We start from the raw sequence: 72,089 nt of genomic DNA on the forward strand, positions 1-72,089 counted from the left end.
CTTGAATAAGAACAATTTACTCAATTAGGATTGAGTAGAGGGAAAGAGGTATAGGTATCGTCTCACCATATCTGCCTCCGCCTCCCAAGTAGCACTTTCTATTTGTTGATTCCTCCATAACACTTTGACGAACACAATTTCTTTGTTCCTTAACTTCTCAATTTTCCGGTCTAAGATTTTCACCGAAACTTCTTTATATGTCAAATCCTCCTCAACACTTACATATTTCAATGGCACAATGGATTTTGGATCACACATGAACTTCTTCAACATAGACACATGAAATACCGAGTGAACCATAGCTAACTCAAGTGGAAAATCTAACTCATAAGACACTTTGCCAACACGTTTCAATATCTTATAAGGTCCAACATATCTAGGACTCAATTTTCCTTTCTTACCAAAACGCATTACACCCTTCATGGGAGAAACCTTCAAATAGACCCAATCATCCACTTCAAATTCAAGCTCTCTTTTCCTAATATCAAAATAGGACTTTTGACGACTTTGAGCCATCTTCAACCTTTCCCTTATGAGTCTTACCTTCTCCATAGCGTCCATCACCAATTCTGGACAATTCAAGGCCTTCTCACCTACTTCAAACCATCCCACTGGGGATCTATATATCCTCCTATACAATGCTTTGAAAGGAGCCATTTAAACACTAGAGTGATAACTATTATTATAGGCAAACTCAATCAATGGTAAATGTTCATCCCTACTTCATTTAAAATCAATAACACACGCCTTTAACATATCCTCTAGAGTTTGGATCATTTTTTTGGCTTGTCCATCGGTTTGAGGATGGAAAACGGTACTTAACTTAACCCTTGTAACGAGACCCTTTTGAAATAACTTCCAAAAGTGTGAAGTGAATTGTGTACCTAAATCCAATATGATGGAAAAGGGTACACCATGAAGTCGTACCAACTTATGAACATACAACTTGTTATGTCAGAAAAAGATGATTTAAAATTAATTTCAACTTTATAGAGAGAAAATCAATTTTAAAAAAAAGAGGAGTCGCCACTTAATTTTTTAAAGAAATTAAGAAAACTTAATTTAAAAGACCCTGACAGATTTAAGTCTTAAAAATTCAAAGAAAAAGGTAAGAGGTTTTTATTTTCACTTTAAGAAGGTGTTAAGCATTCAAAGTGGCCACTAACACGCGGTTATCCGATGATTTGAAAATTATTTGACTAACTTTTAAAAATATTAATTTAAAAGGAAACAAAGACTTTAAATTATTTTTTTGGAAAAAAATTTATCAAACTTAAACATTGAAAATAATATACATGTATAAAAAAGTAAAGTTTACCAAATGTCTAAGTAAAGGTAGAAAATCATATAAAGAGTAAATTAATATGAAGTGGTTTATCTTTAGGGGAATCTAATTAAGTTAAAACAAATTAAAATTAATATCTAAGCAAGCATAAATAACATAAGTGAATAAATTATTACGACCCGAATTAATATAAATAAACAATAAATAACACATGAAAATATTCTTTGACACTTAGTTTATGTACGCCTGGACTAAGTTATTGGGCCATCTGCATTTTGGGTCTTAAGCACAATTTCATTGTATAGCGGAGATGTATACACACTATATATTGCAATGTATATATACTATATACAGCGTATACAACTTTATTTTTATATATCGAACTGTATACACACAATATACCACCTATTTGTTCCTTGTATCTATTGTATACCACTGTATATCATATTGTATATATACTGTATATCAGTGTATACAACATTGTTTTTCTATATATCAGACTATATAGATACTGTATATCAGTGTATACAATATATTTTTCCACCTGTATTCCGTGTATACAGCCCAATATCAATATATAAATCATGAATATTACCTCTTTTCCATTTATCAACTTTCCAGCAATTCAAACAAGATGGTGGGAGACTCAAAACTCAACGATATGCAATGATGGGGTCCAAAGATGAACTCGAATTTATATCACATGCACCAAAATAAAATTACATAAGTATTTACTTATTTTAAGCTAAACCAAGGAACATATCATGATATTTTAAGTTATTAAATGGATACGCATCCTAGAAATGACTAACAACATGCATATATGTGGACAAAAGAAAGGAAAGAAGAAATATATTCAAGTAACTAAAGAATACGAATTTAATGTATATGTTATACTAGCTCAAATTTTAAAGAAAGAATTAAATCAATTAGGCCATGAAAGTTCTAATTGAATAATAACTTTAAGCATATTTTTGTTATCTAAATCATGTTAAAAGAAGAAATTAAAAACATGAAAATCTATATTATCAAAGGAAACTATTTGGAAAAAAAATAATGAACAAAACTAAGATCTTTCATGAAATAATCCTAACACATGATAGCTAATTAATTCTAACACATGCTAACTATAAAAAAAATTATATTATTAATTTAATTATTATTAATACATGCTAACAAAAAAAACAAGACTACGAATCAACTAAATATAAAACATAAATAATTAAATAAAATAAAATTTAAAAAAGATTTTACCTCTTTCCGGATAGCAAGGCTGAAGCGATGAGCAGAAGACAACTTCACCACCACCCAAGAGCTTGATGGAACTCCAATCTACAAAACAAACAAACAAAAAAGATTAAAAATATAGACTCGAACCTTCGTGGGTTCGACGTTATAAGAACACTGTTCTTAGCCTAAATTTCGACTTCAATCTCCTATTTTCCTTGAAGAAAAATATAGATTGAAAGCTAGAAATTTTCACAACTTTTAGGCTGGGGACAAGAGTCCAAAATCCTAGCCAAGTTAAGAAAATTTCTAACTTTGGGGTGACTAAAAAAACCTTCCACTTCTTTCCCCTTCTTAATAAGAATATGAGCCTTTATATAGGCTTCAAAAATTTTAAATTTTCATACAATTTTCGATGTGGGAGATTGGATGTGTTTTTTTTTGTTTTTTTTAAGAAAAACTAAAATTTTCACAAATGCAAACTATAATTAAATTAACCTAACTAACATTATATTTAGTTAAAAATGAAAAAATTTTGAGAGGATTTTTGAATAACTATATAAATAGTAATCAAAGATATAGTTTATAGAAATATTTATATTATACTAAAATTTATAAAAAAATAAAAATAGTTAAGAATAATATGAAAATATCTTTGTTTTTATAAAAGCTAATTATTTCAAAAAATGTTTGAAATTCAAAGAAACTCGATAGTTAATTTTCATTGTGGAGGGTCAAAATTGGGTGTCAACACAACTTAGCATAATCTTCGACACCATAGAAAGTCTTAACTAGTAGAAAATGAGCCGACTTGGTCATCCGATCTACAACAATCCTAATGGAATTATGTTGCATCTTAGTACGAGGCAAACTTGTTACAAAATCCATATTTACATCTTTCCACTTCCAAGTAGGAATTTCAATGTCTTGGGCTAGACCTCTTGGTCTTTGATGTTCAACTATAACTTGTTGGCAATTTGGACACATAGCTACAAACTCCGCTATGTCCTTCTTCATGCTATTCCACCAATACACTTCTCTCAAGTCATGATACATCTTGGTATAACCTGGATGAATCGAATATGGGGAACTATGGGCCTCATTCAATATCAACTCTCTCAACCCATCAACATTGGGTACACGTAACCGACCTTGGTAACGTAGCATACCATCTCCCATTTTGAAGAAAGCCTTAATGGATCTTTTGACAACCGACTTCTTTAACTCAACCAACATTGGATCTTGGTCTTGCTTGGCCTTAACATCCGTTACAAGAGACGTTTAGGAACCATTATGAACAAGAACACCTCCATCATTTGAATCAACCAAACGCACACCTAAATGTGCCAATCTATGAACATCTTTAACCAATTCTTTCTTATTTTCTTCAGCATATGCCACACTACCCATGGATAATCTAATTATGCATCGGCAACAACATTTGCCTTGCATGGATGGTACAACATACTCACGATATAATTTTTCAATAATTCAAGCCATTTTCTTTGCCGAAGATAGTGCCTCCAAATCTTCAAAGAAAATACAACCGCCGCTAGTTCAAGATTATGGATTGTATAATTCCGTTCATGCACCTTAAGTTGCCTAGAATCATAGGCTATTACCTTACCATATTGCATTAATACACAACCAACACCAACCTTTGAAGCATCACAATATACCATAAAACCATCAGACCCTTCCGACAAGGTCAAGATAGGAGCGGTAGTGAGATGATCTTTCAGCTCTTGAAAACTCTTTTCACATGCTTCCAACCATTGAAACTTTATCTTATTTTGAGTCAACTTGGTCAAAGGTGACGAGATTGATGAAAAACCTTCCACAAATCTCCTATAGTATCCGGATAGGATCAAGAAACTCCTAATATTAGAAGGAGATAATGGTCTAGGCTAATTCTTAACCGCTTTGGTTTTCTTATGATGAATTATAATCCCTTCACCGGATACAATGTGACCAAGGAAAACCACCTCCCTTAACCAAAACTCACATTTGTTGAACTTTGCAAATAGTTGCTTATCTCTTCGAGTGTGTAACACAATCCTCAAGTGATTAGAATGCTCCTCTTCATTCCGAGAGTAAACAAAAATATCGTCAATAAATGCAACCACAAACATAACTAGATATTGTTTGAACACCCTATTTATTAAGTTCATGAAAGCCGGGAGAGCATTGGTCAAATTGACCGACATGACTAAAAACTCATAATGGCCATATCTCATTCGAAATGCCATTTTGGGAATGTCACACTCCATCACCCTTAATTGGTGATAACCAAAATGAAGATTTATTTTGGAAAAGTAATTACCCCTTGCAATTGAAAAAACAAGTCATCTATCCTCGAAATTGGATACTTATTCTTGATGGTTACCTTGTTCAATTGCCGGTAGTCAATGCACATATATAGTGAACTATCCTTCTTTCTAACAAACAAAATGAGAGTACCCCATGGGGATATACTTGGCCAAATGAAATCTTTGTCCAACAAGTCTTTCAATTGATCTTTTAACTCTTTTAATTCTACCAGAGCCTTTCGATAAGGAGGAATGGAGATCGGTTGACTACCTAGAAGAAGGTCTATACCAAAATCAATTTCCCTTTGGAAGAGAGACCGAGTAGATCATCAAAAAACACATTTGGAAATGCATTAACAATTGGGATCGACTCTAGAGTAGGAAATTCAGAATATTCATCCCTAACCATCACAAGATGGTAGATACAACCATTAGAAATCATTTTTCGCGCTTTAAGGCATAAACTGAATTGACCTTTGAACACGGAATTACTACCCTTCTATTTTAGGATCGACTCATTTAGGAATTGGAACTTAACCCCTCGGGTTATACAATTAATACAAACATAACATGCATATAGACAATCTATACCAAGGATAACATCAAAATCGTTCATCTCTATCTCAACTAGATCACATAGTGTAACTTTATGAAATACCATAATCAAACAACTTTTATAGGCTCTTGTAGCCACAACCGACTCCCCAATGGGAGTATAAATAGAGAAAGGCTTTAATAATGTATCGGGACTAACATCAAATCTCATGGCCATATAAGGGAAAACAAAAGATAAGTTTGGACCTTGATCAAGCAAAGCATAAACATCATAGTAAAATACTCATAATATACTGGTAACGACATCGGGAGTCTCCTCCACCTCTTGCCTACCATAAAAAGTATAAAACCTATTATTGCGTTGACCACCCTTTGTTTGCACTTGGGATACTTGAGCAACTTGGACTTAAGGATGAATATCTTTGACCTTGCATTCCTTAGAATGATGACCTGGCTTAGCACATCGGTAGCACACATTCAACCCGGCTAGACATTCATCCTTGTGGTTTCTACCATACTTCTTGTGTGCTGGAGTAGCTTGGAAAATGAGAGCATTTCCTTGAGGATTAGGGTTGGGCACCCTATCCTTGTAAAATCTTGGAGTAGTGAAATTAGAAGACCCTTGGCAGGAATACTTTTAGCAAAAATAAGGATGTCCACCACTTTCGGACTTAGCATGAGAGAACTCATAATAATCGGTCTTTGGCCTCTTCGACTCCCTATTCTTTATCTTTAATTTCTCACTCTCTACTTGCTCCGTAAGTTCATGAGTCTAGATATATCAATCTCCCAAATCAACATAGCCATTTTGCACTCCATTGCTACAATATTCGACACCCCCAATATGAACTTGCTCATATGAGCTCTTGAGTCGGCAACTATTAATGGAGCATACTTTGACAATTGAGAAAACTTGATGGCATACTCCCTTACACTCATACCACCTTACTTAAGGTTGATAAACTCATGTACTTTAGCCTCCCTCAACTCTCATAGGAAAAAGCAATCAAGAAACACTCCCTTGAACTCATCCCAAGTCACGGGCTCCAGCTCTCTAGGGCTCTCACTTTTCCATTGATCAAACCAAATATGGGCATCACCCTTTAATTGGTATGTAACCAACTATAATATCCCAACTAATCCCCATGATCTCGATAATTGAGGGAGATGGGGTGCTATACTACTAATGCCGGCTATGTATTCTGGATGTGGATGGTCTAAGGAGTCTGATCTTGATGGAGGCTCATAATTCTACATACTTCATTCATCCTGGTTCGATGAAAATGTGCCGAGACTTAAAAGATTTCTATTGGTGGGATAGCATGAAGAAGGACATAGCAAGGTTCGTGTCCTAATTGTCAACAAGTGAAGGCCGAACATCAAAGACTTCCTATAGTGCCAAAGACTATGCCAAGTTGTATATTCGATAGTTGGTGAGGTTGCATGTTGTGACGTTATCCATTATTTTGGATTGTGGTACCCAATTCACTTCTCACTTTTGGAGATCGTTTCAAAAGGGCCTCGGTACTAAGGTAAAATTGAGCACCTCATTCTATCCTCAAACATATGGGCAAGCCGAAAAAAAGATTCAAACACTAGAGGATATGTTAAGGGCTTGTATGTTGAAGTTTAAAGGAAATTGGGATGATCATCTACCGCTCATCGAGTTTGTCTATAATAATAGTTACCACTCAAGTATTGAGATGGCGTCATTTGAGGCTTTGTATGGGAGACCATGTAGATCCCCGATTAGTTGGTTCGAAGTAGGTGAGATGACCTTGTTGGGCCTAGATTTGGTACTTGATGCTTTAGAGAAGGTGAAGATCATTAGAGAAAGGTTAAAGATGGCTCAAAGTCGTCAAAAGTCATATTCCGACAATAGAAAAAGGGATATTGAGTTTAATGTGAATGATTGGGTGTATCTTGAGGTGTCACCCATAAAGGGTGTGGTTCGGTTTGGTAAGAAAGGGAAATTGAGCCATAGGTATGCAGGGCCTTATAGAATTGTGAGACGTGTTGGCAAGGTTGTGTATAAGTTGGAGTTGCCATTTGAAATGGCCATGGTTCATTTGGTGTTCCATGTGTCTATGTTGAGAAAATGTGTGGGTGATTCTTGTTCCATTGTTCCTTTGGGAGTAGTGAATGTTGAAGAAAACTTGACCTATGAAGAAGTCTTGGTTGAAATTTTGGACCGGCAAGTTAAGAAATTGAGGAGCAAAGAAGTTGCATCTGTTAAAGTCCTTTGGAGGAATCAACAAGTAGAAAGTGCTACATGAGAAGAAGAAGCGGATATGATTAAGTGATACCCTCACCTTTTTCCCTCTACTCAAGCCTAAGGTATTAAGTTGAAATCCTTGCTTTCCAGCACTTCTTGTCATACGCATGCAAAATTATGAAATATATTTCAAACGATGTTTTAAATTGCACTATCGTATTAATGATGGGTTATTGGTTTACACTATACTCTATCAATCTAAGTCTTATCTCATTCAAGGATGAATGTTTCCAAGGGGGATATAATGTAACATCCACTAAATATGTTGTATACGGTGTTCCAATTCTCGATGAAAATGATATTGATTCTATATTTTGGGCATCAATTTTCATATATTGGTCCAAATTAGGTGATTCAAATTTCTGAATAACCCAACATCATTACCTACAATTTTTATGAAGACCATAGCTTAAGATTCAGAGGATAAGTAGGTCAAATAAATTAATTTTTGCAAGACCTGATGTTGTGACGAAATGAAGTAATTGTAGAACAAAACTCATATCTCACAGTAGGATGCTCAAAATCAGTGGATTCTTACACGACATAAAAGAAAACTTCTAGAGATACAATTCATATGAAGACATCAAATCCTAATTAGGAAGTTATCTTGTTCAAACATAGCTCCAAAAAAGGGTATTTCGTAAAAGGAAGATTCATCTCACCAACCATAGAAGATCTAGATCCATTTGACATCACCCATGACATCAATAGTCCTCCATTTGACATCACCCATGGCAGCACAATCTTCTATTAAATTTTTATATTATTCTTTATAATTATTTTAATTATTGTTAGGTCCCTCCTTCACACCTATAAATACTCACCATATTTTATCATTTTTTTAATCAAGCTTTCTCAAGCAACTCTTTTCTCTATACACTTTTTTACTAATTCTAAAAATATAATTTTAGTTCTTAATCTACTATTTTGATGATTCATATACTCTAGGTAGTACACAAAATGCTTCAGCGATGAGAAAAGACTAGAATTCAAGAGTGTTCATTAAGTCCTCCGATTCTGAGTAATACTTAGAATTCCAAGTATGTAAGGCTTCAATGAGAGTATTCCTTCCACTCTCATACCTAAAGTATTTTTATTATATGATAAATTATATTTATTTTTTTAAGCTTTACTCTAAGGTATGTAGGTGTTTATCCATAGATCCTTCCACCCATGTATTTCAAAACTCTTTCAACTAAATCTCTTCATTTCAAGTAAGATTTTCTTATAGGTAATTGTTATTTCTACTTAATAGCATAAATTATGGTTAAACTAATGATTATTGGTTTATTTTAATGCAAAATAATTTCATATGTATGAATTGATGGTTTGCAAGTAATTTCTTTATTTATTTATTTAAAAGTTCTTGAAATTCATGGTGGGTTATTTAAAGAATGATTTTTAATTAATGAATTTCAAAGTATTTATGCATAATTTCATTTACATGCATGTTTGAAAGTTGAAGTGACTTAAACACACCTAGTTTTACTATATTTTCAATGAAGTTTGACTTAAAAGCTTTGACTTCAAATAAATATTTATGAAAGCAATGTCTATAATAAAAAGAGAGTCTTATAAAATAAAAGAATGATAAAATGCTATGAATGATGGATTCTTTATGCTATAAGGACAATTCTTGCATTTTGAATCACTAAAGATTTTAATGAGCTATTCCACCGAATGTGATGTTTTGAATTGTCAAGCTATATGCTATGACTATTTTAAAGTATTAGACTATTCCAAAGGATTGACTTAGCACCGAATGAGGCATTGAGGTGAGATTCGAAAATGGAATCCTAGTAGCAATGCCTTGTCTCATTAACTTTGTTCCAACATAGGAGCTCTTGTAGGCTTAGGCTAATGGATCCACAAATAGCCTTTAAAGTTAAGGTTAAAGAAATGAATGAAGTTGATGGAGTTCTACCCGGCAAGTAGTCTCCCCGGCTAATGTAGGGTATTATTTGGATTCCATATAATAGCTCGCACGGTCTTAAATGTCATGTATGGTCATGTTACCAAAAAATAAATATTTTAAAGGATATATATAAGATTGATTATGCATGCATTGCATTATGTTTCATATTAAATAAATATTTTAATGTTTCCTCAATTTCATGCATGCCTACATACTTAGAGCATTCAAAGTACTAACGCATACTCTTTTACCTACATGATATCACCATGTAAGGACCGATACTCCTCCTTGTGCTCCTCCACATGGCTAGTTGAGATTTCGTTTGAAGACTATTTTTGGTGAGTTTCCATATTTCGGAAACAATACTCATTTATCTCTATAGCTTATGATATGTTGAGATCTTTAGACACTTACCATGGCATTTCTTTTTATTATGATTGAGGGTGATCTAGGGACTTGTCTTAGCCCCGTTAAATCTAAAAGTTAGAGGTATTGTTGGACATTTGTAAGTTGAAGATTTACTAATATGATTTCCTCTTATTTATTTATTGTCATTATCTATAAAAGGCTAAAATAATGCTAAAAGGCTTATTTGAGGTACTTTTGGGTTCCTCATTCGCCATGTCACATCTAGGTCATAGGCTTGGGTTGTGACACACATGCTTTCGATATATCCTTTAATGTCTGAATGGTATGTACGGCCTGACCATCTGTTTGTGAGTGAAAGCTTGTACTTATCTTCACTTGGGTACCAAGACACTTTTGGAAAGATCTCTAAAACAGAGTACCTCGATCAGAAATAATAGACAATGGAATACCATGAAGCTTAACCAACTCTTGAATATACACTCTAGGATAGTCCTTGGCTGAATATAAAGTCTTAACTGGGAGAAAATGAGCCGACTTAGTCATTCGGTCAACAATCATCCAAATAGAGTCGTATTGCCTACGAGTACGAGGAAAATCTGTAATGAAGTCCAATATTCAAGGCTTCCCACTTCTAAGTACGAATCTCAATGTCTTGAGCTAAACCTCCCGGTTTTTTATGCTCAACTTTCAATTGTTGACAATTTAGAAACTTAGTGACAAATTCTGTAATGTTTCTCTTTATGCCATTCCACCAATATAGTTCTCTCAAATCTCAAAACATCTTTCCGAAACCTAAATGAATAAAATACCATGAACTATGACATTTGGACAATATCATTTCTTTCAACCCGTCAATATTCGATGTACATAATCGGCCTTGATATCTCAAAAAACCAATTCCCCTTTGGGAGAAAGCCTCAATGGGTTTTTCGTTAACCTCCTTATTCAATTCTACCAAAATGGGATCACTATTTTGTTATGCCTTTACATTCGCCACAAAAGATAATTTTGAACCATTTTGCATAATAACACCCCCATTTATGGAATAAACCAATCGAACACCCAAATAGGCTAATCTGTATACATCCCAAACTAGCTCTTTCTTTTCATCCACAATATGAGCAATACTATTCATAGACAATCTGCTAAGAGTGTCGGCAACCCCATTTTCCTTACTCGGATAGTATAGGACACATGTCATAATCCTTCAATAGTTCAAGCCATCTTCTTTGTCGATGATTTAAGTCCTTTTCAGTGAACACATATTGCAAACTCTTGTGATCAGTGAAAACATCTACATGGACACCATAGAGATAGTCTCTCCAAAACATCAATGAGAATACCACCGCCTCCAACTCTAAGTCATGAGTAAGGGTAATTATTATCATGCACCATGAGTTGCCTAGAATCATAAGCTATCACTTTACTATTTTGAATTAGCACACAACCAAGACCAACTTGTGAAGCATCACAATACACAACAAACCCATCGGACCATTCCGGTAAATTCAACACCAGAGTGGAGGTAAGTTTATCCTTCAACTCTTGAAAGCTCTTCTTACATGCCTCGGACTATTGGAATTTTACCTTTTTTTAGTCAAAGAAGTCAAGGGAGATGCAATGGAAGAGAAACCTTCCACAAATCATCTATAATAACCATCTAAGCCCAAGAAATTCTGAATATCAGAAGGACTCAACGGTCTAGGCCAATTCTTAACCGCCTTGGTCTTCTTTGAATCAACCATAATTCCTTCTCCAAAAACAATATGACCAAGAAAAGAAACCGACCTTATCCAAATATCACATTTGCTAAACTTTGCATATAACTAACAGTCCTTGAGAATTTGCAACACAACCCTCAAATGATTGACATGCTCTTCCTTACTCTGTTAGTAAATAAAAATATCATCAATAAAGATGATCACAAATATATCCAAATATTCCTTAAACACTCTGTTCATCAAATTCATATAAGTTGCAGGGGCATTCATTAGTCCAAAAGACATAACCAAAAATTCAAAGTAATCATACCGAGTTCTAAAAGCCATTTTCAGAATGTCACATTCTGTTACTCAGAGTTGATGATAACCTGATTGAAGATCAATCTTTGAAAAGTAACTCGCTCCTTGAAGTTGATCGAACAAGTTATCAATCCTTAGTATGGGATACTTATTCTTAATTGTGACCTTTTTCAAATACTGATAATCAATGCACATCCAAAGAAAACCATCATTCTTTCTGATAAAGAGGACCGGAGCACCATATGGAGAGAAACTCGGTCAAATGAAATCCTTATCCAATAAATACTTCAATTTCTCTTTCAACTCCTTAAGCTCTACCAGATCCATATGGTAAGGGGGAGTAGAGATAAGCTACATATCAGGTAGGAGATCAATACCAAAGTCTATTTCTCTTTCAAGAGGAATACTCAGAAGATCTTCGAGGAAAACTTCCAAAAATTCACTTATAACTGAAACTGAGTCAAGAGTAGGAGTCTCGGAGTTAGTATCTCTAACCCAAACTAGATGACAAATGCAACCCTTGGAAGTCATTTTCCGGTCCTTAAACCTTGAAATGTATCGACTTTTAACCACCAAATCATTACCCTTCCATTCAAAAATAGGCTCATTAGGAAATTGAAAGGTGACCTTATAGGTTCTACAATCGATGGATGCATAAGAGGCATGTAACCAATCCATACCAAGAATAATGTCAAAATTATTCATGATTAGTTCAACAAGAGCACAAGTAATTTTATACAAAACCGACACGGGACAATTTCTATAGACTATTTTAGCCATAACCGACTCACTTATGGGAGTATAAATGGAAAAAGGCTCCATCAATATTTTGGGGATTACATCAAACCTCATAGCCATATAAGGAGTAAAAAAATAAAAATTTACACCCAAATCAAGGAAGGCATAAACATCATAGTGAAAGACCCATAACATATCGATAACAACATCAGGAGTCTCCTCCACCTTTTGCCTACCATGAAGAGCATAAAACTGGTTATTACATTGACCACCCTTAGGTTGACCTTTGGCACCTTGTGGAACTTGGCCTCCTTGAGAAACATGGCCTTGAGGACGACATTCTCAACCCTTGTTGGTAACATGGGGCACTCGGATTGCCTATGGCTCATTTTTCCACATCCAAAGCAAGCACTCATTCTGTCACGACCCAACTTTGTAGGCCGCGATGGGTGCCCGAACTGGACACTCGCGTATATCCTTGCTAACCATAAGTAAACTTGTCTCCTATTTGAGTCATAGTGTGCCAACAGACAAGATAATATATAAGCCAATGAGGCTATCGTAGCATATCGGCATAACTGTACATACATACATATACACAACCCATATACATGTTCACAAACCTCTAAGAGTAAGAACAGTAACATAAAATGGGACAGGGCCCCCACCGTACCAGTGAAAAAATAAATATTTACATCGAGGGTTAATACCAAAACTAGGCTTCGGCACTATGGAGCTCTTCTGAACTGCTGAGTGGAACTCCTACGCTGACGGATCCCTAAAGTGTGCATTTGTATCTGCGGGCATGAATGCAACCCCCCTTCCGAGAAAAGAGGGGTCAGTACGATATATGAACTGAGTATGTAAAACATAGACATCATAATAATTGTAGAACAAAACTAATATCTCACAGTAGGATGCTCCAAATCAGTAGATTCTTACACGACATGAAAGAAAACTTCTAGAGCTACAATTCATATGAAGATATCAAATCTTAATTAGGAAGTTATCTTGTTCAAACATAGCTCCAAAAAAGGGTATTTCGTAAAAGGAAGATTCATCTCACCAACCATAGAAGATCTAGATCAATTTAACATCACCCATGACATCAATAGTCCTCCATTTGACATCACCCATGGCAGCACAATCTTCTATTAAATTTTTATATTATTCTTTATAATTATTTTAATTATTGTTAGGTCCCTCCTTCACACCTATAAATACTCACCTTATTTCATCATTTTTTTAATCAAGCTTTCTCAAATAACTCTTCTCTCTATACACTTCTTTACTAATTCTCAAAATATAATTTTAGTTCTTAGTCTACTATTCCGGTGATTCATATACTCCGGGTAGTACACAAAATACTCCGGCAAGGAGAAAAGGCTAGGATTTAAGAGTGTTCATTAAGTCCTTCGATTCTGAGTAATGCTTAGAATTCCAAGTATGTAAGGCTTCAATGAGAGTATTCCTTCCACTCTCATACCTAAAGTATTTTTATTATATGATAAATTATATTTATTTTTTTAAGCTTTACTCTAAGGTATGTATGTGTTTTTCCATAGATCCTTCCACCCATGTATTTCAAAACTCTTTCAACTAAATCTCTTCATTTCAAGTAAGATTTTCTTATGGGTAATTATTATTTCTACTTAATAGCATAAATCATGGTTAAACTAATGATTATTGGTTTATTTTGATTCAAAATAATTTCATATGTATGAATTGATGGTTTGCAAGTAATTTCTCTATTTATTTATTTAAAGCTTCTTGAAATTCATGGTGGGTTATTTAAAGAATGATTTTTAATTAATGAATTTCAAAGTATTTATGCATAATTTCATTTACATGCATGTTTGAAAGTTGAAGTGACTTAAACACACCTAGGTTTACTACATAAGGTCATACATACTATCATCACGTATTGTACCCATCCCGTTTGGGGATTTGGTGTAATGACTACATCACTCTGTTTTCATAAGCATCTGTATACTATTAGTGCTATCTCATATAATAATGCCGAGGAACATATGACCCGATCCATATACCATATAGTAATGCCGAGGAACGTTCGGTCTGATTCACATATCATATAGTAATCCGAGGAACATTCGGCCCGATCCGTATATGATATAGTAATACCGAAGAACGTTCGGCCCAATTCGTATATTATATAGCAATACCGAGGAATGTTTGGCCCGATTCGTATATTATATAGCAATACCGAGGAATGTTTGGCCCGATTCGTATATTATATAGTAATACTGAGGAATGTTCGGCCTTATCTGTATATTATATAGTAATGCTGAGGAACATTCAGCCCGATCTGTATATTATATACCGTACCCGACCCCTTATAGGACTTGGTGTCATCATATCATCATATATCGTACCCTGTCCTTTATGGGACTCAGTGTCATAATCATCATATACCGTACCCATCCCTTTATGGGACTCAGTGAAAGATGTATTACAGTATACACGAGTAAGATAGTGAGTAACCATATACAATCTAAATTATTATCAGAGACTCGACAATGTAAGAAGATTAAGCTATTGTCTGAGGATCAGAATAGTAGTGTAGCCATCTCGAGTGCCTTCTAAATACCATTAAGGCCTATACCACTTAGGATCTTGGGGACCCTAGACATGTACTAAAGTAATACTAACAGTTCATAGAATCAGGGATACCCGTCGTCACATCGTCCTTAGGACTAGGAGCTTATGTATCCAGTACTTCTCAACCTATGGAGTTCAAGGAAAATAGTTCAACCTACTACAAGAGTTTGACATTCAGAAGTGAATAAGATATACGAATTACATTTAGGACTTAAGAGTGGAGTTACCCCAGAGCTCGTATCACCTTTTACTTACATCTAGGACATGCCAAAGGAAGAGAAAGAATAAGCTTTACCTAGTCTCTACTTTTTCTCAATGAGTCATCATTTATATATATCGTACCCAGCCCGTCATGGGATCGATATCATAACCTTCTTATTGCATTACCTTACCATCCTAGCATTACACTTATGTCAAAGATATATTAAGAGGAAACAAGGGTAACTTTACGTACTTATGACAAAATATGCCAAGAGAAAGGAGATAACTTCACATACTTACTACTCTCCATCATATAGAAGCCTTGAGAGGCAATAACTCAACTAGTATAGGAATTCTACCATCAATAAGTGAATAAGACTTATGAGTCATAATTGGAGTTCTATGAATGGAATTATCCCCACATTTCGTATATCAATCACTTAAGGCTAAGACATGTCAAAAGAAAAGAAGGATAACTTTACATACCTCTTACGGACTACTCTTACACGTTCGCCTGTCGTCTCCTGAACCTATTTAACATGAAAGTATTACTAAGGTTAATGACCTTTCACTTTCCAATTTCCAACTCTACACCCAAGTACTCATAGGAGTTATTTCCTTATCCATTACCCTCGACTAGTTTGTTACTACTTCCGAATCTACTAAAAATCGGGAAGCATCTCCCTTATAACTTCAACATCTCCGAGATTTCAACTTGGCCGAAATATCAACAACCATACCACCAACAACAACCATCAGAATATTTATAAGTAAATCACTTCAACCTTACACAATACAAGCTCCAAACAACTAGCTCCAAACTACAATGCGAAAATAGAGTTTTTTAATCTTTATTTCGCAAAATCTTTAACCATACCAAATGGAGAGTCGTATGACTGAAACCAGAAGCACCCACACCCTTTTTAAAACACTTTGAATCCCTGCAACATGCAACCCAATCATCTGCACCCGCAGCACCACAACGACAACTCACTACTCGACTTCGTTTTAGCTATAACCACTTCAATTTAGTTTGTTTCTAACATCAAGCATCCTTATGAAATTTTTCCACTTCCAAACTTATTTAAAACATGTAATATACCTCATAACAACATCATAACCTCCAATTTTAAAGGGAAGCTCTTACCTTTCCCGAAACTCGTCAAACTCGTCGAAACTTGCCTCTGAATTCCTTTAGTGCACATACAACTTTGTGGCTGCTTGATAATGTTTTAGTGATGCTCCAAACCATAAATTTTCATTACTAACACCTTCATAACATCGTGGTACATCTTAGATAATTAATTTACGAAATGAAATTGGAAGACTTACCTTTTTGTCTCTCTCTTGGCCGTCATTAGTTTCTCTAGTTTTCTAGGGTTTCTTTTCTTTTTCTTGCTCTTGAACTCTCTAGATGGATGTGGAAATAATGAGTCATAAGACTCATATATATTTACTACTTCAGGGGTGACACATGTCATCCCCTAAGTGGTGATATGTGTCAAGCCCTAAGTGGTGATATGTGTCAAGCCCTAAGTGGTGACACGTGTCAAGTCCCTATTGGGCCAACACATCCCTTCCTCCAATCACGGGCTGCCATGTGGAATGTGGGGCCCACCCCCTTTGCTTCAACTGCTGCCATGTGTCACTCTCTCATGGGCTGACACGTGACACTCTCTTTTTCTCCTCGTGAGTTCGTAATCTCATCTTCTTTTATGAATCTATGTAATCCTTTCTACGTAAGCTTGGTACGCACTTAAGTACCTTAAGTATGTAAGATTTCCAATTGGTAGATTGCATAAGTAATTGAGTCCTACCACTCATTACTTGGCCTCCAACTCCTTTTTTTTCCTTTGTTCTTCTCCTTTCTCAATTTCTCTTGAAGGTTCTCGAGGTTTATGACTAAGTGCCCCTTTTAATTCATTCATCTCATGGATGAAAGACTTGGTCTTGGGTATTTTTTTTGGGCCTCTGTTTTTTTCTTTTTTTTTGATTCTTCCAAGCCCAATCACTTAGTCCATAGGTTTTCATGAAACTAAGTATTTTTTTTAAAATTCTAATTTTGCCCTTAACCTTTTCTAGTATTTCTACATCCAAAATTTTCATAACCAACTTATGTATCAAACAAGATCAAAACATAGCATCATCCTTAACTTGTTACAATTATCCCAAAATGTCCAAATGTGCAAAATACGGGTTATAACACGTTCTCATCAAATATCTCCCTCCATGATTCTTCCCACACCATGCACACTTAGGAAATGAAGGGCTACTAGCATTAACACCTCCTTCTTGAGCCTTAGGGTATGGCACTCTATCATTAACTCACTTATTTTTGGAACATTGGCATTGTTGAGAACGGCCACTACCACCATCGGACCTAGCATTTGAGAACCCACTTTCATACCGGGCTCTCTTGGACTCTCTCATTCTCATCTCTTTGATTTTCTCTCTTTTAATTTACTCGACGAAAGTCATGAGCTGAGATATGTCCATTTACTTTATAAGCATGGTGAAACAACATTCCTTAGGAACCAAGTTGGATACCCTCGATATGAATTGACTCATTTGGGCACGTGGATCAGCAACCAGTGAAGGAGCATACTTGGATAGCTTAGTGAACTTGAGGGAATAATCCCTCATTCCCATATTGCCTTGTTGAAGATTGATGAACTCCAACACCTTGGCTTCCCTTAGCTCAAGAGGTAAAAAGCGATCAAGTAAAGAAAGTTTGAATGCCTCCCATTCAATAGGTCCTTCATCCACCTTCTCTATCTTCCATTGAGTATACCAAACTTGAGCAACACTTTTGAATTGGTGAGCCGCCAACTCTGCTTTCTCTTCCGAAGTCACTCCCATAATACTCATTATCTTGTATACTTCATCAATAAACTCTTAGGGATCCTTATCAACCATTGAACCATGAACCTTCGGAGGGTTTATCGTTGCAAAGTCCCTCACCCTAGAAGCCAGAGTGGGAACATTAGGTGTAGCCGCAACCCTTTGGTTGGCCACAACTTGGGCTAGCATAGTAATAGCGGTCTGAAACTCCGCATTAGTCACTTGGTCAGGTAGGGAACCATTGTCTTGAGGGACTTATCTTCTTGGAGGCATTTTCTAAAAATCGCAAAGGACAATCCCTTAGGGAAAAGAAGCCTTAGAACATGCTCTATCACACGACATAGACCATGAAAGAAGTGAGAATTTCCTAAAATACTTATAGCCTCCTATTCATAGATGTGGAGCGCTTCCCAACCATGAGTGAGACTCTACTTGATACGGCATGTTGGACTCCCTAGGACATCCTAAACCTTGTACTTTGATACCAAGTTTGTTACGACCTAACCTAGGGCCTAGTCGTAAAATGACGATCGAAACTCCGAAGGGCTCAAACCAATCCTCTTGACATATCATAAACATACATAAGGTAAAGTATATGCGAAAATAACATAAGAACAGGCTAAGCATGATCATAGAAACAAGAGTAAACTTGACTACACAAACTCCATGACATAGGTCCAACAAGTGTCTCTACTACATAAGAAGGGCGGGGGCTAAGGCATGTCCCTATCTCACCTTCAATAAAATGTAAGGAAAGTCTTAACAAGGAAATAACTCATAATTCTCTGTCGATGGATGAGGACTCACCCAAAACTTCACCGAATAAACACTCTACTAGCCACGTGCGGGAATGTGATCCTCAACCCCTATGGAACCCACCACGGTCCGTGAAGCTCTACAGGGCCCATGGTGGTGAGGCGTGGTCCTTGCCTTGGGATTATTTTCTGAGGTCACATGGAAGGCGTCACCACAAAGGGTTTCACGAACCGTGGTGCCCTTTCGTGGACCTCACCCTGCAGGACTGAGTTCTTGAATCACTACGATGGTGCCATACCACGATCTGTGGTGGGGACCACATCCCGTGATGACCTTCCGTGGTGATAACCTGGTGCCAAAAACTGCAGGTTTCAATAATTTCATGTTTTAATCCTCATTTTCTGACTTTTCAAATTTCGAGGTCTTACATCTACGCTCTGTAAACCCTTTTATGGGTCGTAAAATGGATTATAGAAAATATATTGAGGGGTGACGTAGACTTTGATCTACGGGTTTATCTATGGTTCGTAGACTAGTCTACGACTCGTACAAAGACTAGTCCTGAACACTTGGAATTTTCCGAGTTTACGAATGTGATCTACGGATCGTAAAAGGTTCTACGGGCGTACACTTTTTCCATAAATCTCAACCTCTTAACCTGGTTTCTCAAGTTTGACTCCCCGAGCCCATCTACGGTCTGCGGCGTCCGTAAAAGTCAAGTTTTAGCAGAAACTAAAGTCTTTTGCTGGATTTTTTGGGCTTAACTGAGTTACAATATTTTGGGGTTTATAAGGTATGAATTTATGCACAAGTGATAAGTGATAATTGAAAATCGCCAACCAAATAAGATTGTGACTTGCCCTAAAGTTATTTTATCTAGCAAGATGATAAGGTGTTGGTTAGTAGTACAATATGCAATAATTAAAATTAAAATTGTGAAACATAGATACAAGGTTAGATTTGAAACTGTCAAACACAAATACATATATTAGCTTTGAAATTGAAACAATATACATAGATACACATATGAATCAATCATCAACATAAATAGATACACAAATGTACATGTGTATCTGATACGGATACATGTATGGTACTAAAAATTGATACTTTTTTTTGGTTTTCCATTCTGTGTCAGGAGCCCATGGAGCCCCGAATAAATTCGGATTTTGCACTGCAGGCCCATTTGGGTTTGGCGCTCCCAACAAGATTTTTTCCATTTCCAGGGCTCGAACCCGAGACCTTTGGTTAAAGGTGAATCAGTCACATCACTGCACCACAACTCATGTTGGTAAACATTGATACATGTATGCTACGAAACAAATTTTCATTGGTATAAAAGAGTATAAATCACATATACATAGATGTACATGGATATCATATAAATATATGATACGTAAAATTGAAATTGTGAAACACAAATACAAAAAGGAAGAGTGACTAAAGTGGAGCGAGAGAAAAAAGAGGCGAGCGAGAGAGGGAGAAGAGAAAATGTCGCTAAGTGTGATATCTCAAATACAGTCTCTTAACGAGTGAGATACACCCTATCTTAATTAAAACTAGCGCTATGTTATGTAAATATGGAAGGTGTCGATGCGTATGATAATTCAGGGCTATAATATTGTGGTTTGCGAAATTTCCTTATTTATTAATTAATTATTATTAATAAGAATCTATATATAATATAAAGGAGAAACATAGACAAGGTGATGTGGCACATCTCTATGACCTCCATTTGCATTTATCTTTTTTCTCCTTTTTTTCTTATTTAAAATTAATTATTGTATTGCAAAAGCAAATTACTTAATTTATTACAAATAAATATTTTAGTAATGGAAAAACATTTAGAACAAAAACTCTTCACATGTCAACTTACAAGAAGTAATTATTCATAACTCATATATCTTTAATTTCTACTCTTAATAAATTCATTTTTTTTATTTCTTCTAATCATAAAAAGATAATATTTTAAGAATTTATATGATTAGTATTTAATTTATTTACAAGTAGTAATTACCCATTATTTATACCTCTTTAATTAAATTTTAATACTATTCATAACCCTCCATAATTTTCATGTCCATAACCTCCAAACTTTAATTTGTAAGTTTAAGGTGTCTTGTGGTATTCCTCTATTTGCCTATATAATTTCATATTTAGTTTTATTAACATTCACATTCAATATTAACTTTTCTCCTCTGCATCATATTGATTTGTGAATGAAGTAACATGTAACAAGAAGTATATGAAGGTAAGAAATATTTTATTTTCAAGTCTTTCTTTTCATTTTCTCTATTTTGCCTATATAAATTCATATATAGTTTCATGGAAATTCACATTCAAGATTATCTTTTCTCTTATTCAATATATTTGTTTGCGATTTAATTCACACATAACAATAAAAAGTACATGAAGGTAAGAAATATTTCATTCTCATGTCTTTCTTTTTATCTTTATGTACTTTCATGCTTTCTTAATATATTATTAATTTATGTATTATCATCCACCAAGCAAGTATGATAGTGATTGTTTTCTCTAACAATCAGTTTGCGGTGGACACTAACATTCTAATCATATACTTTAATTTGACTATAATATTTATTAGATTTGAAGAGATGATTATTGTTTATTGTTAGTACAATTAAAAAAATAATTTGTAGATATATTGTATTGTGTAGATTTCTTTCTTTTGATATGATTATTTTTTAATTGGTATGATATTTTATTTATTCATAATTATGTTTAAAAAATTTATTTAATTTGTAGCATATGATGAGGAGTTTGACATAGCTAGAAAGCAGAATATGATGGCGGATCTAATTGCAAATGAAGATGGTAGAAAAAATATCTTTTTTGAAGCATAATTAGGAATTACTTTTGCTAGATATTTTTCTTACATTAACTTATAATATCAGTACCTTAGCTAGTTTTGCTAGAACCTTTTTAAACATTGATTTGTAGTAATAACTTAGGTAGATGTATTGAAATAACTACTCATTTGGTCTCTTACTATTCTACTTTTTTTTTATTATGAAACACAATTAATATAATTACTCCATTCCAATCAAAAGAATTATGATGATAAGGAGTTTCAGTTTTATTAGGCTCACAAAAAAATAATTATAAAATAGAATACTAATTCTATGATTCATTTTTTGATTTGCGTATGTAACAGTCTATTTTCATTGCTATTCTTTTATGTTTGAAATGATTTTATAATTTTTTATTTTTATTTTTAATTACTTTATCAATGTAATAGTGTAAGTTATTTACATATTTTTTTATGTCTTAAAACATAACTAAAAATATCTATCATCTATATATTATATAATTGGAGTTTTTGAAATAATAAGGTGACGCATCTCGTAGAGCCACCGATTGTTTATTTATTTATTTATTTTTTTATCCCCCTCCCTCCTCTCCTTATTTTCACATTCATTAATGTATTATAAACGAATGTAATAATAAAGAAACAATGAAGAAATTCAATTTTTTTACGAAATCATAATTTGTATATAGAATTAAGTACTACAAAACATAGAGAAAATTAAAATATAAAAAATATTTTAACGTAGAATAGTATATTGCTATTTCAAAATATGATATCTTATTCCATTTACTTAAACAATAATAAATATTTTATTTTATTATATACATATGAATAGTTTCATTTAAAAAAATATTTTTTTTAAAAAATTGTATATTGAAAAAGACGAAAAAATATATCATGTTGCAAATAAAAAAAAATATCAATATTATTTTATATATTCGAGATTAATCTGAATAGAAATATTATATAAAATTTTATTAAAGTAAAAAAATTATTTATTTAAAAATTATTATATATATATATATATATATATATATATATATATATATAGCCACACGAAGCACGAATAATTTAACTACTATAAGATAAAAAGGTAAGATGAGACCCCTTCTCTACATTAAATTATTTTTTAAAAAAATACTTGTGCCTCACCCTATTAACACGTGGCAGAGGCATCATTCTGGAACACGACATAGATTGTTGTTTTGTTTTATATGTGCACACCACAGAGATCTAGAAAAAGCATCAACTTTTTCAACAAAACTTCATGAGCCATTAATTAATTGAAAAAATAAGACTCCAAAAATATAATTATCTCTCACTTTTAAGACTCTTTTTGAAATATTTCACCGTCTTAATCAAAAATTATTTATATCACACCACCTCTTCCAAAACAAAGGAGAAAAATGAATAAAGACAAAAAATAAGGTAAAGAGATGGAGAAAATAATAGAGTATATAGGTGCAGTGTCGGATTGAAACAGCAGTGGGTTACGCAATCACAGCAGGCGTATATTAGCAGCAACAATATATCACTCCATTCGTTTCTTCTTTTCTACAAGTTTTAATCATTCGTATGATATTTCTAGCGTTGCGGTTGAGGTAATTGGATTTTTGTTTTCCTCTCATTATAAATCGTTACTACTTATGTAGAATGTTCACGAATTCCTTAGAATTTTCTTTTTATGTTTATTGTTTTTTCTGCTTGTGTAAGTTGTTTGAGTTCTAGAATTGTAAGCATGGTTGAGCTTTGGAGATGAGAAATCTACTGATTTATGATGATGCCTACTTACAATAATTGATATACTTATTACTTTGATTTTGATTAAATGCCAGATTTTAGGATTTCTGAAGAATTTTATCGAGAAAGAGAAATGAAATGAAGCCGTCTTGCTTAAATTTAGTTACAAGTTATATTCTGGCCTATCAATCTTAGTACATATTTGGTTCGAGCTGCTGGGATGAGAAAACCCATACAGCTATAGGAATTATCCTTGGACTAGTTTTATTCCATGTTCCTTGTAGTTGTAAATGTTGTTGATGAAATTCTAGGCAGAATAATAGTTTCACTAACACAATAAAAACCACATAAGAGAAAACAAGAAGAACAACAAATTTTCAAAACTATTATGTCCATTGGAAGATACAATAGTAACAATTTGGTATATGATAATATATGTTTAGCCTTTAGGAAAGAAGGTTTATTTATTGCTTGGCAATCAGAGTGAACGCCATAGTAGTGCAAATTCTCATTCTGTGATCATTAATGCCGCCTCCCAGTTTAAACTAGTCTCCGATATTTGTAAATTTTATCTTATCAAAAGAAAATATAGTCTCCTATTTTGGTAAAAGTATTTCTGGGATGACTGACCCAGAAATACTTTTCTCCATCCAAGTATAGGATGAGGGTTGGAGTCTTTTAGATGCTTCCTAATTACATGACACAGAGTAAATGAAATAAGCACTTGGTATCTTAAATGTAATTCTGATTGTTCCTTATTTATCAGGGTAAATGCATTTCCGATGTCTTAAACTTTTACTAAATTTTACTAACTTTTCTTTTTCAGTTGTTAGTGGTATGTATCTTTCTGTACTTTATTAGATAGATGTGATTCCCCTGACCTTAAGTCTTTTGGAACGATTTATTCTCTGGCCTTACAATTGATTTGAGCTCTTTTATTTCAACATCTAAAGCGGTTTCTAAAAGTTAGCGGCCCTCACAAATGCTTTGGATTGCCATAATGTGACACTGGGTGATTCTGGTTCTCTTTAACAGCTCAGTTGTGGTATGTGGGGACACTTGCGTGATTCATCCTCAATGTATAAGCGCATGACATCCAGGGATTCCATGAATGCTGATTTGGAATCCGATTCAGGTGGGTCAACTCTCTTGTAAGTAGCTCTATATGTTATCGTGTGCACTTAGTTTTTGAATTCTATTTAAAGAGGATTATTCACCAAGGTATATTCAGTTCCTTGGATCAGTCAGGTGCATTTTCAAGAATTTTCAGTACTCTAATTTTTAATAGTATGTGTGACTGCATTTCCTTTGCACGGCTAATAACTGGAATGAAAAAAACAGAGCTAAAAAAATCTCTTATGATATTTCTCTCACTCATTATGATTCTTTGTCTAACATTCTTTTAAATTCTTAAATTTCAATTTAGATCTTCTTCCGAATAGTGTAGAGAAAGAGATGACAAATCCCTCTTGGAAGTATTCGTGTCCACATGTACTCGTGGCAACAATAGTTGCATTTCTGTTTGGCTATCATCTTGGGTTAGTTCTGGAAATTATTCACTTTTCTCTGCAATGTTCTTTCTATGTGCATTATCTTCGGTTAGGTCTGGAGATTATTCTCAGAGATTTTCTCCTTGATTAAAGAGAAATTGTTTCATTGCCTGTGTCTTCTGCAGGGTAGTGAATGAACCACTTGAAAGTATTTCAGTTGATCTTGGCTTCAGTGGGGATACATTGGCGGAAGGTACCTGGATTCTATTCTTTTTGAACATATGTCATTTTTTTTTGAATTCGAAGTTTTATATTTTCATGTGAATGAAGGTTTGGTGGTAAGTACTTGTCTGGCGGCTGCCTTTGCTGGATCGTTGATTAGTGGTTGGATTGCTGATGGAGTAGGCCGTCGTCGAGCCTTTCAGTTGTGCTCATTGCCTATGCTTATGGGTGCTTCTTTATGGTAATGTCCTAATGTCCTACAATGCTTATCTATATCCATTGTTTGGGTGGTAAACTGAAGGTTGTTTCTCGTATTAACGAGTTTGTTGTCTTTCCTAATATAATCTCTTATTTGTGTTCTACTTGGAATATAGAAGGATGGATGAATTCATTACTAGGTTTTGGGAGAAATTGCCTTGCTCCTTTAAAGATGTATTTTGGGTCCTACAGGCTCTTCTTCTAAGGAAGGCTGTGTAGATAATGTTCCTGATAAAGATTTGTTAGAAAGCCAGTGCACTGAAGAGTTTATGAAAAGAAAAGAGGTCCCATGATTTAGGGAAGGCCTGTGTAAAGTTACTTGTGTATCTTCTCAAGAAGGATTTTGCAGGAGCCTGAGTTCTGAGAGATTTTCCTCGACTCTGCCAAACAATAACAACAACAACAACCCAGTAAAATCCCACAACGTGGGGTCTGGAAAGGGTAAAGTGTACGCAGAACTTACTCATACCAAGGTAGGATGACTGTTTTCAAGAGACCCTCGGCTCAATAGAAGCATAAAAAGAGGTTAGATACTGCTAAGAAGTACAAGAAGTTCAAAGCGTTATGTGAAAGCAAATAACGAAAGAAACATAGATAAAATAGAGTAATCAAAGTACAGAGAGTAGTATATAATAACAGAAATCAGAGCACAAACGAGATTTTGTACTAGCTTTCTACCCTAATATGGGTCCTCCACACCCTCCTATCTAAGGTCATGTCCTCGGTAAGCTGTAATTGCGTCATGTCCTGTCTAATCACCTCTCCCCAATATTTCTTCAGCCTACCCCTACCTCTTCTAAAATCATCCATGGCCAACCTCTCACACCTCCGCACTGGGGCATCTGTGTCTCTCTTCTTCACATACCCAAACCATCTCAGTCGCACTTTCCGCATCTTGTCTTCCAATGAGGCCACTCCTACCTTGTCCCAAATAGCCTCGTTTCTAATCTTGTCGCTCTTGGTATGCCCACACATCCATCTCAACATTCTCATCTCGGCAACTTTCATCTTTTGAACGTGAGAGACCTTAACTGGACAACACTCCGCCCCATATAACATAGCTAGTCTAACCACCACTTTGTAGAACTTGCCCTTAAATTGTGGTGACACCTTCTTGTCACATAGATTAACTTTTCAATAGAGTGCCGCTGGTACTATCTCCATTTGATGAATGTAAAACGATAAAAAGATGTCTCAAGAAGACCCATGGTCATGGTTGCGTCTATGGCAGTAGTGCAATTTGTGGCCTATTGTTCTTTTGTCCATTTTCCTCACTATCAATCTTGGTAACTGTAGTTCTAATGGCAATTTTTATGTTGATCGAACACACTATGCTTAACTCTTCATTTTGTATTCAAGGTCTTCTGGGTTATGACAAATGCCTGGTTCTTCTAACCTTATTGTGCCCAAAAACCATATAGCTTTTGCATTCAAGGTCTTCTGGGTTATGATAAATGTCTAGTTCTTCTAACCTTGTTGCACCTGAAAACCATATAGCTTCTATGTGGTGTACACTAAAGCGTACAATAGTGACTTGAGAAACATGTACTTGGACTATTGAGTATAATATTGGGAAAAAGGGTTATTCCTCTTACATTAAGAGGTTTCGCTTTGAAGGGGAGCCTTGGCATAACTGATAAAGTTGTTGCCATGTGAGCATTTTCGGGGACTAGCCTACACCAAATACTCCTAGGGAAAACATTCTTGAATCATTCCTCAAACTCATACTTGTTGTCCTCTTTTATCTTTTTTTTAAAGATGTGCCCGTGGGATGAGACTTTAGGGCTTTAGGGAGAGACTCTCTTTCTTTCTCAGATTCAAATGCGGGACCGGTAGTAGGGGTCAACGTTTTTGCTGTTACAGAATCCCGTGCTACGGAATGAATCTAGTCACCAACCCGAATTCCCGGGAGAATGAAATTCAAAAAGTTGAGGAACGAAGTAACCTCATCCAATGGCCTCCTTGGCATGCGCTCCTTCCGGCCCTGCGAGAACATATTCGGACACGCGCACTACTCATATCGGTACTAGAAGCCCCCACAGCAGGCCTGGAAGACGCATCCCCCCATCAGTTTACTAAAAAGATCAAAATAAAAAGGATCGAACTACCTACTCATTATTCGGAGGTGAATCATAGGGATATTACGGGTTTGAGAACCTCTTGTAGAAACGCACGGTAAGGCTACGTACAATAGACCCTGGTGGACCAGCCCTTCCCTGGAGCCTGCACATAGCGGAACTTAGTGCATCGGGATGCCCTTTCTTACATAAAGAAGTTCCACTTTATAGTTTGTTTGGTTATGCGCATTTACATTCAGGTATCTTAGCGTATATTTGTCGATTAGATGGTATGTTTATGCTATGCAGTGATCATTATGAAGGTATTCTGGAGAAGCCTTTGTAGCTCACTTGAAAATAGCTAGTGGAGGTGTTGGTTTAATGTATAAAAAAATTTTCTGGCGAAATTGAATAACTGAATGTTGTTTTTTGAAATCTCAAGTATGCTTTTTCAGGTGATTAAAAATTACAGTATATAATACTATGTACATAGTTTAAGTGCCTGATTGAGTACGAGGAAGACTTCTTGTTGACAGGATAATGTATGCTTGTAAGATTTGAACTCTTAGTAGTTGGTCAGGAAAGCTTAAATCACTTAAAAATACTCCAGCACCCTTTTCTTGGGAATTGAAGTTTCTCTTTTTTCCATTTTGTCATTTACCTTCTGGTTGAAAATGCTTTTATGGAAGTTTCTGAGTTCTGTTGATCTTGTCTGAGGATTTTGAGAAGATGCTTTGCTCGTCACATTAAAACATAGTTTTTGTTTTCCTTCTAATGGTTCTAGTATCAGATTTCCTATTATTCTCCTTTAGCCTTAAACTCATTTGCACTGTTGCTGATGAATTTATTTTCCAGTGCAACAGCCAAAACTCTAGCAGGCATGCTTGCTGGAAGATTTTTAGTTGGATTAGGATTGGGTGTGGGTCCTCCGGTTGCTTCTCTTTACGTTGCAGAGGTGAAGCTACTATTAGCTTTAGGGTATGATTCTTTTAGTTATTTTATACCTTCTCAAATTCTATTAAAACTCTTGATGTTGATGCAGGTTTCTCCCCCTCATGTGAGGGGTACTTATGGGAGTTTGATTCAAATAGCAACATGTCTTGGGCTGATGGCAGCTCTTGTTATAGGGATCCCCGTCAAGAATATAGTGGGTTGGTAAGATAGATAGTACATCTAGTGGAAAAGCTTCTGTAGATGACTTGTCTTGTGTAAGCAATGAAGTTGTATCTGAGCTCATTATGTGTTCTAATACGTACAGGTGGCGTGTATGTTTTTGGGTGTCTACTGTTCCTGCTGCAATACTTGCACTTGCTATGATGTTTTGTGTTGAATCCCCTCATTGGCTATATAAGGTATTCTAATGTATGGGCCTCTTGCACCTTTAAAATGGTTACTCGCAATTTGCAACCTCATTCATTTCTAAGTTGCTATAGTTGTCATATGTAAATGTATAAATCTAAAAAGTAAATTCCTTTGGCACTGAAAATTTTGCTGGCCGTCTCATCTCTTCTCAAGTCTCATGTTCATTTGTTTTCTTATAATTATGATACCCTGATACCCTGCTCTTAATTGGTTGCGTGAAAATCATCTTTTTACCTTTTTATTCTTCTAGGTTGCTCTTTTAATAAAGTCTAAGCTAATGTATAGTCTAGATGTATAAATCCAACAAGTGAATTTACCTGTATGGACATACTTAATGTTATCCTCTATTTCCCACCAACCCCTATTCCCAGATAGAAACAGAAGGTGCGAGGGAAGGGAACAGAAGAATAAACCTTTGCTACAGAGGGAGCTCAAATATTTCTTAGATGAAAACATTATTGAATTTGGAGTATTGGTTTTGAATCCCTTGATACAAGGCTACATGGCGTACTTGCAAGTATAAATTTCTACTCTGTAGATCAATGAATGCAGTAATTTATTGAGATGGTTTTGGAATATAGTTTTTCTATTTTAAATCTATTTCACTCAGAGATTTTTCTGTGCAGTTTTTATCCCCAGAGTCTGACTGATTCACTAAATACCACAAGCTAAGGGATAATATCAGTAAAGACGAGGATCAATTGGCTCTATCCTGCTAGTCAATTAATTTAGTTGCTTCATTTTCTGTTGTATGCAGCAAGGAAAACTTGCTGAGGCTGAATTGGAGTTTGAGAGGCTTCTAGGAAGTTCACATGTTAAGAGTGCAATGCTGGAGCTTTCAAAGTCGGATAGAGGGGATGAGACTGAAAGTATTAAGATCTCTGAATTGTTCCATGGTCGGCATTCTAGAGGTAAAGAAACTGAATTTCTTATTTAGTTATACAGTTCCTTATTTACAATCCCAGAGTTAGTAGTTATTCTTACGTTAATGAAGTTTTGCATTTCTAACACTGCCACAAGAATCTTCTTCATTTATATTCTCTTAATCCATTATAAAATTTGCAAGTCCATTGTCATTTACTTACTCCTTTTGCAGTTGTTTTTATTGGGGCAACCCTATTTGCTTTACAACAGCTATCTGGAATAAATGCTGTGTTTTATTTCTCTTCAACTGTATTTAGACGTGCGGGAGTATCCTCGAACCTGGCAAATGTTTTTATTGGGATTGCAAACTTGACAGGTACAGAATAGTGAATATCCTCGGGTTGTGTTCCTCTCTTCTATGATCCCCTGTATACTTAAGTTTCTCCAATTTGGTCCCATGGTATCATTTCCCATGTCTGTAGCTAACCTTCTGCTCCTCTCTGTGTTTTTCCAGGGTCAATTGTGGCCTTGGTTCTGATGGACAAATTAGGAAGGAAAGTCCTCCTTCATTGGAGCTTCTTTGGAATGGTAATGTACCTTACTTATTGTGTACCTACTTGACTGGGATCATTACTACTTAGAAAGCAACTTCATACCTAAAAAATTGCATTAAGCTCAAGGAGAATACTACTTGTGATGAATCTTTCAATTCCTCAAATGTCGTTATTGTTGCGCCGACAACCAGGTTGTGAGGCTTTCTAGGGGATGTTGTCAATTTACATTTCCATCTCAGGTTCTTTGAGGCAAGTGAAATTACTTGTTTGTTGGAAGGATATAAAGAGGGTGAAAATGAGCTATGTGACACAATCCTAGAATTCTTACTCGGGACCAATTGTTGCATTTTCTAATTCCTGGGTGCTACTTTTGTTAATACATTCAGTTACATCAGCAAAAGAAAAAGAGAACTTCTGTGGCTCAATATATGAATTCATTTTCTGAATCATAGCTCTCCCCCTTTTTCTTATTCACTGAGACCTTGTATTGGCAAATTTAGTGATAAAGACATTTCTATTTATCTTTACCCTATTTGCAATAGTGGGATCTTTATATCTGAAATTTGTGATGTTTGGAGTGTTTTATTACTCAGGCTTTGTCCATGGCCCTTCAAGTGTTTGCTTCAAGTGGGATTGCATCAAATTATGGAGCTTTTTACTTCTCTGTTGGTGGCATGCTGCTGTGAGTAGTCCCTTGACTTAAAATTCTAACAGATGATTCGATTTGTACAGGTTGAAGTCCAGTGCTAGAATATGGAACTACGGTGAATTCGCTACTTCGTTATAACATTACTTATTAGCACCCACATCTTGCAGTCCAAAGGATAAAACTCAATAAATCAACTTTTAGTAGTAGAGTACATGTTAACTAAAAACACATTTGCACCCTTGGTGGTTTGAAACTCCGATAATCTGGGGTCATGTTTTCATCTGGTTGCACAAATTTGTATCCTTATACTTCCTAAGGACCCAACGGATGACTAGTAGCCTATAATAACCGTAGGCTTTACTTACAACATTATTTGCAGGCTTCTTTTCTTCACTGTGATAGAATAGGACTGGTAACATGAAAATTAATCTGAGTCTCTCTTTTCCCAATGTTACCTCTTCAAGAATGGGCAAATAAGTTTTCAAGACTCTCTCTCTCTCTCTCTCTCTCTCTCTCTCTCTCTCTCTCTCTCTCTCTCCCTCCCTCCCTCCCTCCCTCCCTCCCTCCCTCCCTCCCTCTCCCTCTCCCTCTCCCTCTCCCTCTCCCTCTCCCTCTCCCTCTCCCTCTCCCTCTCCCTCTCCCTCTCCCTCTCTCTCTCTCTCTCTCGTTAGTGTAACCAGATAAATTAGCCTTCCTCTTCAATTTAGTAATGGAAGCATCTCTATTAAAATACTGAACAAGATGTATGTATCTATTCGAAACTTCCTTATGCAGGTTTGTCTTGACATTTGCTGTTGGAGCTGGTCCAGTTCCTGGTCTCCTCCTCCCAGAAATATTTCCCAGTCGGATCAGGGCTAAAGCTATGGCATTTTGTATGTCAGTTCACTGGGTAATTAGTCTCGTCAAATTCTTCATTTTTCTATTTAGAACTGGTATCAGGCCTCTGTTCAGCTGATAGATTATGCCATTGTTCAATTATTCAATTAGGGAAGTGAGGGAGTGGAAAAAAAAATGAGAGCACAGAAATCTGTACAACTGCTTTTCTTAATTATCTGTGGTGCTTTCTTTAGGTGGTTAACTTTTTTGTTGGCCTGATGTTCTTGCGCTTGCTAGACCAACTTGGGCCACACATATTATACTCCATATTTGGCACTTTCTGCGTGATGGCCGTGATATTTGTAAAGAGGAATGTGATGGAAACAAAGGGAAAATCACTTCAAGAAATTGAGATTGCCCTTCTTCCACAAGAATAAAGTAAGTGTTTGGAAACTAAAATAGGCTTTTAGATGGTGCCAAAATGACAATTGATCAAGTATATAGTTCATTTCTGTTTTTCATGCGTTTTCTCCTTGAAAAAGGTGAAAGTATTCATTCCCCTTTAGCCACCTTTTCAGAAATTCTTCTAAGTGCCGGGAAAGAAGAAATCAATACCTAAGTGTTTTCCAGGTTTGGAAGTGAATGGAATGTAACCAGCAAATATTTCTACTTATTTTCACCATGATATATTAGAGCATCACACTCCTGATCGATTTAAGTCTTCATACAACTGTTTCTGGCAGTAGTAGCTTTTTCCCAGCAGCCTGCAGGATACTCTGCAAATTGAGTTAAATAGAATTAACTATTGGGTTGTATTCTCTTAGCAGCTCCTAGTATTGGGCGGCAGAATTGTTGCTCCGTCTGATACCGCAATCCCTGTCCCTATATAATGTTGTTACACTAAGGGCTTGGTGTATGTACCAGAAATGAGAATTTACTTTCGTGTGTGTTTTTAGTTGGCTTAATTTAGGAGTGGCAAAATGAAACTCAATCGCCCAACACAACCCGTTTAAGTTTGGATTGGTTATTGACCCGCCTATTCATTAGCTCAATTCATTTCAACCTAACCCATTTCAACGCATAAAAAATTGGGTTGATATGTAACCCGAATTGATCCAACCCGTTTTTATCCAAACTAATTTGGGTTGGGTTGGATTTTGACCTAATTACTTTCTTAACCCATTATAATCCGTCCAAATTTGACCCAACCTACCCAATTGCCACCCCTAGCTTAATTTCATGTATGAAATTTTAGTGTTGTTGAACTAGGAAGGCTTGAGTTTGTATATAAATATAATCTTCATTTTTTACTCGGCAAATACAAATGAAATTTTTAAGAGCAATCACATAAAAATCTTGGAAGTTACTCTGAAACATGATAATGATAATGGGGGTCGAGCACCATAGGAGCACACTGTCGAGATCTTGTCAGCACTTGGGGAATCGTATCTCGAAGTGCATGCTAAGAGAATGAGGAGGAGCTAAAGGCATCAACATGATTCATCTTCTCTTATTGGTGTTAAAAATTAACCAACTTTTTGAACATTCGATATTTTGGTCTTTATAATTTGGGGGTTGATTGTGTTTTTAGGATCATTATTTGGCTTTTTTTTCCTTGAGAAAGGTGACAATTTATTTATATTTTTTTCACAAAACTTGGGAAAGTAAAAAACTAGTACATGGGGACCATTCTAGTCATTTGGGGAGAGGGGGTTAAGGGTTTAGAATGGTCCTCTTCACAACAGTGAAAACTTAAGTTGGAGGAGAGGTAATGCAATAGTGTTCAAGGTTGACCGTTATTTTAAGGAGTTAGGTGTTTGCTCTTGATTTTTCTTCTGATAGATATTATTAATCTCCGCGTTGTAGAGCTGGGGCATCAATGACCTGCAATCAGAAATAATAAATATAATGTGAGTAAATATGTGGTCTGGTATGCAAAATAATGATTACTACTTTTGAATTGATTTCAATTTATAGAAGGAAGAGCAAGAAAGTGTGTGCAATACAAAGACTGAGGAGGAGGGTTGCAAGGTCGCAATCCATTACTGTGGAGTTGTGGTGTAGTCATGAACCTACTGGTAATAATAGTTACGAATAACCTCGCCAGCTCCAGCTTTGATGGAGCAACTATTGAAATTGCCATTAATATTTACTTTGTAATAGCTAGAATCGGGTGGGTGTCATTTAACGTATTCAAGAAGGATGGTTTTAAGGGGTAGAGGGGGTGGGGGGGTGGGGGTGGAAATGTAATAAAATTTGGCTATGTGAAATAAATTGTGGGGATAGAAACTAAGGCACGTGGATGGTTGAAATAAATAGTGGGGATAGAAACTAAGGCACGTGGATGGTTGAATAGGTTATGATTTCGAAAGTGTCAGATATTCCTAAGGATAAATATGGTTAAGACAGGCAGCAAGAAGTGGAATGTTCGGTGAGTAAAAGGTAATGCGGTGGTAGTACACCGGGATTGAAACCAGACATCAAATTGGGAGGTTAAGTCATAAAAAATCTTAGAAAAAAAATTACAAAGTTGTGACGTCGTTGCATTCAAAGAATATGTGGTATATAATTAACTCCTCGTAGGAACGATAATGGCTTGTCGAGGAGGCTTAAGTAGAAATCATTGGCTAAGCGTTCATGTAGAAGTAACCAAAGAAACATTTTTATTTTATTTGGGAGGTGTAGTCTCCATATCCAAGTTCAGCTTTCGAAATACCCAGGGCTTTTCACACCGCTTTAGAGGCATCAACATTGTTATTTGTATATGGTGGTTGAAAACTATGCTCATCTTTACATCTCATGGTAGTCGTCAGTTATTTTGTCTTTTGATTTTTTTTATTAATTATTAATAACTGAATAATCGGAACAGCCAATAGATAAATGTATATTATATTTAGCGTTTATCTCATTGATATTCCTCTTTTGTGGTTTCACAACTCTAGCTATGTGTTTAGTTACCCATAAAAGGTGCAATAACTGAATTATAATTAAAAAAAATACATAGGTTCAAGAATCAAGAACACAAATAAATAATCAAAAGGTTAAATAAATTACTCACAGTCAACTATCGAATTATCAAGTATATGTCGTAGTTTCGAAGTGTGAACTTGCTAATAACCTATCTGAAAAACTCAGAATTCAGATGTGCTAAATATACTTCTAAAACTGCTATTTATAATTTCTAGAAATATCAAATAAAAGTTTGAAATAAACTAGACTTTGTGCATGTGCTGCGGCGTTGCATCACGAGTTGCCATTGCAACAGACTTGTCGCATCGCTTGGCATGGAGATTCCTCACAGGTCCAATTTGTGTCGAGTGATAGGTGACATATGGCCTCCCATCTAGAGTTGCGGTCACATCACTTTTTTCCATAATTGGCCTTTACTACAACCATTCTATTTGAATTGCGATCTATGAATTGATGATGCAGTGCTCAATGCGGTGATGCAAGCGCATCACTTCATTCTCATACGCATCAATTTCTAGCAACGAATGGTTTGCTTACTTCCGACTCCTTTTTGCACTATTATTGCTTGTTTTACTCTAAATACCTATAAATCATAAAACCTTGTCCTTTGTGGTTATAACGTTATAACTGTCACCTTTTTCAATTAAAAATGAACAATAATGAAAGCTTACATACCAAATAAGTAGGTCGATTACCCATTTATCATAACCCCTAAACTTAAATTGTTATTTCTCCTCAAGCAATACAAAACTTTCAGTATCGCAATACTTAGAGTTGACTCACCTACCTAACACATAAACTAACTTGACATCCACGTTGAATGAAAGAGGCCACAGTTTATGACACGATAACTACCAAGCTTATCTATCAACCATCTAAACAATGCCTTATTTCATGACATCTGGTTAATAATAACAATTAATTCTGCTCAATCTATTGTGACAACTCACAAAGATGATTCAAATGCGCAATATGTGACTCACCTGACGATCTTATTCTACACAGCACGAATAGGTCAAGATGCGACGTCGATCACATCAGGTGGGGCCATTCTCCCAGAGCAATGATATAATAACACTTGAGGAGATAAGCTACAAAATAAAACACTCATTATCAGAAAAATGTTGCATGACCATAAAATTGCCACCACGTAATTCTCCACTAATTTTGACACATTTGATGCAGAATCAACTAGGACTTGAGTTCACGGGCAAGGAACAATTTAAAACCCATAACTCTTTCGATTGTCATCCTCTTTACCATCCTACTTTCTTCCTTTCTCCTCAACCTTATTAATATTATATATTATTTTTAAAAGCCACACCACCATATTCTTCTTTGGCCACTCCACACTCTTTACCATTACACCCTCAAACTTAGACTTTAGCCTACATTCACATTTTTCCACCATAAAACTTAGGCTTACACCTAGGGGTGTACATAGATCGGGTTGGTTCAGATTTTTTACAAACCAAACCAAACCATTTGTGTCGGGTTATTAAATCTATAAACCAAACCAAACCAATAAAAGTCGGGTTTTTCGATATCAATTTTTCTCGGGTTTTTCGGGTTTTTTTGGGTTTTTTGGGTTTCTCGGGTTTTTTGGGTTTTGGGGGTTTTTTCGGATTTTTTCGGGTTTCTCATAGTATCTCATAGTATCTAAACATATAAGATGGAGGCACAACACTGTTTGAAGTTTTAACTTTATAATATAACTTTATAAGATAAGTTTTTTTTGTATATTATTTAGATGGGCTTCTCAAGTCCAAATCTAAATGTAAGAAAGAAAACAAAAATTATGAAAAAATATTTATAAATTACATTTTAATAAATATTTTTATGTATAACATAATTTAAAAGTAGTATATCTATAATCGGGTCGGTTTGGGTTCGGTTTGACTTTTTTTAGTTAAAATCAAACCAACCCTATAATGGTCGGGTTTTTTTTTCAAACACCAAACCAAGTCAAACCAAACCACTAGTCGGGTTTTTTTTCCGGTTTGGTTCGGTTTGTCGGTTTGGTGCGGTTTATCGGTTTGTCCTGTACAGCCCTACTTACACCAATGTTTGTACTTTGGGGTACCTAGATAAGTCTAATAATTATGAGAAATCAAGTATTCCGAGTGATTTATGGCTAAACAAGATCATGTAAAGGTTCAATGGGCTGACTAGGGTTATATAAAAGGGTAGGTTTTCTCCTTAAGAATTGGAGAATCTAAAGAGGACCTAACATTCTATCCCACACTTAGTGTTTTCCTACTATTTTGCTTTGAACATATTTCAGGTAAGTTCTAGACTACAACACATGCAAATGAACTTCACAATGTCTCACCACTCATAGTACATATCAACTAAATCTTTTGAATTGATTCATTTTGTTAGAGTCATGTCAGTCACATGCTATTAGCCCAATTATCCCTTAAAAAACTATATTGACATCGTCTCTAGCTAATCATAAACAAGTTACACGGTTGTAATGACCTTCTAGGTTATTTTTGTGTAAATGCACTCTTTTCATTGTTTAGAAAATTACTATAGGACTCTAAATCATTTTTGACTTGTTGGCACTGACTGTTTGGTCGCCTAGTCGTTCCTTTGGGATTTATACCCGTTTCTGTGTTTTGGAACTTGAATAGTTGACTTCAGTTAAAATATTTGGTAAACCGTCAAAGAATGGAATTCTGATGGTTCAATCAGCCCCGGAAGGGTCATATTAGGCTAGTTTGAAGCATTAGGTATTTTATCTTTGAAGCCTTGGCCTAAGTTTGACCTCGATCAACATTCTTGGAAATTACGCTCGAATAAGAATTCTGTCAATGTGGTTAGCTCCGAAATATCGAGTTTGATTTAGAACAATCCTTCGTTCATTTCTCGAGGCTCTGATCTAATCTCGAAGTCCTTGTTGAAATTGGCTAAAAGGTACTCGGGTATGGGACCCACTTTTGTCGAGGTGATGTCAGTTGAAAATTTTGATTGCGCTGTTGAGTTAAGAATGTCAAATTTAGTGGGACAGCGTAGTTCTTTTACACGCACGAATTTTGAACGAATACTGAGCACCCCATCAGAGAATTTTGAGCTCAACCAAACTAGTTGATATAACTCAGGTGGTGTAGGCCATATTTTTTCTTCCTATTCGCAGAGCCAAGGGCCGCGTTCGTGGAGCCTTAGCAGTGGCCTCTCAACATTCGTGTGGCCCATGCTACGTTCACGGAGGTGTGGCAGTCCCTTCTCCAGTTTTGTGGGCCAGGCGCTACGTTTGGGGAAGTATGGTTTTTGACCCTCCACATTCGCAGGCTCCTGGGGCTGCATTCATGGAGGTTATCTGGGTTTGATCTTTTATTTTAACTTTAGGGTTTTACAATGTCTCCCCCTTGAAAAAATTCATCCTAAAATGGGACTCAAACTAGAATGAATAGGATAGGAAGGAGACATGTCTGTCCAACATGAATGCAAAACATCTCGAAAATACATAAAACATGGAATTTCAAGCTAAAACATGACTTTAAAATGCATTTCATGAATATGAATGCATATGAAAACATGATAATGATTGAAACACATGTTTTTACTGATTGGATCATGAAGGAACACAATACCTCAACTAGGAACGGAAGAAAAGAGATGAGGATATCGTGACATCATATCAACTTCGGCTTCCCATGTAGCACCCTGACCCTCTCATTGTCACCCTAACTCCTTAAATCAAAATCTTCTCTCTAAAATTATGCTCTCCAAGTCTACTTCCTCAAGAGAATTCTAAGGATTTCTTTAAGGTCAAGATTTCATTCTCTACAACTTTGGGCTTCTAAAGGTCAAGGTATGTGTGAATTCATCCTTGGGCCCTTTCACCCATGGAATCTCAAGTTTTCTCTCAAATTCTCTTATGATTTTTTCTTCTAAAGCCCTAATTATATGATGTTGCATTGGGTCTTCTTATTCATGATATATCTTATGGTTAATGATTAAATTATGCATAATTCACATTACATTGAATGATTTCCCCTGGGCTCTTTTACCCTGTGCATTGACTCTACCTCCTGACCTACCTCCCAGGGACCTCTTCGTGTAACATGATGACCACCCCTGCGGTCCTGGTCCTGTCCTCCTCCTCTAACTGGAGGTGGTGGTGCTGGCATGGGTCTACCTTCCCGTAGAGCTGGTAAGGCTAGCCTGCGCTGAGGGGCACTCGCAGGACCAATGATCTAGCTCCTCACGATTATACCACCCCTCGTAATGTCGGCTGAAAGTAGGAGGTCGGGCACCTCGACCGAAATAACCCACCTGTGAACCACCCCGACCTTGACTCGGATTGGCACTAGAGCCAACCTAACAGAGTTGATCACTCTTTGAAGTCTTAAGAGAAGCCTGGAAGGGGAGACTAGACTGACCCAACTAAAATATCTGGTGAGATCTATCATAGGACTCCCGGGGTCTAAAGTGGCGCCCATCATGTCTATCCTCCAGTCTAGCTCTCTTGTCGATGCCCCCTTGGGCCTTGCGATGGAGCTGCTCGAGCGTGCGGGCATGGTCTACCACCTTCATAAATGAGCGGCCCGCTAAGACTAAAGACTGAGTCTCGATTCGTATCTAGAGCCTCAGTACCCTAATGAAGCACCGAACTCTCTTCTTCTTAGTAGGTAATTTCATGGTGGCATGCTTGGAGAGCTCGCGGAATTTAGCCTTATACTCTGATACGGTCATGGAGCCCTGCTCCAACTATGAGAAATGGTCTCAGAGCTAATCTCTGATTTTCCTAGGAATAAACTAGGTCAAGTAGGTCTTTGAAAACTCAGCCCACATCACCAGTAAGGACCCAATTGGTCTGGTCTCTAGGTATGTATGCCACCACTTCTGGGCGGTACCATCTAACTGATAAGCAATAAAGTCATCTTGTCTCGACTACACTAGACCCAAAGTAAGTAGAAACTCATAGGCATCCTCACCCACAACCCAGAAAACCTCGGCGGTGATAGTCTAAGGAACACCATGAGCATTTTCTGCCCTCTAAGAGGCATGACACCCTTCAAATCATCCGGCTGAGCGGCGGGTGCCAGCGGGTGCTGATCGATTGGTGCCTCTAGTGTAGGTTGGTCCTGAGGCACTGGAGCGGCTGGAGCCGGTGCCTGCCCCATACCTTCTATGGCAGCCAAAATATGGTTGAACATTGCCTACAAGTTCGGAGTTGTGTCTGGTAGGGCGGTGGTTGGGTTGGTCCCAGGCCCAACGATTTCTACTGGAGCTACTGATGGCTCCACCTCTGGATCCATAATCTTCTCTCAGTCCCAGGCTGGTACTGCAGCCTTGGAACAACCCCGCAGTCGGTGTCTACCTCAAGCGCGCATGTGAGCCATTTTGTAAAATAGTGAACACATGAGATTTCTAGAAACCAACAAGACACACACTGCACGACAACACTACAAAAGAGACACATTTTTAAAGACATCCTGTAGCCTCCCGAGGATAAGTCATAGACATCTCCGTACTAATAAGCAGGACTCTACTAGATGTTAGCTTTGTACAAGTGAGACCAATAAATCCGGCTCTAAAACCAACTTATCATGACCCGATTTCTCAGGTCATGGTGACGCCTACTATGAACAACCAATAGGCAAGCTAACCTATATCCTGAAATTGCAAATAATAAGATTTCAGGGTAGAGACTAGCAATCTAATCTAAAATAGTAAAGTGATAATAAGAGCATAAAATACAGGCGGAATCAACTGAATATATATATACACACAAAAGGAATCCCTCCTAGAATCTGGAAGTCACATGTACAATGTTGCTAATAAAAGAGTACAAGTCCCAAAAGTGGACCAAGGAAAAAGCTATTTCAAAAAGAAAAAGACAGGAAAAATATATGTATAGAAGGAGACAAGTAAATTTAGAATGTAATGTGCTCACCTTCTCCTCCGATCACGATCGCAACTGGCTCAAATCAATGCATGTATCTAGTACTCGGACCTGCATCACAAAAACAGATGCAGAGCATAGTATGAGTACCAAAACATCAGGTACCTAGTAGGCATTATAGGCCGACTAAGCAAGATAAGCAAAAGTAAACTGAAATGCAAGTAAAAGATCACAACCAAAACCAGGGTAAGAAGTAAATGTATGTATGTACACAAGCATACTAGCAAACAAAGAGAAAGAATATAACTAACTCCGCTGGGCTCCCATAAGCTCGATGGGTATGCTCGTGCTCAAATAAAGAGTAACCACCTATAAAGACTCCCATAAGCTCGACATATGCAAGAATAGCTGAAAGAAGATGAACAGAACCAAAAGGATTCTAATAATATCACCATTTCCCCAATCTGAATCGAACCATTTCCAAACTCTAAAACCTCAAACCATAGCTAGGAGTAGATGAAGACTTAAATCGAAGATTCATTAGGGAATCAGTAATTTAACCACGTGCAAACTGGACCACGAACTGCAACCGGGTAACTGTAGCTAATGAGTTGACTCGAATAGGCTAGACCACAGACTTTAACCTGGTAACTGTAGCCAAATGTCGAGAACGAGTAAGCTAGACCATGGACTTCAACTTGGTATCTATAGCTAAAGAGACCGATCACAAGTAGGCTAGACTACAAAATTCAATCGGATAGCTGTAGCTAAAGAGCCGAACACAAGTAAGCTAGACCACATACTTTAACCTGGTAACTGTAGCTAGGGGAGTGAACCGAATTAGAATCAGCAATCAACCATATATTACAAGGAGTACCCCCAAACCGAGTGTCATCAATGCACCACTCTAGCTCGAACCAAATATAACCCGAATCATCGAAAAGACTCCCAAAATCAAGAACCAAGCGACACAGGATGGATAAGAGAATAGGGCATTGTGGAGGTTAGGCCACAAGCTGAGTTACTGCTTAGCTAAAGCTCAAACTATCAGACTTAAGTCTGCTATATCAGTCTACAAGGAGCTAACCGTTCGAAACGACGTCGGAGAAGTTCTAAGGCCCAACAACACCCATAATCGTGCAAGTCTAAGGGAACACTAGTCTAAGAATTGACTAAGGACAAACATTCTTCCAAACATATAACCACAGGCACATTATTCATCGCATAATAGGAACAACCAACAACGACCGGAGTCATGCTTAAATAGTCCAACAATTTCCCAAAATCACGCCTAGGACATTGATTCTAGGAATTTAGTATGCTGGACACCCAACCCCTCTAAACTCATATAAAATAATATACAATTGCCTAAACATGCTTAGTCTCATGAGGGGAAAATCGTAGCTTACCTGAAAGCCAACCACGCATGCTCCAACTCACAAAATCGGAGATTTTCCCTTCCTAGTAGCCTTCGAATGTTGCCATGCTATCAATAATAAAATCACAGCATTAATACGATTGTTATGACACTAAAATTGTTGAATTTAGAGATGGGTCAATTTTGGGGTCTAAAGAGGACAATGTGGGACCTGCATATAGAATTCCGAAAGTGACCCCCAAAAAAGGTTCAAAGGACCCTAAGCTCACAAATCAATTGAATAAACAATACGGGGTTGGGAAACGATGCAAAACGAGTATGCAATGAAAATTCACAAAATTCAAACTAAAAGAGGAAAATGGCAGCAACCTTACGTAGCTATTTCTCACAATGATACCCCCACGACCCAAATCAAACTTACCATGATGTTCCTTACAAAAACCCCCACAATCTAGCCTAAAAAATCACTAAAAACAGAGTTAAATTGGCCAAGTTATAATTCTTCAAAGTTCAACAAAATATCGCTCCAAAAATAACTAAATCAGTAGCTAAATACATAAATTTACCTCACACAAAGCTTCACCTCATGTTTCCAAGCTCAACACTAAATTTCCCATGAAATTCTCTTAAGTTTGGACCTTTGAATCACCTAATTTGAGTAAGAAATGGAGGAGAAATTCAAGTGTAAATATAGACGTTATGGATGAGTTTGTGTTTTTGGTCTTAGTTACAATAGTTGCTCTTCGCAATTGTGGGGACACGTGTTGCGATCACGACCAACTCCCAAATAGACTATCGCGATCGCGAGGGTAAGGTCTCGCGATTGCGAAGAACAATATGGTCATTTTAGGATATTTTTGTAAACCTTTAAGGCATTTTAGGAAGGCAATATATATTTTAAATTTCAATTAAAAATATAGTGTTATCAGATCACACATGGTGCTATGATAAAACTGTCAGATTTAGGCTCATAAGCCTTTTATATGAGACAAAGGAAACCCATAAACACCCGAGGTGTTACATCCCGCTTTGGTGGAGTGAAGAAAGTGGTTGGTGAAAAAGCCATTGAGGCTTTCTCCTAAGGGGGAGATAATTTTTTGAGATATCAAGGATGATTGTGTGTTCCAAATGTTGATGGCTTTTTTATTTTCCGAAGCTCATAGTTCAAGGTATTCTATTAATCCGGTTCCACAAAGATGTATTGATATTTGAGGGAAGTGTATTGGTGGAATGGCAATGAAAGGGATATTGCAAAATTCATGGCTAGGTGTCCTAATTCTCAACAAGTGAGAGTTGAGCATCAAAAATCGGGAGGTTTGGCTCAAGACATTGAAATTTCTATTTTGAAGTGAGAAGCTTTGAATATGGACTTCGTTACTGGTTTGCCTCGTACTCTTAGGCAACATGATTCTATTTGGGTGATTGTTGATCGAATGACTAAGTCGGATCATTTTCTTTCTGCTAAGACTTCATATTCAGTCGAGACTATGCTAGATTGTATATCCGGGAGTTGGTTAAGCTTCATGGTATTCCGTTGTCTATCATCTTGGATCAAGGTACTTAGTTTACATCTCAGGATATCCTTCCAAAAGGGTCTTGGTACTCAAGTGAAGCTTAGTACAACTTTTCACCCACAGACGGATGGTCAGGCCGAGTGCACCATTCAAACATTACAGGATATGTTGAGAGAATGCGTTATCGATTTTAAAGGAAATTGGGATGATCATTTTCTATTAATAGAGTTTGCTTATAATAACAGTTATCACTCAAACATTGAGATGGATCCATTTGAGGCTTTGTACGATTGGCGGTGTAGATTCCCTATCGGTTGGTTTTTGGTAGGTAAAGTTGCTTTGATAGGACCCAAGTTGGTTTTTAAGGCTATGGAGAAGGTTAGACTCATTAGAGAAAGGGAATTTAAGTCCCCTCTATGTTGGCCCATATTAGATTTTGAGGTGGATGGTAAGGTGGCTTATGAGTTGGATTTGCCTTCAAATTTGGCATCAAGGCATTCGGTGTTCCACGTGTCATTATTAAGGAATTTATTGGTGATCCTAGATCCATTGTGCCATTGGACAACATTTAAGTTAAAGAGATTCTTTCATATAAACAGGTTCTGGTTGAGATCTTAGATCGATAAATTAAAAAGTTGAGAAACAAAGAAATAACTTCAGTTAAAGTGTTATGGAGGAACCAATAGGATGAGGGTGCTACATGGGAAGCCGAAGCCGATATGATGTCCCAATATCCTCATCTCTTTCCTTCTGTGCCTAGTCAAGGTATTTAGTTCCTTTATGATTCTATCAGCCTGAATCACATGTTTATGTTGTTCTCATGATTTCATATGCATTCATGTTCATTAAATGAGTTTTAAAGTCATGTTTTAACTTGAGATTAAATATTTCATCTTTTATGTATTATCGAGATGTTTTGAATTCATGTTGGGCTATTATGTTCCTCTCCTATTCCATTCAAGATAGCTTGAGTTCCATTCGAGGAGGAATGTTCCAAAGGAAAGATATTGTAAGACCCCAAAAGTTGAAAAGGTGGAAACGAGGAACAAAAGATGAAGTTCCAAAAGTTGTAGCTTTTTGGCACCAGGTGATGACCACGAAGGCCATCACGGGCCGTAGTCCTCACCACGGTTTGTGGTGTGCCATCGTGGTCAGTGTTCTAAAACTCAGTCCTATAGGGAAGGGACCACGAAAAGGGACCAGGGGTCGTGGTGAGCACCACAAGCCGTGGTGCCCTCCTTAGTAACCCCTCCCCTAAGACCCTCAGAAAATTCTCCAAGGCAAGGACCACTTTTGACCACCACGGGTCGTATTGCCCTTCATGGATAGTGGTGAGTTTTGTGGTCGGAACCCCTGTAGACCTTTATGTCAGGTTCCACACCATAACCCTCACCATGGGACATGGTGACCTTCAAGTCCTTTATGGTCATAGTGAAGGAGGCCCTCCAGATTTCCCTCTTTACCAAGATCAAGGCAGGAACAACAGACACCATCACGGGCCGTGATGTGGTTCACGGACCATGATGGGTCTTCCCTGGAGTCCTAGTTTTTAGTTAAATAAAGGGTATTTTGGTTATTCCCTATAATTGCATTAATGAATGTGGACGATTTTTGAGACTAGATTCCTACTTATTGTCTACACTAAAGTTTTCTCTCTAACGTCTTCTTCTTATACAAGCAATTCAAGGGTTCTTCAAGGTCAAGCCTCCATTCTTTTCAATTTAGGGCTCATCAAGGTCAAGGTATGTGGGACTTCATCCATAGGTACCTTTCACCCATGGAATCCCAAAGATCTCTTCTCAATTCTCTTATGATTTCTTCAAATTAAAACCTTAATTTCATGATTTGCATTGGGTCTTCTTAATTATAATTTATTTCAATGATATTAGTGTAATGCATAATTCACTTCATGTTGCATGATTTCAAGTTGAATTTCAATGACCCATGCCATATGCTAGTTTCAAGTATGATTTATGAGATATGATCATAATTTTCAAGTGAATTCCATGAATTCTTTATGAATGAGTTTAAAGACGCTTTATGTAAAGAAGTGACGAATGCCTTCTGAAAGGTTATGAAGAATGTTTTTATGATGTTTCAAGCAAGTTAATGAAAGAGTGACTTAAGATCCTTGATGAAGAAAGTGACTTAAGACTAACTATGTTTTATGAAAAAAATTTCGTAATGATGGAAGGCCTACACCCACATTACGTGAATCACATGATAATAAGCTATTCATATGAACAAGTTTATGAATTATGATTAAGAAAACTTTATGATTATTACACGTATGATTTATGATTATGAAATAATATGTATTTTGTGGGATAATGTACATAACATCGAGTGGACTTTGAGGTGGGGGCTCGATCTAAGCCCTAGTAGCAACCTCTAGTCTCTTAAACTATGTTGCCACCGTAGGTTTGCCAATATGGCCTAGCTAGTGGATTCACATACAACACATGATAGTGATAATGAATAGATGGAGCCTACCTTAGCAAGTATCCTTCCCTCTTCTCGATGTGGGGATCATCAGATTTCATGTAATAGCTCGCATGGTCTTAATGTCGGTTACGGTTTTCTCCTATATATATAAGTTCTAATGATGATTATGATGTTTTGATGCATTGACCAATGAGATAAATGTTTTAATGTTTTCTTATGACTTTACTCATTTTTAAAATATTGGTCTTGCACCCTATGATTCATATTTATTTTGTTGCATGTTTGTTGCTCATGCATATTCTCACATACTTAGTGCATACCATGTACGAATGCATACTTTTACCTACACTGTATCATAATATAGGGTTCGACGATCACGTTCATCCTCCTCCTACTCATGGCTAGAGTGTTGCTATTAGTGTCGTATTGTTGGTAAGTCATCATATATCACAACCCAATTCACCGGGCCATGAGCGCACCTACTCTAACACCTAGATAGGAGAAGCCTTGCAAAAATAACATGCAAAAGTTTAACAATTACCAAATACCAGCCTAAAAAGTCAGGAATACACCATAATTGAATTTTTTAAAACTGTAAGATTTGTTACCAGAAACATACTAACACCTCCAAAGATACTAGTCTAAACAGATACAAGAGCTTCTAAAAATACATAGTATAAATAAATTAATGACACAGATCCCACCATAAGTAAGGAAGTGTAGAAGCTGTTGGAGAATCATCTTCATCTTCACCTAAGAAACATCACAGATCCTGCAACCAGACTATGCCAAGTGGCATAGCAAGAGTAGTATCAGTTAAAATAGAACATACTGGTAGGCATCATCGGTCAACCCGATACCCAGCCCATAGTATAAAGAAATCAACAAAAAGAAAATATGCTCTTAAGGAAATATACCGCCAAACCTTTATGCACAAATATTATCATTCCTGATAACCTCATTAAATTTGTTCAAGCCTAACTATCATCCCTTCTAGTTGGTCCGCTACCAACTCTAACAACACCTGGCCCTAGAATAATTAACCTCTCACTTGGAAGAGGTAAACATTTAAGGGATCTACGCTCCTCTCTGGTCCATACTGGACCATTGTGGTGGGACCTAACCCACTTCGGCGTCACCTAACCCCTCAAATTTGTGGGTTGTAGCCTTCCTTGAGCTAGGAATCTCTTCTTCATTTCCCTCCAAGCCTAGAACAACTTCTTGAGGGTTTTCAGGGTAACCCTCATCTATTTTGGCACTTAGGAAAAGAATGAGATAATAAAAAGATGCCCTTTTTAGCTTCTAGACCGTTGGATCCCGCTCTGGCGGCCTAGTAAAATGGACATAACTTTTCACTTCAAACTCCAAATGACAAAATTTTGGCGGCGTTGGAAAGAAGACTCATAGAAATTTAATTTTATAGTTCATGGGTCACCTAATTTATTATAGTCTGAGAGATACAGTTATTTGAAGTTGACCCTATTTTAAACTCAAGTCCAAAATTAGATCGGAAAAACACTTTCAACTTAACTTTGTGCTATGGGAATTGTACGACCTTAATTTACAACTAATGTACTCACATACCAAGTAATTGATCCTAGTCATATGAAGAATGAGATTTGTATACATTTACCGTATATATTTTTTTAATAACAACGGGATAGGTCGTTACATCACAGATCGAGGACATGACACTTGCTTCTTACATAGACATTTTTACTTCATTCACTATATATTGTCTATTGGGTGAGATAGTATATTGTCTCACGCCCCCATCTAATATTAGAGGCATTTTAGATAGTGAGAGTCTATTTCGTCTCTTATTTCCATATTTTTAAGACTTATATTCTTATTGAGGATTTTGCTTCTGTATCTTGATTTAGCTTGATTTATTATTACCTTGTGTATGCTCATGAATATTATACTAAGAGCTTGCTTGGGGTCCTTTGGATTCTCAATAGTCATGTTACGGCTAGGCCCAAGGTTGGGTCATGATAGGGTGACCTCAACGGAGGCAACCATTACTTGTGGTGCTCACCATGGCTCTTGGTGTCTTTTGTGGTATGTACCCTAAATAGGAGTATGAGTAGTTGGGTTCATGAGCCTTATCACGGCTTGTGGTTCACACCATGGGCTGTGGAGTCATTCATGGTCCCTTCTCCAAAATTTTCATGATATTAGTGCACCTTCATAGTTCCTCTCCTGGCGCGTAGAGTGCACCATGGATCACAAAGGGCTTCGTGAGGACAACTTATGCCAAAAGTTGAGATTTTTCTGAGAAACTTCTTTTGGAACATAATTTTCGACTTTTCAACTTTTGGGGTCTTATAGGTTCTCCATTTGACGCTCATCTTGCTGGTGATGCTAAATCTAGCCGACTCATATCTATTGTTGATTAAAGTACCTACCTCAATTCTTAGCCCTGGTTAGAGTCCTTTTCATATCTTTTGCCTCAGTTAGAGTCTCTGGCGTATCCTTCTCCATTGTTTAAGTCCTTGGTGTATCTTTCACCTTGGTTAAAGTCCTTGGTATATCTTTCACCTTGTTTAGAGTCCCTGGTGTATCCTTCGCCTTGGTGAGAGTCCTAGGCTAATACTTCTCTTTGGTTCAAGTCCTTAGATCCTATTCTATCATGGTTAAAGTCCCTGGAACTCAATTGACTCTGTTCTAGTCCATGGAAGATCGTGTTAATATTGGAAGTACCATCAGATTCTTTTTTTGTCACTAACTCTTCTATGCACCTGTCAAGCTTATAAGGTACCATTTGGGTTTTACTTTAACTTAAGCACGAGTGTACCCTTTAGTCTTATGGGGAACCAGTTGGATTTAGTTAGCTATACCTTCTCCCATTCCTATTCTTAGTACATTTGTGTGCATTCCGGTTCGTTTCTCGCTTTTGATTTCAGTTGTGTTTAACTTTTAGCATTTTATATTACTTTTACTTTTCCTTCTCAGTCGGCCTATGATACCTATTGAGTACCCTTGTTTTTGGTATTCATAGTACACTCTTCATTTGTTTTCATGATACAGGTCCGAGCACTAGCTACCAATATTTTAGATCAAGCCAACAACAGTCTGATTCAGAGAAGAGGATAAGCACATGGCGTTCTGTACTTCACCTGTCTCCTTCTATATATAGTTTCTAGTCTTTTACTTTTTTAGATAAGTCTTTGTTTCTATGGTCCACTTTTGGGGCTTGGTTTCATTTTGTAGTGGCTCTGTACATGTGAATTCCAGGTTATGGGAGAGACCCCTTATTTGTATGTATATTTTGTCTTGTTTCCACTTATTTCTGTAATTTGATCATTCTGGTTTAGTTTCTACTCTTAATTCCATTACTTATAGTTTCAGGATATAACTTGACTTACCTACTGGTGGGTTACAGTAGATGCTATCATTGATTCGAACAATTAGGTTGTGACAATGGTTTGACTTAAAGAAATTACTTTTGGAAAAGAATCACAATATAAAATATCCAAAAGATATCTAAAATATAAATTAACAAACCCAAAATAATTATATACAAATAATGTTTGTCTTAAACATCAGTACATGCCCAAACTGGGCTAATTACACATATATACCAATAGAACACCAATCAATCACTACAAGCCACACCCAAAAAAGCATGCATCGTCCCCAATGCATGTACAAAAATCATAATGAAAGAAAGAGTGGGAAATGATAGCTCAGGCTGTCAAGTTAGATGGAGACTGAGCAACCTTTGGTGTAATCTCAGGCATAGGGATGGTCTCCTCGGACTGGACCATTATAGTGGTAGTGGTCTCCTCAAATTTAGTCGCGGTGGTCTCCCTCTTGATTATTTCCATAGGATCCATCCTCTTTAGCAGTCTCCTGCTAGGGCTGGCTCCACCTACCCGGTCTCCCTGATCAATAATGGACCACTGGATAGCGATCTAAAATTCTGTCTCCTTAGACAACTACTCAGAACCAACTTGCTCCTCATCAACTAATTACTCATCACCCTCTCTCTCTGACAACTCGTCATTCTCACCTTTCAAGTCCTCTTCACCATGAGTATCTCCATTTACTGGTATAGTGCCAATAGTAGAGTCTATAGCAGTATTCGACATAAAGGATGGGAAGAGTGGAGTGCTCAAAGTAGTCATCTCTATTTGGTTCCTCATGATCTCCATGCAAAACCCTAGAATGCCTTCTATCTCACCTTTCTCTAGCTTTACCCCACAACTCTCCAAATCTACACAAGGTCCCATAAATCATGGTGTGACTCTACTATTGCCTATCTAACCAATTCTAGAACAAACTGAACATAAGAGCTAAACTTCTAGTCGAACGTGGACAAAGAAGCAACCATCCTCCAAAAATTAGCTACAGAAGGAGGGTGAGGGGTTGGAGTAGTTGGCTGGAATAAATTAGTGCCGATAGGTTTAGTCAAGGAGGCATCAGTACTGAGACACTCAGGGATCCATAACTAGCTTATTTGTGCTTCCTCAAAAGCCTAAGGAAATGCAGCTTGTTGAGAAGCTTTCTTCTTCTTCAGCTCCAGGATATCATTGTCCATGATATGGAGAATGTTAAAGTCAACACCTCTTAACTCAAATTGTTGACTCTAGGTATCAATCGAACATTCATACTGAATAATTTCTAGACCAAAGATGAAAATGACAGGGATCTAATGATTTGCAAGGATCTCGTGGTATTCAAATCGTACACCAACTTATCACCATTAATGGGCAACCCTGCTATAATCCCAACTATTAGGATTGCTTTTGAAAACCCAATTAGTTTCCTATTCGAGTGCTAGATCCTTTTACTGACGAACCCAAGCAAAAAATATGGCCTCAATTCTTAGTGTTAAATTCTTTATCAGTACTCTCAAAGTAATCCGAACCGATGTGGTACTTGTCAGTGCTAGTTTCTTTGCCAACCATAGTCAGTTGGCCTCCCATTTGTCATGAATCCTCTACCTCTGTAATTCTCTAGCCTCAAGTCCATGGTTGCATAAGTATGTCGTGTTTATCTCTGTTTATCTCCATTAGGCTCAACTTGATCACCCCCCCCAAACCTTAAAGAACATAACACGTTTCTTCTTGTTCTCCCTATATGCTATTAGACAGGCGTGAAACTATCAAACTGAACCTAGGATGGAGGTTCCAGACTCCTTAGTGAATACTTTCCATCCCTAGTTATTAATTTTCTCTAGAATGCGGTGGAAGAAGTGGGAAAGTCCATGCACACTAAGTTGCCGCTCAACAATGAAACTTTTCTTGAGCGAATACGTTGGTCGAATCTCCTCATAAGGGAAGCAAAGAGTATCCTCCCTCTGTTGTTCACAGTCCACATGTGTAGTAGGTTTGGGGATGATAGGGGTATCACCCCCCCTCCCCACCTCGACTAGCTCGGTTGTGAATCTCTGTGCAACTGCTATTGTTTATTTAGTAGTGATTGTCTTTTGTGGGGCATACTTTCACAACAGTGATCAAGCAATTTCATGGCAAGTTAGTGAAAACTAAAGAAACGTAATGAAATACTTGAGATGTGACCCCACAATAAGGTAAGCAGGAAGTGTGGAAGTTAAAAGTTTTGAGAGTATGAGGAAATTTAAGAGTTTCAAAAGCATAAGGTCAAAACTCAAATTCCCTTCTATACTATTTGTGATTTGCAACGATGATGTGACCGTATCACTGAGATGCGATACTGCACCGCCTCAAGAAATTTGACGTACTTGGGAGGCAGACACAACCAGGATGCATGGTCCAAGACCACAACTGTAGCTGTGACCACATCTGGTATCGAAACACCTCTATTTTTGATGGATTGACTATTTTTCAATGTAATAGAATTACGGCACTACAAGGCTTTATTACGACCACATCATGTGGTAGTATGAGATGTCTTTTTGACCTCGAAACTACCTCCTCAGACTGGGATGTTGCGATTGCATCAGGGCCGCATCATTCTTGCAACACCATATAAAATACTGCATCACCCTTTTTTTCTTGCAAACAAATAGAAAACTAAGTTAGAATGATGGATTGCCTCCCACCCAGTTCCTTAATTTTGGTTGTGGAATGACACTTCTTTTTTGTGTTTCTGTCATTTTATAAATCTAATATATTATAATAAGATATTGGTTGCCTCCCGAGCAACGCCTGATTTAACTTCACGGCAAGATGTATTTACCTTGATTACTCAAACTTCATTGAGTAGAATAGATTCAATAAGTTTCAAGTCCTTTGGTATTATCAAGTATTTCTTGAACCTATGTCCATTTACTTTAAAGCACCATCCCTTGTCTACCTCTAATTCAGCTGCTATATTTGCAAACACCTAGGTTAGTCTATAAGGTTCAGTCCAATAAGAATTAAGCTTACCTATAAAAAATCAAAGTCTGGAGTTAAAAAACAACACAAAATAACCTAGATTAAGTTCCCTCTTTGATCTCTTCTTATTGTGGTAACTCTTCATCTTCGTCTTGTATAATAATACACTTTCATAGGCTCTCGAGCAAAATTCATCCAACTCATTCATTTGTGTAAGTCGTAAGTCGGTCGCCTCATTCCTATCAAGATTTAGTCTTTTTAGTGCCTAAAGCAGCTTGTGCTCTATCCCAAAGATAATCATCAGGTTTATAGACCAATCTGTTTTGTTGGCATTTATGGTCTTTGAGAGGATAGATTTGATCTCCCTATTGGATACTTCAATCCGTTTGCCTTTCTATGGATGATACACAATCACTACTTTGTGTTTGACACCATATTTTGATTAGTATTGCACTGAATAGTCAATTACAAAAATATGATCCCCCATCACTGATAATACCTCGCAGAGTCCCGAATCTTGTGAAACTATTATTTTTCAAGAATGTAGTGACACCCTAGCCTTCATTGTTAGGGAGAGCCACAACTTCTACCCACACAATTAGATAAATAGTCGATTGCCACCAATATGTACTTCTGATCATACAAGCTTACAAATGGACATATGAAGTCTATCTCCCACACATCGAGTAACTCTACCTTCATGATGGGATTATGCGGCAGCTCATGCTTTCCCGAAATTCCTACTTGTCTTGACACTTATCACATTCCTTCAAGTAGTCTTGTGCATCCTGGTAAATAGTTGGCTCATAAAATCAACTTTGAAGGACCTTCTGTGCTATTTGAATACCACTATGATACCCTCACACAAGTGAGGAGTGACATAATTCTAGTATTAGTGTCATCTCTTCTATGTGAATACACATTTGAATCACATTATCAACACTTACTTGAAATAAATTAGGTTTATCCTAGTAGAACTTACGCATAACATGAAGGAACTTCTTCTTCTAATGGAAGCTCATCCCCTCGAGCAAAATGTCACTCACCAAATAGTTGGAAAAATCAGTATATCACAGAATCATGTCATGTAACCCAGAAAATACGTGCTCATCTGAGAACGTATCATCAATCTCAAGCTCACCTTTTGATCTACTCTTGCCTTTAAGTCTTGACAAGTGATCAGCGACCTAGTTATCACACCCCTTTTTGTCTTTCATTTTAGAGTTAAACTTTTACGATAGTAAGACCCAGCTAATTAACTTGGGTTTCACATCTTTCTTGGAAATTAAATATGTTATCATTGCATGATCTTTTTGGACAATGACATTCGTACCCAACAAGTAGGCTCTGAACTTTTCGAATGCATAGACCACAACAAACATCTCTTGCTAAGTCATTTTGTAGTTTTTATGTGCATTATTGATTGCCTTGATTGTATAATTGACAGGATAGAAGATATTCTCCCTTATTTGTCCCAACACTGCTCCTAGAACTACCCCACTTGCATCACATATGATATAAAATGGTTTTGACTAATCTAGAGCTATAATCATAGGGGATGAACTCATCTTCACCTTTAGGTGCTCAAATTCCTTCATGCATTCCTCATCAAAGACAAATTTGCCCCTTTTTTGAGTAACTAGCAAAGAGGATTGGCTAGCTTTGAGAAGTTTTTGATAAATTATCGACAGAACCTTGCATATTCTAAGAAACTTCAAAGGCCTTTTATAGGTATGGGAGGTAGAAGTCTATATATTACCTCGATATTGGCTTTGTAAACTTCAATCCTTTTATAAGAGATCTTGTGCCCCAAAACAATTTCTTATTTCACCATAAAGTGGAATTTCTCCAAGTTAATCACCATATTCATTTCCTCACAGATCTTTAGTATACACAACAAGTATGCCAACAAATCCTTGAAAGAATCTCCCATAATAGAGAAATCATCCATGAAGATATCTATTGAATCCTTCACCATATTAGAAAAGGTGGACATCATATATCTTTGGAAATTATTTGAAGCATTTCACAATCCAAAGAGCATTCTCTTAAAAGTGAATGTCCCATAAGGGCATGTATGGTAGTTTTCTCTTAATCTTCTGGAGCAATCACAATCTGGTAGTAACCTGAGTATCCATCTAAGAAATAATAAAAAATATGAATCCGACTAACCTTTCTAGCATCTAATATATGAAGGGCATCAAGAAGTGATCATACTCTATCCAATAGTTGAGAATCCTATAATCCATGCACACTCGCCACCTATTGACTTTTCTAGTAGGGAATAACTCTTTTTTTTCATTTTTTACCATAATTAAATCCCCTTCTTTGGGATATATTGCACCAGACTAACCTATTTGTTATCAGCTATTGTGTATATGACTCTCATATTTAACAACTTGATTATCTCTTTATTCATTACAGTTTGCATTGGTGGGTTCAATCTTTGTTGATTCTCGATGCTTTGGATAATTAACTGTTCTAACTTGATCTTGTGCGTGCAAATACCTGGAGGAATTCAAATGATATCCACAATAAACCAACCCAAAGATCTCTTATACAACCTCAATGTTGATAAAAGTTCTTCTACCAAACTTTGTGCCAGTTGAGGAAATATAATCACAGGTAAGTTATCATTATTGCCTAAGAACTGATACATCAAGAGTGATGGGAGAAACTTGAGTTCCAACTCTAAAGGTTCCTCAATGGATGGCTTCACAGGCAGTGCTTCCTTATTATTAAGATTAGGTATAGAAGTTTGGGCATATAGTGATATGACCCATGTCTATAAAGTGTTTATAGTCTCTTTGTTGTCATCAAGACCTTTCCCATCAAAATTTGTAAGAACTACTGCTAGAGTCTATACCATAATCTTCTCCTCTACATCTGCTTCCACCACTTCATTGAACGCATCAATTGCTGAAATCACATTCATTTCTAGTTGTTGCTTCATTAACCTGCAAATACTAAATATAACCTCTTCATTATTTAACCAGAAGAGGAGTTCTCCAATTTCAACATCAACCAATGCTCTCCTAGTTGCTAAGAATGGTTTCTCAAGATTATAGGGACTTCAAAGTTTACCTCACAATCCAAGATCACAAAGTCGATTGGAAAAATAAATGCCGCCACTTTAACTAGAACATCATAGAGTATTCCCACTAGCTTCTTGGAAATTGTATCTACCATCAATAGTCTCATAGAATTGGTCCTTGGAGAGTGAAGCCTCAGTTGCTCGAATAATGCAAGTGGCATCAAATTTATTCTTTCTCCCAAGTCCCATAGTGCCTTGGAGAATTTTAATACTCCAAGCTGGTAAGGAATAGTGAATACCCCAAGATCATTTTTATTCTTAACCAACAAATTTGACACTATCGAACTATAGTGGTGTATCCCCTATGAAAGCACCACATTCATAGACTTCTTTGTTATAACCAAGTCCTTCTTAAAGTTGGCATATTTGGGCATCTGTTCTAGAGATTCAATAAGGGTTCACAAACAACTCTTTCAACATAGATATGGACTTAGCAAATTTACCTTCCTCGACTTTCATCTTCAATATTTGAGGAAATTAAGGAGGTGTTATTGGGATAGGTGAAAGAGGTCTAGTTGCCTATTTCCTTGGCTCCTCTTCTGCTATTGACTTTATATTACTAGTTGCTCGCTTATTCTCTCGTCTTATGTTGTCAGCTTTTTGGTACAAGCTAAGCCGATTTGACTATCTATTAATTCTTCCACCATCACTGGTCCACCTAAATATTCACACTCATATGGTGTATTTTCAACCACCACTTCTCTGTCAATCAAACCATAATCACTTCTCTTAGTCATATCCATACACTTCCCATTGACACCTTGATCAACTTTTGAGTTGGTCATTATGTTGCTTAGAGTAGTAACCTTCTGTCTAGGATTTAAAGCTTCTCAAATCTGACTCATCTGTGCTTCTAGCTGCTTTATAGATATCGAGTGTGGGTTTACTAATTGACTCATGTTAGATAGGTCACTTCTCATCTCCTTGTACCCTAAGTCTATCGACTCAGTTATTTTTAGCACTTTGGACAGCATCTCTTCTATATTTGAACATGTTGGGTCCTAACATTGACTGATGGTTGATTAGCTCAATATTGATTCCCTTTTAAAGGTGTCACGACCCAAGCTAGACCCTAGTTGTGACACGACGAATAAAATCTTGAGAGATCATAAATAAGCCTCTTAGCATTAGCATGACTTAAGATAACATAAAAATCAGCATAAATTGAAACGTGGAAGACAACTCTTTAAAGTCAATCTTATCATTGCAACTCAAGATAAAGAATAAGAGAATAACACTTGAAAAGTGGAAATAAGCTATACTAGTCTGACATAGCTTCTACTGAAATACATGGGACATAGGACAAGCGCTACTCACCAACAATCTAAAGGAAATATTGTCTAAATGAAAGTATCACATGAACATCCTTCATAAATTCATGATGCATGCATAATTCTTCAAACGTAGTTCATAATCATAAAATAATCATAATACATGAGTTCATAATAAATTCATCAAAAATATGTAATTAGGATTAATTCATGCATAATAAGATCAATTAAAGTGAAATAGATCATAAATAATTGAACCCAAGGCAAGATCATCAAAATCTAAGGTTTAGGACATAATGAGGTATTGAAATCACATTGGGACTCCATGGATGGAATAGATTCCATGGATGAATTTTCCACATTCCTCAAAGAATCCTAGCCTTAAACCTTGAAGAGGAGACTTGAATCCTTACACCCTAGCTTGACTTATAGAAGAAGACCTTGGGAGAGTTCCCTGAGAGTCGTAGAGATTTTTGGGTGAATGAGAGGAAATAGGAAAACTTTTGAGATTTGGGTATTTATAGTTCATGGGGAAAGACCTAATATGACATGGTTTTGATATTAAAAGAATGCGAAATGTGCAAAATATCCCTAGAATTAAACTGCTAGAGGTGACCTATGGGACATCATCTGGGATCGTGGAACCATGGTTGAAATCTATGTTTCTGAATGTCACGACCCGACCTAGGTCCTAGTCGTAAGATGGTGATAGAAATCCCGAAGGGCTCCAACAAAGTCTCTTGACACATCATAAGCACACATAAGGTAAAGTAAATGCGGAAATAACATAAGAAGAGTCTGACTGAATCATAAAAAAAGAGTAATCTTGACTACATGGACTCAACAACATATGTCCAAAAAATGCCTCTACTAAACAAGAAGGGAGGGAGATAAGATATGTCCCTAGATAACCCACTACATGAACGAAATAAATGTCTTTGAAAGAAAGAACCAACTCATAACTAGTCCTCGATAGATGAGGACTTACCAAAACTCCGCTGATATGGAAACTCAACTAGCCACGCATGGGAATGTGATCCTCCACCCCTATATTATGAGAAAATATAGGCAACAATATATGTGTTTGAATGTACAAAGTATGTTGGCATGCTATGCAATATAAATCATAGGATGTAAAATCAATTAACGTACATGAAAAAGATAAGGGGTAAAGTCATGAGAAAACCATAATGATCAAAGCATTTAAAAAACTTAGTTGAGATCATAAAAAAACCTAAGAGACATATACATATGTGGTATAGAACCATAACTAACAATAAGACAATGCGAGCTATAACATGGAATCCTGATGTCTCTCCATATAATGGAAGAAAGGGAAACTACTTTTCAAGGTAGACTCTACCCCACTAGGCAGGTCAAGTACATACGCTATATGTGGATCCACTAGCTAAGCCATCAAGGAAAATTCTACGGTGGCACTTAGTTATGAGACAAAAGACTTTATATAAGGACCCCGTAGGTCGAGCCCTCACCTCAAGTCATCATTCGGTGCTAAATCAAATCCCACGGAATACATAACAGAGTAATCATACTTAACATATATAATAAACTTGTTCATAAACTTCATGATTCATAGATTAGATCATTTTTATGTCGTACTTGCAATGTGAATATAAGCCTTTCATCATTACAATATCATACTTGCATAATTCATGTCATTAGTTTCCTATGTCACCAATTAAGGATCCCAAGTCACCTTTATTTATAACTTTCATGGAATTCATAACTTGAAAATAATTGTAATCCATGATCATAATTCACACTTGAATTTAGAGTAAAACTCATATACATAGTAAATTTGGATGAAAACCAAGAGAATACTTGAAATCATTGAACTTCATAATCATACTTCATGTATATCGTAATTGAAAATAGCTTCATGCATGGGCATTAATAATTCATCTTGTAATCATACAATTAATGTAGAAAAATACTTATAATTATCATTTATAATGATTAAAAATATAATTGAAACAACCCAATGCAATTTATCAAACTAGGGTTACAAACCCAATTGAAATTAATGAGATTTCAAATAAAAACCTTCGAACTCCATGGGTGAAAGGTACCCATGGATCAATCCCCACATACCTTGAATGAATTTGAACTTAGAATTGAGAAAGGAGACTTGTTCTTGAAGAAACCCTACCCAAAACTTGAGGGAGATGAAGATCTCTTGACGAACCTTGAGAGAGAACTCTTAAAAGTGATCTTAGAGTTATGAGGGAAAATAATAGACTTATCATTATTTAGGAAAATTACATTATGAATCTAGTTCCAAAAATGTCCATATAAATTAATGAAAATGTAGGGAATGACTAAAATACCATTCATTAAAACTGGGAACTGAGGCTTCATAGAGGACCCATAACGGTCCGTAATTATCACCATGGTCTGTGGTGATGTTTTGAACTCTGGGAAAAATTCTTGGAAGAGGAGATGCCACCACGGGACACACCAAAGCCTGTTAAGGTCACTATTGCCTGTGGAGGTGTCCATGGTGATTGACTTGATCTTTGAATCTTGGGGTTGCAGGGATGGGTTTCAGTACTTCCTCTACGGAGACTTTCACATTTGTGGAGGTCATCACAGTCTGTGAATCGCAGGCGTGGTGCAGGAGTGACACCACAGAACTCACCACGGTCCGTAAATGGCTACACCTTCCTATGATGGTCAAACGTTGTCCCTACCTTTGGAAATTTTTTGAGGGCCTTAGGGGAGGGGTCACGACGGAGGGCACTAAAGCTCGTGGTGCTCACGATGTCCTATGGTCCCTTGTCATGGTCCCTTCCCTACCGGATCAAGTTTTAGAACCACCACCATGGTGGCTCATCATGAGCCATGGTTCTAACTATAATATGTGATGACCTTTGTCGTCATCACCTCATGCCAAAATCAGTATTTTTCTGGGATTTAATCCTTTGTTCCTCATTTTCTGTCTTTCCAACTTTCGGGGTCTTACAATATTTTCCTCTTGTGAACATTCCTTGAATGCGACTCAGGCTAGCATGAAAGGAATAAGAAAAACAACATAACATCCCAAATTGAATGCAAAACATCTCGATAATGCATAAAACATGAAATCTTTAATCTCAAGCTAAAACATGACTTTAAGACTCATTTCATGAACATGAATGCATATGAAACCATGAAAATAGCTAAAACACATGATTTAGTCTAGTTGGATCATGAATGAACTAATTACCTCAACTAGGCATGGAAGAAAAGAGATGAGGATATCAGGACATCATATCGTCTTCGGCCTCCCATGTAGCACCCTCAACCTCTTGATTCCTCCATAACACTTTAACTAAAGCTATTTCTTTGTTCCTCAACTTTCTAACTTGCAGGTCCATGATCTCAATCGAAACCTTTTAATAAGAAAGACTCTCCTTAACCTCAATAATGTCCAATCACACAATGAAGTTAGGATCACTAACAAACCTCCTCAATAATGACACATGGAATAACGGATGCACCGATGCCAAATCTAAAGGTAAATCCAACTAATAAACAACCTTACCAATCCGCCTCAAAATCTAATATGGCCCAACATAGTGGGGACTTAGCTTCCTTTTCTTACCAAAATGCATCACACCTTTCATGGGTGAAATTTTGAAGTAAACCCAATCATTAACCTCAAATTCAAGTTTTCTTCTTCTCACATTCGAATAGGACTTTTGTCGGCTTTGGGCTATCTTCAACCTTTCTTTAATAAGTTTAACCTTCTCCATGGTCTCAAATACCAATTCGGGTCATATCAAAGTAACTTTGCCAACCTAGAATGAACCAATAGGGGATCTACACTACGTACCATAAAAAGCCTCAAATGAAGCCATTTCGATGCTTGAGTGATAACTGTTGTTATAAGAAAACTCTATCAATGGAAAATGGTCATCCTAATTTCCTTTAAAATCAATAACATATGCCCTCAATATATCCTCTAATTTCTGAATGGTACGCTCGGTCAGATCATCCGTTTGTGGGTGAAAAATTGTAGTAAGCTTCACTTGAGTACCAAGACCCTTTTGGAAAGATCTCCAAAACATAAGATGTAAACTGAGTGCCTCGATCCAAAATTATAGACAATGGAACACCATGAAGCTTAACCTACTCTCATATATACAATCTAGCATAGTCTTCGGCTGAATATGAAGTCTTAATGGAAAGAAAATGAGCTGAGTTAGTCATTCCATCAACAACCACCCAAATGGAATCATGTCGCCTAGGAGTAAGAGGCTAACTTGTAACGAAGTCCATATTCAAGGGTTCGCACTTCCATGTAGAAATCTCACTTCCAAGTAGAAATCTCAATGTCTTGAGCCAAACCTCCCAGTTTTTTATGCTTAAATTTCACTTGTTCGCAATTAGGACACTTAGCCACATATTCCACAATATTCCTCTTCATGCCATTCCACCAATATACTTTTCTTAAATTTCGATACATCTTTGTAGAACCGGGATGAATGAAATACCAAAAATAATGAGCTTCAGAAAATATCTTATCTTTCAAGCCATCAACATTCGGAACACCTAATCGACCTTGATATTTTAAAACACGATCTCCCCCTTGGGAGATAGCCTCAACCGTTTTTTTGGCAATCGTTTTCTTTAATTCAGCCAAAACTGGATCACAATCTTTCTTTGCCTTTACATCCACCACAAGAGATGATTCGAAACCATTTTGTTCAATAACACTACCATTTTCAGAATTAACCAATTACACAACGAGATGGGCTAATCTATGCACATCACGAACTAACTCTTTCTTCTCATCATCAATATAGGAAACACTATTCATGGATAATTTACTAAGAGTGTCGGTAACCACATTTGCCTTACTCAGATGATATAGCACACTCATGTAATAATCTTTCAATAGTTCAAGCCATCTCTTTTGTCGAAGGTTCAAGTCCTTTTGAGTGAACACATATTGCAAACTCTTGTGATTGGTAAAAACATCCACATGGACACCATACAATTAGTGTCTCCACAATTTCAAAGCAAATAACACCGCCGCCAACTCCAAGTCATGAGTTGGGTAATTCTTCTCATGTGCTTTGAGTTTCCTTGAATCATAAGCTATCACTTTACCGTTTTGCATTAGCAAACAACCAAGACCGACTCGTGAAGCATTAAAATACACCACAAACCCATCGAAACCTTCTGGTAAAGTCAACACCAGAGTGGAGGTAAGCTTATCCTTCAACGCTTGGAAGCTTTTCTCACACGCCATAGCCTATTGGAATTTCACCTTCTTTTGAGTCAAAGTAGTCAAAGGCAAAGAAATAAAAGAAAAACCAGCCAAGTGGCTTTGAGATTCTCTCCTTGTGGCTACCTACGTTGATATTCGAGGAAGTAGCTCTCGAAACGAGGGATATACAAGAAAGACCTTCTCTAGATCCCCAAGTCTCCATGGTCGTTCTTTTTAACATCTCTTTCTATTATTCTAATGTAATGTTATCAGTCACCTCATACTACCCCCGATTGCACATACTGTGTAACATCAAGGAAAGGGAAAGCTCATACTTTTGCGGTGGGAGGTCGTCTCCCAACACATTCCCCCTATAGTTGATCTTCCACAGATTGAGGCATATCTTTTGGAGATGGTCACGTTAGCGGCGGCAAGTGGATTATTCATGCGCAGACTTAATTGAAAAAGAAAGATTCTCTTTTGTTACCGACCTTCTTCCCTTGACTGGTGTTTTAGGTCTTCTTATCCAAGAGGACACTTTAATCTTGCTTTAGAGGCTCGAATGCTTATCATTCTTTCCTTCTAAACTTCTTTATATCGAGGGATGAGGAACCATATTATCCTGCATTCCTTAAACCTGTGTAGTGAGTCGTGTAGGTAGTGTGTTTAAATTAGGACATACATTGGGATTCTTTTCTCTTCATCACTAGCCAGTCGGGATGCTATCTCTTTTCTCTTTCGTCACTTAACCATCAAAATATGGTAGGGGGCGGAGCGCTAAGAAAGAGAAAGCATTATCACTTTATGAAATGAGGCAGCGGCTAGCACACTAAGCTAAGATCAAACAATGTTCGAATGCAGAGCCTTTCTTTGTCAGTCCTCTGTCTTAATAAGTGGATTCTGATTCATGCAGTTCTTCTCTACTGCATTGGTCTTTTCACTCCCCATTCTCCACCATAAAACAATCTTTCCACTATATATCAGGAGTAGTCAAAGGAAGTACGTCGGATTTGAGTAGGAATAAATTGACTAAGAAGTAGGGCATACAACAATGGATCAATTCATTCAACAAGATATGTTCAGATCAGACCAGGATGAATGGGATTGGCCTAACCTCTCTCTAGGATGTAAGACTCCCGCCATTGACAGATGTCCCATTCCACCTTTCTGAACAGCTATGCCCGAGATGAATTGTGATATAGCGCCAAATAAGCCGCAACTCTATTTTCGACTTGAAATCCATAAAGGACTTTAAGGGAGATAGAATAGGGGGCCCTATACCATACATCCTGCTGCCTTAGGATGACTGTACGTTACATAATAGAAGCATGACCAAATGGAGGTTGAAATCCTTGTATAGGTTGGGCGCTAGCTAGCGCCTTCCTTATACTAATAGAAAATGTTGGGCCTTCCCCTTATTTATTAGTATTAGTAAAGTTGCTCGAGGACTTCTACTGGGAATGAAAGTTCCCTATTATAGGATCCCTAGTAAAGCCAATTTAATGATGGCCGTTTATCTGATTAAGAAGACGATGGCTCCTATTATTGGTGAGCGATCTCCTCTACATGTTATCTTTGGGCATTTTACTCTCTTTCAAAGAGATGACTATTCGGATGCACGTGCTTTGTAAAAATTCCATCTCCTGCACAAGATAAACTGAGCCTTAAATCTCATTTTATGTATTTTCTTGAGTGAGGTTGGGGTACCCCTATCTTAAAAGGTCAACAAGTGTTAATGATCCTTCTATACGACGATTCCACCTTTCTCGACATGTCACCTTTTTCGAACTTACTACGGAGCTTGGGGCTTTGAGATTCCCTATGATAGTGGGCCATTATGTTTTGTTGTCTCTCCTTAGAGGGGAGGGGTGGAACTATTGAGGAGTTTATGTGAGACAGCATCAGAATTTTGCAATTTAATAGAGTCAGCAAGATCTGGGTGACCAGAGTGATCAGCTTAAGGGGAAGTTTCGCAGGTTTGTGAAGACAGATTCTCGTCACTCAGTTTTTAGAGCTGAGCCAACTTATTTAGTGGTCTCCTTCTCTCCCTATACTTCGAACCAAGACTCTTCTTTAGACTTAGGTTCTTTAGCTTCTATTCTTGGGGTACGTAGATCCACCCATCTTCATTTTCCTATTCATAGGTTTGTATCAACTAAGTATCTGTCTACTTCCCATGAGTATTTTTTGCAATTTCATCCATGTTTTTTAACCTGATACCTTTGCAGAGGCCATATCTCAACCCTGCTAGCAATTCTATGCAAAAAGAGATCGTAGCACTAGAATGGTTTGCTACTTGGGATTGAGTCTCTCTTCCTCTAGGGAAAGAAGCCATTTGCTACTAATGGGTCTATAAAGTCAACAAAAAGACGATGGAGCTGTTTAGGGGTTGAAGGCTAGATTGGTAGCCAAAGGATACACACAAGAGTATTGAGTCGAACCCCTTTCTTACAGTCAAGTGGCCCAAGGGCCCCCTTTAGAGATAGGGGAAAGATTTGCCCTAGCTTGGTGAATCCCATCCTCGTGCAAGGAATTGCATTGCCAACCTCCTGATTGTCTTTTTATTATTTTTCGTTGCATGTTTGGGATACGTTTGGTGTTCAATATATTCCCTGATGTCAGTAAACCATGGTTTACCGTTGGGTCGCCTTTCAATGGACAAAAGATCACTATTGAACATGCCAGGAGTCAACTCAAAAATTTCTGTTAGGTTGCAATACACCGGGCTGCTTCCTTGTTTTATCATGATTGGGCAGACTTTCCCTCAGGAATGTTTATCATGGAGGCTAGTGTTGCTAATGCATCCTTGAACTTCTTTTTTCTATGGGTAGTGGAGAGAAACTTATTTTCTTGAATTGCTCAGTGAGCTTTTTAAGATAAGCATGGTATGTCAAAAGTTTTTAATATTTGGTTTTCCATTTCTTTTGCGTTTGTCATATAATAAGCGTCGAATCCCTAAATACTTCGATTTCTTATATTCCTAAGGTCAAGGTAGTCTTTAATCCATGGATACATGCTTCATCTTCAGTGGTATTCTTAGTTTCTTAAAAGTTCCGCTTAATGGCCATGGGGGTGTGCGATTCATCAGGTTCAATCAACAATGCCCCTACTCCGTACCCATTTTGATTAGTCGTACCATCAAAGTACAATTTCTATGCCCTCCTCTCCTTACAGTCAAGTGACTTTCTGCTCCTCTTCTGTGACAGCTATTTCCTCGTCTAGGAAGCAATCGTTAAACACATGTTCCTCCTTGATAGGGTGCAAGGTGTTCTGCTATTGCCCTTCCTTTTTGGTTACATACGTGATGTCAAATTCAGACAGAAGCAGTAACCATCTTTCGGTCCTTCCCATTACGTTAAGTCGTGTTTCTCGAACAAATACATTTTTTGTAGGTCTATGGAAGCTATTAAATGTATTAGGTAAGACAACATGTAATGCCTAAATTTCCGCCTTACGCGCTAAGTAGGTTTTCTTCAAATTGGTATACCTGGTCTTGTAGTCAGTCATTTTCTTATGTTGGTAGTATATGTCCCTTTACTTCCATCTGTCTTCATCGTATTAATCCAACATAGACTATAGTGGTTTCAGTGACTGATAGGTATAGTAATAAAGGCTTCCTGGCATTGTAGACACTGGAATGGAAGTATTCCTTTATTTTGTCAAAGGCTTTTTGTTCATCCCATTTTCCTGCTAAATTTTGATTTTAAAATTTTTGTATCGTCTTGCAAGTGGTTATACAAGAGAAAGTCAAAGTCTGATGGGACTATTGATCGCTACAAGGCTCGCGTGGTAGCCAAAGGCTACAACCAGTAATAGGGTATAGACTATGATGAGACATTCAGTCCAGTTATCAAGATGGCGTCAAGGGTGATTAGGTGTGACTTTCTTGATAAGGGAAAGAGAAGACGTCCCTCAAAGCCCCATTAACTTAAAACAAGTCGATTCCTACATTTTTCAATTCCCAAAAGCTCTTAGCTACTCAGTTGTACTATAGGCTCTAAAGGCATTACTTGACTGAAAGAGTGCTTGTATTATGGGGGCTTCCCTTTCCAACATCTGACTTATATACATGTCAACGTTGACTTAAGAAGCACGAAAAAATAAGCTCACTCGATTAAAAGGATAGGGATGAGAGTAGTCTTTTTCCAATAGGCTAGCTGCCTATTGTAGGAGTTTATGACCTAAAAGGACACCAGCAGGCTTCTACTGAATGTGAACAAAGTCAAGAAGATGGAATCAACTCAATAGAATTAGGTTTTTATGACTATTGAAGTGACCAAACGATGAGGGGCTTCTTTATTTTCATTGAAGCAATCAATAATGATTTTGGAGTTAATTGTGAGTTTACGAGCTTGATGAATGTAGAGCGCATCCAAAAGAATAGAATTAGTAAACATCCAAGATGATCTGATGTCAAGAAGCTAAGAACAGTCTTTCAGCCAGTCCGTAATTTTTTGAATAATAGCATCCGGTTGAGATATTGGGTTTTCTAATTTACTGCTATTTCCTTCCTTCCAGATTTCCCAAACAGAAAAAATAGTAAGAATAGATGTGATGTAGCCAACTTGGGATTTCCTGTGAGATCTGTTAAACCGCCCGGACTGAATGGAATCCATTTGGAAGGATCTTATATTGAAAAAGGTGATCATAATGGTTCCAAACCTCCATATCAAGCTCACTATTGATGAAGAGGTGATCAATACTTTATTTATCATGCTCCGAACAGCATAAGCATTTGCTTACTAATCTTATACCTTTCGTCAGAATTTTTTCCCTTAGCCGATTCTGAAATTCCCGCATACAAAGTCAAATAAGAGCTTCTACGCAAAAATGCTAATTATTTTAGGAATGATTTTATCCCAGACAAATTGAGTCAAGCTTGAATGCCCGTTTGATTTCTTATCGATTCCCAACCAGCTTTGAGAATAAATGACTCACTACGATTCTTTTTCCATATCCCCTTGTCCTCCTGATGAGATGTGAATATACCACTATTCCTGATATCATAAACCACTTTGTGAGGCAAAAATGCTTCGATATAATTGAAAAAGCAGTTTCCATGTGCGTCAAGCACATCTATGATTTTGGAGAAATAACTAGTAAAGGAGTTGGTTTGGTCAATAAGAGGGAGTCATACTTTGGAATGTTTTTTTCAAAAGAAACTATCTGAAAGCCCATATGGTTTGCTTCTTCCAAACCTGGTTGTCAGGACTTAGAGTGAAATCAGTTCTATTTTCAGGCAACCCCACCAATACTTAAGGGCTAAAAATAGTGGATTGGAAATGGAGCTAGCACTGATTTCTGGTTCCACCTTTGGTTCTCTGATATTCTTATTATTGAAAGTACCCCCCCCCCTCTTATTGACCAGTAAACTTCATACGAAAAGCTTTTGAAAGCTCTTGAAAATGTCTTGTAGTAGGAGGACCCAAAGCCCCTTACTGAATAGGTAGGCACATAGTATCAAAAAATCTCCAGTGAAGCTTTCTTTTGTCTTAATCACCGCCTCACCAAAAGTTAGCTAACATTTTTTTCCAACTGGTCAAGAACTCCCTCTGAAACTGGAATCCCTCCAAGAAGGTGTATAGGTATCGAGAAAAGAACATCTTTGCAAAATCCACTGGATAACAATGCTTTCATCTCCTACCACTTTATTTTATACTCTATCTAGAAGATGAGAATATTTTTTTGGAGATTTAAATATAGGTAGTCCTAGATCAAAATATTACGAATCAAAGCAAGGAAAGTAGCATTGATGGAATGGGGGATCGCACCTTCAGCGAAGAAATAAGGTGACCAGATGGAAGTTTTTGAAATCCCAATAATATTTTCTATATAAAAAGAATTCGGAAAGCCTGATGGCTTTAAAGGATAGGGGAGACCTTTTGAACTTCTTCCATATTAGGAGGGATCGTAAGCATCTTATTATATTCCTCTTTGACTAGAGAGGGGATGGTCTCAAGGATCTCATCTTCAAGCACCGAACCTTGAGAAGAAAGTAATGTATGAAATAAATTGAGAGCTTCTTGCCATACAGAGACAAGCTATTAATTTTGTTCAAGGTGCTTATTCTCTATCTTTCTGCGTAAAGCAAAAGTTTTTCAAGGTTACTCTTGGCCGAATCTAACTCCATTTTCTTATCAGCAGACCAACTCTGTTCAAGAGCAAATTGGCCTCTTCATTTTCGGCATTTATATATTCTGAAATAGTTTACCAATTCAGTGCTTTATTTGTCGAGTCAATCTTCCTGGAGAAGACTTGAAAAGGATTTCCTGAGCATGGTTGAAATCAATGTGAAAATAAGAATGTCGAATCCACATTCTTTGGAAATGAAAGACCCTAGGCTTACGAGTATTATAATCTTCTAAAAAGATTACTAGAGGGGAGTGATCAGAGGATACTCTAGGCAAATGGTCAACTCTGGTGGAAGCAAAATGTCATTAAAATAGAAGCAGGCAGTCCCCTAAGCCCCTTTCGCCTATGTTGTCTCAGTCTTGGATAGAGTCCATTACCTATCTTTCTTTGTTTGAATGAGACTATCTGATGTCCTTTCATCTCAAACTGAATGTAATAGGAGTGCAAAATTCAGAAATTTTGTACGAAAATGAGGCTATGTAGTATGGCCCCTATCCCTTCTTTTTACGCCAGTTGCTCTTCTCCTTATCCCTTTGGGGCTAGACCTCAGCTCAGATCATCCTTGGATGCTAGCGATCCTTTCACCGAAGAACTCTTCAAAGAGGACACTGGCTTTCTATCTTTGAAGGGCTTACCCAAAGACCAGAGGGTTAAGGCTCTCACCTTCTTTTCCAATCAAAAAAAGAATAGCCCTTCAATTCAGGCCTTTTCCCGCTTTCCTTTGTGAGGGAGGTTTGTGTAAATGAATTAATAGTCAAAGTATAAGGAAAATGGCATAGAGCATAGAATGAGATTGATGCTTTGAATGCCCTATTTTTCTGGGGTTGTGATATAAGGAGCTGTGGCACTTTCGGAAAGGGGAATCAGACTAGGCTATCACTGTTCTAGAAGAAAATGCGTAGATGGCACATTGAACCATGTCTATCAGTGGTGAAAGATAGCTCTAAAGTAAAGGCCCCGGAGATAGTATTTCTCAACTGTATATCAACGTGACAATCATGCCTTCTTGAAAAAGCCTTTTTCATTCAGTCTTCCAATAAACGAAAAAGGATTTCTGGTGACACGAAAGTTGTGCTCGATGCTCTCTTTCCTATTCCACTATGTTAAGTGGTCTTTCCCTTTCTTGCTGGATGACTACTATGGAAAAAGAGGATGACTACTCCCAGTCTCTAGTCAATCCATGCTGATGCTAGAAGAGCTATTCCCACTGCCCACTCGAAAGAGACGAGGAAGACTAACCGCCATCCTACTCAAACCTTTGCTGCCTGAATTATATAGCTGACTGCGTGAAGGAAGGTTCAAGCTATGGTTGCCCGATGGGATGCTCATTTGAAACCTTTGTCCGGTCAATGCGAGAAAGAGAGAAGTGATGTAAACATAAGAATGAAAGGTTTTCTTGTCAATTGTTGGGTCAATGATGCTCTTCTAGCTTTACCTACATGGCAAGGGAAAGATCAAAGGCGAGGTGGGAAATGCCCCGCATAAACTATCTGATCAAGTTTTCTTTTTCCTATCATAGGCAACTGGCAAAGCCGTGTTTGATCATCGCGTACATGCTTCGTTACAGCTTTGTTCATGCGCCAATCAATTGACAGTGAAGCAGAGAAGGAAGAGTTTTGGTCACCGTCAAGCACAAGATTCAAAGATGGAATCTTCCTACTCTTGTTAGTTGGGACAGAGCATCCTATCTTGTTGATTCTCCTTTCCCACCGCCTTGATCTCTCGTTTTTAGGGTGGATACGCAAGAAATTTACTATGAAAATTGACATGACACAATCCCTAGAGAGTATGATGTGCCTGGCCTTTCTTTTCTTGATCCCCACCCACCTCCCGTAGAGACGGGTTAATATCAATATATATATACCAGAGATTGCTTTTAGCTTTATCTTTTCAAAGACATGAGAATTCCTTCTATACTTACAAGAATGCTACTTAGGGAGAAGAATCTCTTGACTTAGGAGCACCTGAATCTATTCTTTATGTGTCCTACATCCGCCTATATTAAAGCATCCACCCATTACTTAGTGAAAGAAAATACTACTCAGGGATCAAAAAAGAAAGTTGGTGCCTCATCAGAAAGACTTGGTTCGTAGAGTAGAGTCCTTTCCCTAAGATATTGCTTTCTTTCTCCTCTTCTTAGAGTCAAGTGGCTTTCCGCTGCTCTCTAAGACAACTCATTCAGCTAGATTGTGGGTATAGCAGGACAATTGCTTTCTCTAGAAAGAAGGCCTTGGTTTGGCTTGTTTAATTAATTCGTACGTAATTCGAGAGCTTCATACGTGGGATTGTTTTGGCAAAGGAAAGTCAAGAGAAAGGGTGGTAGCTATTCTAGCAAGTCTTTTGTGGAGGAGTAGCACTAGGATAGTAACTTATTAGACTAGTCTCGATACCTCAAGGTTGTACGAGCTATAATAGTAGTTGAAAAACCTCCTATCCCGAGTAGGCTTAAGCCATGCCTTTACTAAAGAATTCTCGCCATCTCAGAGAAAATCTGGTGTGGAGACCAGGATAGCCAATAATGAGAAATGTCTTCCTCTTTTTTCTTGATTTAGGTAACGTAGTCTTATCCGATGAATGGCAGTGAGAAGGCGGAAAAGGTCATAAAGGGCTAAGCTAAGGGAGGTTGGCATTCTGAAGTCAAGTCTTTCTCATACCTCATGGGGTCCTTTCCTACACATATGCAAGAAGCTCTTATTTCCCTAATATAGAGGGTTTTCATGCCAAGCTTCCTTTCTTTCAGGCAAGTCCAATTACAAAGAAAAGAGAAGGTCGGTCCCGTCCCATGGGTTAGGTACTTAGCTGAAGGTGGAAGTCCAAATCTTAATAAGGCAGCTTTTCTGGCAAAGCCGAGGCAAGAGTAAGGGTTGAGAGAGAAGAGAGAAGAATTCAATCTCTGTTCCATTCTCAATGGTTGGTTGGCTAGGATGCTTTGGTTTATCGGATCATCGTAGTGGTCAAGTGCGCTGGACAACACGACATTCTCCTTTCAATAGTACCATTGACTAGAGAAAGTAATAGTTTGGATTAGACGCGTCTTAACATACTCTCCTCTAGCACCATTCACAGTTGACTCTAAACTTTATCTCTGATCTGAGGATGGGAAGAAAGAAAGCATTGATTATAAGTGAGATATACAAGAGAAAGGAAGGAGGGGAGATGCCTACTCATTTAAGACCGTTCGTGATTCCCACTCGGGAATCACTTTACGAAGAAGCCTGTAGATTTTTTCAAGCTATAGGACCAGTCGAGAGAGATAGAGAATAAAAGGCTAGAAGTCGACTCAGATTTGTTTCAAGGTTGTATATGTATGTTTAGTATAACCGCCACTTCAAATCAATTGAATCAATGAAAGCAATGCTGTTCCCACATGCCTATTCATTCATAACCAAAGCTCTTCAAATAAATCTCATCGGTAGTTGAACTTAATTCTTTAAAGCCGGGAACTCCATTCAATTAGCCGAGAATAAGCTTTGCCCATTTTCTCTTGATACGCTTAGACCCTTTAGGTTTTTCAAGAAGTAGGCACGGGCAGGGAAATTCCTAGCTAGGTTCTTCGTCTCAGTGCTCTCTCGGCAGCTAGCTCGTCATAGTACCAAACCCTGGCTTTCTACCCTAAACATTGGGTATCTTCTTCTTGCCCTTATGGGGCAAGTGAGAGAAGTAAATGGAATACACAGGATTGTCCATGTTTTTTACCTTAGCTCTACTTCTCTATTTTTCCTTTTTACAATTGTTTGCTTCCAAAGGCTTACGCGGGACATCAATTCCATTCATCATCATAAAAGAGGAACGAAGAGTCCCGATTGGGAGGCCTTGCCTTATGCTTCATTTCTATTATCACAATTCTAGTCATAATTTCTTCCTTTAGCATCAGAAAGATGGAAAAATATGAGAGAAGAGGAAATAGAGGTCAAATCTATTACTAATTTAGTTGCTGCTGCAATGCTGAAATATCTAC

The 72,089-nt window shown here is 37.1% G+C and overlaps 1 protein-coding gene across 5 annotated transcripts; it reads left to right on the forward strand.

The window, feature by feature from the left end:
* Positions 1–23,292: 23,292 nt before the first annotated feature.
* Positions 23,293–49,430, forward strand: LOC129893450 (probable plastidic glucose transporter 2). 5 transcript variants are annotated; one of them, XR_008767449.1, is made up of 16 exons: positions 23,293–23,542; positions 24,717–24,816; positions 25,108–25,219; positions 25,357–25,424; positions 25,502–25,634; positions 28,564–28,663; positions 28,751–28,863; positions 28,967–29,060; positions 29,828–29,981; positions 30,167–30,310; positions 30,449–30,522; positions 31,082–31,170; positions 31,912–32,026; positions 32,208–32,391; positions 45,348–45,411; positions 49,145–49,430. XR_008767449.1 is itself a non-coding variant. In XM_055968986.1 (15 exons), exons 2-14 carry the CDS (start codon positions 24,729–24,731, stop codon positions 32,388–32,390), a joined length of 1,467 nt encoding a protein of 488 aa, XP_055824961.1. In that variant the 5' UTR covers positions 23,293–23,542; positions 24,717–24,728; the 3' UTR covers position 32,391; positions 49,145–49,430. The 5 variants fall into 5 exon arrangements, 4 of the variants coding, with proteins under 4 accessions (XP_055824961.1, XP_055824962.1, XP_055824960.1 ...); XM_055968986.1 differs by lacking the exon at positions 45,348–45,411; XM_055968987.1 differs by lacking the exons at positions 45,348–45,411; positions 49,145–49,430 and adding an exon at positions 32,520–32,650.
* The last annotated feature ends 22,659 nt before the right edge of the window (positions 49,431–72,089 follow it).

This window comes from Solanum dulcamara, chromosome 6 (assembly GCF_947179165.1).
Source record: "Solanum dulcamara chromosome 6, daSolDulc1.2, whole genome shotgun sequence".
Taxonomy (NCBI): Eukaryota; Viridiplantae; Streptophyta; class Magnoliopsida; order Solanales; family Solanaceae; genus Solanum; species Solanum dulcamara.

Bases quoted from the DNA above. Each gene is read 5' to 3' on its own strand.
- LOC129893450 (XM_055968986.1), top strand. From the start codon at position 24,729: ATGTGGGGACACTTGCGTGATTCATCCTCAATGTATAAGCGCATGACA. The intron at 29,061-29,827 runs GTATTCTAATGT...TGTTGTATGCAG, and splicing joins CCCCTCATTGGCTATATAAG to CAAGGAAAACTTGCTGAGGC. The intron at 30,311-30,448 runs GTACAGAATAGT...GTGTTTTTCCAG, and splicing joins TGGGATTGCAAACTTGACAG to GGTCAATTGTGGCCTTGGTT.